Source organism: Halichoerus grypus, chromosome 9 (assembly GCF_964656455.1).
Source record: "Halichoerus grypus chromosome 9, mHalGry1.hap1.1, whole genome shotgun sequence".
NCBI classification, from domain to species: Eukaryota; Metazoa; Chordata; class Mammalia; order Carnivora; family Phocidae; genus Halichoerus; species Halichoerus grypus.
This window is the reverse complement of record NC_135720.1, coordinates 143,290,212-143,362,300: the sequence shown is the minus strand read 5'-3', so window position 1 is coordinate 143,362,300 and position 72,089 is coordinate 143,290,212. Positions and strand designations below refer to the sequence as shown.

General features: G+C 38.9%; 3 protein-coding genes across 3 annotated transcripts; 2 read left to right on the top strand and 1 right to left on the bottom strand.

The window, feature by feature from the left end:
• Positions 1-13,193: 13,193 nt before the first annotated feature.
• LOC144379132 (olfactory receptor 2B8) lies at positions 13,194-14,284 on the top strand. The gene has a single exon (XM_078055823.1). The coding sequence runs from the start codon at positions 13,346-13,348 to the stop codon at positions 14,282-14,284; it is 939 nt and encodes a 312-aa protein (XP_077911949.1). The 5' UTR covers positions 13,194-13,345.
• Positions 14,285-27,618: 13,334 nt separating this feature from the next.
• Positions 27,619-48,896, bottom strand: LOC144378940 (olfactory receptor 2B8-like). Its single transcript, XM_078054378.1, has 3 exons — positions 48,883-48,896; positions 30,167-30,199; positions 27,619-28,549 (listed from the first exon to the last, which is right to left on the bottom strand). Exons 1-3 carry the CDS (start codon positions 48,894-48,896, stop codon positions 27,619-27,621), a joined length of 978 nt encoding a protein of 325 aa, XP_077910504.1.
• Positions 48,897-49,036: 140 nt separating this feature from the next.
• On the top strand, positions 49,037-49,972 carry LOC144379134 (olfactory receptor 2B8-like). Its single transcript, XM_078055825.1, has one exon. It carries the CDS (start codon positions 49,037-49,039, stop codon positions 49,970-49,972), a length of 936 nt encoding a protein of 311 aa, XP_077911951.1.
• Positions 49,973-72,089: the final 22,117 nt, after the last annotated feature.

Genomic DNA, 72,089 nt, shown 5'->3' with positions numbered 1-72,089 from the left:
TCTGTGGTAGCAGGTCATAAACAGTGCTTTCCATGTACTTTTCAGTCCCCATTTCAAGCATTTAGAAACATTGAAATAGTTTTGCAAGATTCTTTTGGGAAAGCTTCTTTATTAATTTATGGAAATGAGAACTCTTGTTTTTTTGTATTTAAATATCTTGGCTACAATGTGTTGTTTTTAGCACGAAACCATCCTCTCCTTTGATTCATTGCCTTTCTTGGAAAAACCATCGTATAGTTCCCAAAGAATGTTTCTCCTCAAATTCCACCACAACATGTTACATTTTGGCTTGCACTTAGATTGAAGTAACATATATATTAGTATATTATTACACACACACACACAGATATGCATGTGCACAAATAAATGTACTCCGCCTGCAATCTCTTGTAGGTTAATCTCTTAATCTTTTGGTGAAGATGAATAATAGAAGAAAATATGTTTTCTTTAGCTTGTATTACTTTGATGTGACAGGATAATAAATGATGTATTTCCAATGTGTTCTGAAATGTGTACAAATATACCCAAGTGTGTGTGTTGACAGTTTATTCCTTCAGGTCACATTGCAAAGAAAAAACCACTTACCAGAAGGTGGTGGGGGTATCTGTTATTGATAAAATCTCACACCACTAAAGAGCAGAATAGAACAAACTATACTCATTTTGCTGTCATAATAGACAGACACAGATTAAAAAATTTAGAAATGGCATTCCTTCATTCTCTGGATTTAAAATTGGATCAGAAATGGTGGGCTGTGTTTTTACGTAAGATAATTCTAGAATACTCTCATTAATTAACTTTGTAGAGAGATTTTTAAAAATATATATATTTATTTATTTTAGGGGCAAGGTGCAGAGAAGGGGGGAGAGAGAAACTTAAGTAGACTCTGCACTGAGAGCGGGGCTCTACTGGGGGCTTGATCACAGTACCCTGAGAACACCACCTGAACCAGAACCAGGAGTCTGACACTTAACCAGCTGCACCACGAGGCACCCCTGTAGAGGGATTTTTGTATTAAATAGCAGGAAAAATCTGACCTTAGGAGAGGAATAAGAAGTGGGATGAAAAAATGGAATGATATCTCTTGTGTTTATTTATTTTTCCCCAGATATACTAAGATAGAACTGACTTGTAACATTGAGCAAATTTTAGGAGTAGAAAATGTGAGTATCTATGTATAACAAAGTTGTTCCCACCACAGTGTTAGCTAACACCTCCATCCCATCACATAAGTACCCTATCTTCTCTGTGGTGAGAACATGCAAGATCTATTCTCTTAGCAACTTTCAAGTCTGTAATACAATCATATTAACTACATGTACCATGGACCATGCTGTACATTAGCTTTTCAGGACTTATTCATATTATAAGTGGTAGTTGGTACACTTTGCCCAACATCTCCCACTTCTCCTACCCCTCAGCCCCTGGTAACCACATTTCTACTCTCTGTATCTATAGGTTCAGCTTTTCTGGATCCCACAGTTACATGAAATCACACAGTATTTGTCTTGTTATTTTTGTCTTTTTGATGATAGCCATTCCAACAGGTGTGAATGATTCTGATTGTGGTTTTGGTTTGCATCTTCCTGACAATTAGTGATGTTGAATATCTTTCATGTATCTCTTGGCCATTTGTATGTCTTCTTTGGAGAAATGTCTATTCAGTTCTCCTGTCCTTTTAAAAAAGTGGAATTGTTGGTTTTATGCCACTGAGTTGCATGAGTTCCTTATATATTTTGGATATTAACCCCTTATCAGGTAGAAGATGTGTAAGTATTTTCTCCCATTTCATAGGTTGACTTTTCATTGTGTTGATGGTTTCTTTTGCTGTGCAGAAGTTTCTGGATTGACGTAGTTTCACCTATTAATGCTTTGCTTTTGTTGCTAGTGCTCTTGGTGTCGTATTCAGGCTTAGGGTTGAAACTGGATCACAAAGAGTGGGCGAGTTTGTAGATAGGATAATGCTAGAGCACCCTCATTTGATAAATGTGAACATGTCCAATGTCACGAATCCTTTTCTCATATGTTGTCTTCTGGGAGTTTTACAATTTCAGGTCTAACATTTGCATCTCAATCCATTTCAAGTTAATTTTTGTGAGGTGTAGAGTATAAAGCTCCAATTTCATTTCTCTGCATGTACTTACCCAGTTTTCTCAGGACCATTCATTAAAGAGACTATGTTTCTCCATGAATATCTTTTTTTTTTTTTTTAAGATTTTATTTATTTATTTGAGAGAGAGAGAATGAGAGAGAGCACATGAGAGGGGGGAGGGTCAGAGGGAGAAGCAGACTCCCTGCCGAGCAGGGAGCCCGATGCGGGACTCGATCCAGAGACTCCAGGATCATGACTTGAGCCGAAGGCAGTCGCTTAACCAACTGAGCCACCCAGGCGCCCTCTCCATGAATATCTCGACTTCTTTGTCATATATTAGTTGTCTCTATGTTTGTTGGGTTTATGTCTGGGCTCTTCATTCAGTTCCTTTGTTGTATGTGACTCTTTCTTCAGCCAGTACCATACTGTCTTGATCACTAGAGCTTTATAATATAGTTTGAATCATGAAGTGGGATGCCTCCTGCTTTGGTCTTCTCTGTCAGGGTGGCTTTGACAATTGGGGACTTTTGTGGCTCCATACAGATTTTAGGATTGTTTTTTCTCTATCTGTGAAAAATACCACTTAAATTTTGATAGGGATTTCATTGAATCTATAGATGGTTTTGAGTAGTGTGGACATTTTAGCAGTATTAAATCTTTCAAGTCATGAATACAGGATATCTTAATTCTTCTTTGATTTCTTTCATTAAAATCTTGTAGTTTGAAGTGTATGGATCTTTTGCTTCCTTGGATCAACTCATTCCTGTGTTTTATTGTTTTTGGTGCTAGAGTGAATGGAATGAAAAAATCTTTTCCCATATTTTGTTGCTATTGTATAGAAAGCCAACTCATTTCTGTATGTTGAGTTTCTATTCTGCAACTTTACTAAACTTATTGGTGAGTTCTAACAGTGTTTTGGTGGTGTCTAAGATTTTCTCTATATAAGATCATATCATTTCCAAACAAAGATGATTTCACTTTTTAAAAAAATTTGTAAGCCATTTATTTCTGTTTTTCCCCCCAGATGCTCAGGCTAGGACTTCCTGTGTTCTGTAAGAGTAGTGAAGGTGGCATCCTTGTCTTGTTTCTGATCTCAGAAGAGAAGATTCCCACACTTTGCCATTGAGTATGTTAGCCATGGGTTTGTCGTATATGGCCTTTATTATGTTGAGGTCATTCCTTCTACATCTGATTTGTTGAGCGTGTTTACCATGAAAAGATGTTGTGTTTTGTTAAATGCTTTTCTGCATCTATTGAGATAGTCATATGATTTTTCCCTTTCATTCTCCTAATGTGGTGTACCACATCTATTGATTTTATATGTTGGCTTATCCTGTGTCCTGCTATACATCTCCCTTGATCATGGTGTATGAACCTCTAATCTGCTGTTGAATTAGGTTTGCTAATATATTTTTTAAAGATTTTATTTATTTATTTGAGAGAAAGAGAGAGAGAGAGAAAGCACAAACAGGGGGAGTGTCAGAGGGAAACGGAGAAGCAGACTCCCCACCAAGCAGGGGGCCCAACAGGGGGCTCAATCCCAGGACCCTGGGATCAAGACCTGAACCAAAGGCATCCGCTTATCCGACTGAGCCACCGAGGCGCCCCTATCTTCTGGTTCTTAAATGATTGGGAGTGAAAGAGTAGATATACCTATATTAGACAAAATACAGTTTAATCCAAAAGGGGTAGCAAGGATAAATTACAGTGGACAACTGAGTCTGCAGCTAAAGAGAAGTTAGAATCTGTGAATTCTATGGTATCCGCCCATGAAGAAAAGGGCTACTATTATATCTGAGGGATATTTTTATGTCACCAGAGTGAAAGTACATGCTTTAGGGACTGAAGATGTGTGTGTTTTTAGTGGTCCCAGTAGTGTCCTGTCCCATGTAACTCATTAACCTCAGCTGAAGTATTCAGAGTTTGGCTCCCCAAAGGCAGCCAAAAAGGAAGGCTCCGGAGAGGTGACATCAACAGGTAGTCAATCTCTTCCTGCCAAATTGACTGGGAGTGAAACTGTTGTCTCTACTTAACTTCCATTTACCAATACTGTTTAATAGTTTAGACACAATATTTTTTCCTCTAGTATTTAAATTCCTTTTTAAATTTGAGATACATTATTCACATAACATTTGTATTAGTTTTAGGCATACAATGTAATGATTCAATACTGGTGTATACTGTGGAATCATCACCACAATAAGTCTGGTTAACATCTATTGCCGCTCATAGTTACCTCTTTTTTCTAGGGATGAGAACTTTTATGATCTATCCTCTTAGCAATTTTCAAATATATGCTATGGTATATCAATTCTGCTTTTAATTCTGGATCAGCTTATGGAGCTTGAGGGCAGCATAAGACAGGGCAGCATATAATGAGTGACTATAGGGGAATTATCAGGATATCCCAGTATCATTATGGATGCGAGTATTGGGTGACTGAGAGGTCAGCTGATCCCTTTGTTAGAAGTTGAGAAGCCAAGAAACAAAGCTCCTTTTTGGGTTGAATTATGTCCTGACAAAAGATGTGGTCATATCCTAACGCCTTGTACATATGAATGTGACTTGTTTGAAAAGAGTCTTTGCTGATGTAATCAAATGAAGATGAAGTCATCCATGATGAAGGTGGGCTTTAATCCAGAATGGCCAGTGTCCTTATGAGAAGGGAAAACAGAGACACAGACACATACACAGGGAGAATGCCACGTGACCACAGAGGCAAATTTGGAGCAATGATTCATCAATGATGAATCTACAAACCAAGGAACACCAAGGATTTCTGGCAACAGGAAGCTAAAAGAAAGACCTAGAACACATTCTCCTTTAGAACCTTCAGAAAGAGGGTACCTGGATGACACCTGATTTTGGACTGGCTTCCAGAACCATGAGGGAAAAATGTGTCTTTTTTTTTTTTTATTTAAATTTTAGGTAGTGAACATACAGTACAGTATTGGTTTCTGGAGTAGAATTCAGTGATTCATCACTTACATAAAACGCCCTGTGCTCTTCACAAGAGCCCTCCTTAATACCTTTCACCCATTTAACCCATCCCCTACCCACCTCCCTCCATCAATGCTCAGTTTGTTCTCTGTCATTAAGAATCTCTTATGGCTACATTCCCACTCTCCTTTTTCTCTTTTTCCCCTTCTCATATGTTCATCTGTTTTCTTTCCTAAATCCACATATGAATGAGATCATATGGTATTTGTCTTTCTCTGAATGACTTATTTCACTTAGCATAGTACACTCTAGCTTGATCCACACCATTGCAAATGGAAGATTTCATTCTTTTTGATGGCTGAGTAATATTCCATTATATATATATATATATATATATATATATATATATATATATATATACCACATCTTCTTTATCCATTCATCAGTCGATGGACATTTGGGATCTTTCCATAATTTAGCTATTGTTGATAATGCTGCTATAAACGTTGAGGTGCATATATCCCTTTGAGACTGTATTTTTGTATCCTTTGGATAAATTCCTAATAGTGCAATTGCTGGGTTGTAGGGTAGCTCTATATTTAATTTTTTGAGGAACCTCCATACCGTTTTCCAGAGTGGCTGCACCAGCTTGCATTCCCACCAACAGTGTAAGAGGGTTCCCCTTTCTCTGCCTCCTCCCCGATATCTGATGTTTCCTCTGTTGTTAATTTTAGCCGTTATGACAGGTGTGAGGTGATATATCATTGTGGTTTTGATTTGCATTTCTCTGATGCCGAGTGACGTTGAGCATTTTTTTAATGTGTCTGTTAGCCATCTGGATGTCCGTTTTCTGTGTAACTGGAATCTCTGTGTATATGTCCTGTCTCTTTCAGCTTCTGTTATTTGTCCTTCTGGATTTGTCTTCTTTGTCTCTCCCTTTTTTTGGAGGCATTTCATTTTCATTTTCCCCATTTAGGCTCTTTATCCATTTATCCAGTGGTAACCACAGATCCCAACACAAGGCAGCGGTGCTGGAGTGGTGGAATCTCACTTAGTAGGAAGGTTGGGCTGTTCCCACTGCTTCCCTCAGATGGGGGACAAGTAATGAGGAAGAAGATCTGAGAGCTGGGAACAATTCAGAGACCAGAAATAGCCTGTTGGAGAATGTACTGAGTGGGTGGCAATTTGGATCTTTCAGATGAACTGTCCTCATTGGGGCACCTGGGTGGCTCAGTCAGTTAAGTGTCTGCCTTCGGCTCAGGTCATGATCCCAGAGTCCTGGGATTAAGCCCCATGTCAGGCTCCCTGCTTGGCAGGGAGTCTGCTTCTCTCTCTCCCTCTGCTCCTCCCTCCTGCTTGTGCTCTCTCCCTCTCAAATAAATAAATAAGATCTTAAAAAAAAAAAAAAAAGAATGGTCATGATATTGCCTCCCTTGTTGACTAGAACCTGGACAGAACCTCAGCTGACCTCTACCCAGCTGCATACCTTTCTATTTTGATCTTGACTTTGTTATAATCAGCCCTTTGATACCATTTTTAGTTGTGTGAGTTCATCAAAAACAGTTTACTTGTTTTTGAACTCATGTAGAGGGATCGATTACTTTGTAACTTGCATCCTTTCCTCAGCACCTTGTGTGAAAAACATTGTTTCCATTTGTTTAGCTGTAGTTTTATTCATACTGTTGTAGAGTACTCTTTTGTATGAAGAGGTCACAATTTATCAGTTTACTGTGGATGGGCATTTGGATTTGTCCAGGTTTTGGTTGATACCAAGGACGCTGCTGTGGAGTGTACTTATACGTGTGTCTTGGGGCAGGTGAGTGAGCATTGTCCTAGATAATATTGTATCTAGGATGTGAGTGTGGGTCAGCATCAGTAGATAATGCCTCACTATTATCAAAGCCATTTGAGCGTGTAAGGCTGGCAGCACTGAGTGTGGTCTGGGACGCAAAGCATTAATAGCAGGTCTGTGGTTCCTTCTCTCTTCGGGACACCCAGAATGTAGTGTCTTTGCCAGTTCTCCCTCCCACTCTCAGGATGGAATCTAACTGGTTTGGGAATAACTGAGAAAATCCAAATATAAGAATGCTTGTAGCAGGAAGTAGTTTATCTGTTTAGGCTGAACATGATAAATGAAATTGGAACTTATGGATCTGGGAGAAACAGCTACAAACCACCCAGCAACTTCTTTCCATTTTTCTGTAGTGATTGTGTTAACTATCCCAGTAAAGTAAAAATCATTTGGAACTTAAATGCAAAGACTAGTTGAAATTAAATAAATCATGTGTGTTTTATTAAAAAGAGATGATTTTTTAAACTGTTTGAATATGTCATTAAAACCTATCAATATAAACTGAACAGTGTTCTAGACGATTTGAGATTTTGTTTTCCCTTTGCTGTATTAGAAGTTTGGTAGAATTTGGTTGCCTTCTTTTATAATCACGGTAAAGATAAGAATGTGCCTAAATATTAACACTGTGATCCCACCTACGGTGGTTATGAATGAAATTAAATTAAGAATTTATTCACATATTTACATTTAAAATTAAGTGAATTGACTGTTATCTATTTATATGTAAATATTTGAACAGTTGTGAGGATAAAAATTTTAGGTGTTTTGTAAAACCTGTAGGTCATTTACAGATGAGAGCCAAGGCGGTTGGGGAGATCTAGGGAGTTATTCGTCCTCTGTGAAATATATGAAATAACAAAAGAGACAGATGAGGTTTCCTCTGGCTTTGTCCTTGATCATCCTTCTCCCTGAGGACTGCCATCTCTGGACCGCTCAGTGACAGGGGCTCATTAACAGTGTGGGCATCTGCTCCCCAGAGACGTCAGCCAGGGAAACATATTTGGTTCTCAGTGCCAGCCCAGCCACAGCTGAGCATCACAGCACCCTCTCCTGTGCTCATAAGGGTCTCCCTGTCGTACAGGTAGGTCATCGTATTTGGGAAACCATAGTGAGTTTGCAAGGGACTTCACCTCCTACCTCCTAGAGGCAAAGTGTTGATCTCTGTCCACCTGAAGACTCATGAAGTCATCGTGAGAAAGCATCCTTTCGCTCAGGAAAAATCTTTGGATAACCCAGTGCTGGTATAGTCAACCTTTGCATTTACTGCATGCAACTGATTCTACATGTCCAAGGGCCAATCCCCAGGACTGTCTGTAGGCAGTGACTTGGAAGGGAGGTAGGGAAATAGCTTAGAACCCACAGAGAGGGTGAACAAAGGTGAGTGAAATGGAACTCAGTCTGTGTGGTGCTTTAGGAATTGGAAGTTAGTTTATTTTCAGTTGCAATTGTTCTTGAAAGAGAAGAGCTCTATTTTTTTACATATATGGTCCACAGTCTAAAGGAAGACTGTGGAAAGTCACCAAACATAGGAACTAAGTTTAGTTGTTCATTATAGACTCCACCAAGTCATTCCCAGACATTTTATTCTACTGTAGTACATTCATTATGCCTGTGTATGCACATGTAGAAAATAATTTAAACATGTGTATATCAGTGGTAATAAAATATGCCCTCTATGCATATGTGTGAAAATATTAGACTATATGCTTCCATGCTTTCCCTTTAGTCCTTATTGCCTGTGAAATTAGACAATATTTGTTCTCAATGCTTACTCAGTGCCAGTAGTTATACCTTCTAAAGTCTCATTTTCTCACTAATAGGTTACCAAAATATCTAAAATATGTATGGAGTTTAAAAATGCTATGTTGTTTGATTTCACTCATATTTGGAATTTAAGAAACAAAACAGATGAACTTATGGGAAAGGGAAAAAGTAGAGACACTAACCATAAGAGAATCTTAACCGTAGAGAACAAAGTGAGGGTTTATGGAGGGTGTGGGTGGGGGAAGGGACATTAGGAGGCCACTTACGTTGAGCACTGGATGTTATATGTAAGTGATGAATCACTAAACTCTAGTCCTAAAACCAATATTACACTATATAATAACTAACTAGAATTTAAATAAAAATTTGAAAAGCAAAATAAAAATGCTATGTTGAAAATTACAACAGAGAAATTCCATTTTGGGAATATTTTGTCAATGCATCTTTATGTTGACTTTATTGTTAACAAGAAATGATGATATTTCGAGAGTACAAATACCAATCTGCAGAAGAAAAGGTAGGAAGAAACCTGAACGTTTAGTTAATGGATGAAGGTGTGTGTGTGTGTGTGTGTGTGTGTGTGTGTGTGTGTGTGATTGCACTGAGGTGATGTGTAAGGTACACTGGGTTCCATCCTTCTATCCTTGCCCAGGATCCTGAATGGACTCTTGTATGAATGCTGTTGGTGACCTGCTCAGATGCTCTCTACCTGGCTGCTGATCCAATCCACTCCCTATGTGTTAGGAATATGGGCTGCAAGGTTCACAGCCATTTCCTTCTTCAGAGATTTGCCCTCAAGTGAAAGGGAGCCACTTTGCCAGGTGGTCCCAGGAACAGGATGGGGGCAGCTCACAACCAGTGACAGACTCATGGGATAAACAAAAGGCTGCCAATGTCAAGGCAGGACTAAATCTGATGCAATTCATGCTCCAGAGCTGTGCTGTCCAATACAGAAGTAAGTAGCCACAGGAAGTCATTTAAATTTAAATTAATTAAAATTAAATAAAATACAAAATTCAGTTTCTCAGTGAGGCCATTTTAAATGCTCAGGTAGTGACATGTGGATATGGCTATTATATCAGACAGCGAGGACTGAGTATTTCTACCAGCACAGATGGACACTTATATGGGAGAGTTCTGCTCTAGTTTCTTATGGGATCAGGCTCATGCCATATTCCACTTGAGACCACATCCCTGCTTAGCAACGTTCTCTGCTCTGTTTTGCTTCCCTCACCCCCTTTATCCTGAGAGCATTCCCTGAACAAACAACATGCAGTGGAAATCCTACTTGATCCTCTTCTCCCATGGAACCTGGTGGAAAGCACTGTCCATGTTCATTAGAACTGTCATTTCCATGTTGTGATAGCTGCATTCCCCCTCATTAGCTTATCCTGCATTGCCGTCGAGGGCCTGTTCTAGTGTATCTGGGGTCAGCTCAGACCTAGGGGACAGGTGCATTATTAAAGGAATAGCGATTAATTCCTACCACTGCCAACACTATTTCAGGATTCATTCAGGAACTGGATAGGGCGGGTTTGTATGTCAGCTTTATCAGTGACTGTTATATATTTGAAATATCTTCAGTACAGACATTTTCTTGAGATCTTTGAGCTTTAAAATGTGTAGTTTGCATGCTGAGCATCTGGTTTTCTGGAAATATCTACTCTTCCACTTAAACTTTTAGACGTATATGCCAGCGTGGAACATTTATGGTAATGGCTCCTTCAGCTTCCACGTGTCTATACTAAACATTTAACCTCTTTCATTTGATGTCTGTTCTCTTAATTTTTACCATAGAATTGTACTTTTGTGAGATGTCATTTCCCACTATATTGTTTTTTAGATGGCAATTATTACATAGAATGCCATTGTTTTTGTTTTGTAGAATCTATTTATTTTTATTTTATCTAATAACGTTTTTCTCTCTCAGTATATAACCTGTGCCTTTTTCAAGTATTTATTGTTTTGTTTTGTATGCATAGTAATAATTTATGTGTGGATTTGTAACTGGATTTTCCTGGAACATATCATATCATGGTACTTGCTAGAGACACCATTCTGTGCTCCTTACCTGGGACGGATGTGTTTACTATTTCCAGCCAGTATTATTTACATACTTTGTCTAAGAGGAATCAATCTCTCTTACTGCATTCAGTCATTTGATACCTACATACATATAGATGATGGTTTTTAGACGACTTACACAAGTCTTTAAATGTGGTAAGAAGTAGATGAAATGAAATTTCTCATTTAACCTTAGTCTAAATATATCCTTTCTCTGGGAAGATTGTGTGCTGTGGTGTTGCCCACAGATGGGAGAGGGATGAATGCTGAGTAGAGGAGGTGGAAGAGAAGAAAGTGACCCAGATCAGCAGAACATACTGTTGAGATCAGGAGAATGCATTATGCAGCCTGATCTTTCTCATATCCAGTGTTACTCAAGTATAATAATTTTCCTGAATTCAATGCTAAAAAAAAAAAAAAAAGATGGTAGACTATGACAAGAGTATTCTAGTTCCCTCCCAGTGTGCTCTCCAGGAAGACATTGGAAACAATTGTAACATTCAGAGACAATCACATTCTTTTTTCTCTTTTAGTGGGCATCTCCTTTGCCTGATATTTAATTTTTTAACTTAAAATCATATTCATTTTTATACCTGTCAGATAGAAGCCATTCAGCATTCTTTATATATATGTATACACACATACACATACATATATAATCCAGAAAAGAAGGAAATCATTTGTACAGTTCAGCTCACCAGAGTTTTATCTTCTCTTACCTGCCTTCTTAGTCCTTACTGTTAGGATAATATTAAAATATATCATTATTTATTCTGATGATACAATATGATATTGGTGTTTTCCTTGGATGAGTTAGCATTTCACTTTTGTCCTCCTTACTTTGGTGAGTAATTCCTTTATTAGACACCTTTAAAACACCAGCAATTGATTTCAGATAATTTATCTATATTTGTGTGTGTGTACATGAGACTGACCCGTGGTTTGTTTTTATTCGCTCTTCTGAGCAGGTGTGAGTCTGGGCACATTCCCTGTTGTTGCACATTTACACCATCTCAGATAGTTTTATAATTAATTCCATTAAGAAATTTTTTGTGCATAGATTCTTTTTGTGGATACCACTGAATGCATCTCCACAGGAAATCCAAGGAAGTATAAAATAGTGTGAAATCTTATATTCTCTATTCCGATATCTTAAATATTTATTTTATGCCAGTTTTGTCCCAATTTCTTTCACACACCAATGGGTCTACCCTGAAACCTGATTCAGATTTTTAGTCTTAGAAGAACTAAAAACGTACTGTATGCCTCACCATTTGAACGAGATAGAACTGAAATGCTCATTTTCTGATGCCTCTTTGGTTGGTTTTTAAGGATGCTTCTTCAGTACTAAGCAGCTGGATGAACAGGGTCATCAGACTCACCTGAGAGCTGGCAACGTGTCTGGTTCAGCATCATTAACTCTGCTGCAAGATAGCTTCCAGAAGTTAATAATTAACCTAATGTCAATGGATGTCTGAGATTTTATATAATACCAACATATCCTTTTTTATGACTTTCTGTGTAGTACTTAAAGATTTCCACCATAGTGCTTTTACCTGTCATTGCTTTGAGAATATATTTGTCCTTATCTCTATGTATTTATCTATTTAACTATTTTATCATAGGGAGTCATGTAAAGCATTACACTTTGTTCATAGATTACACAGTTGGGTAGCTTTTTAAAATGTTTATTCTGAGTAGAATGTTGATAGTGGATAATCCTACCTTTTTCAGGTATTTCATGTGCTCTGGTTGGTAATGTGTGGAGCAGAAATCTGCAGATGGAAGAGGAAATTCATGGCCAGTGGATTTTAGAGTTCTGATTCCACCTGACTATGCAAGGCCAAGGAATTTTCAGAGTTCCGGTTATATTGGTATGGTGATTTTAAGCATTGTTAGGGCAAAAGTTAAGCACTGTAATTGAATGGTGATGTTTTCAGGTTCTCTCTGATTGTTTAGTGGTTTTATACCATACAAAAAAATCTCCACAGATGTGTAGCTTTCATAAATATAGTATCTTAGAGAGTTAATTCTGACACAATGTTTATATGCAGAACTATTAGTGATATTTTGAATGTAATTGAATTATTTGTATAAGTACATTCTAGGTCTTAAATTCCTATATCTGAATGCATTTTCAAGTTTATTTTGTATTATATTCTATTGCATGTGAGGTGTGTACAAATCCAGTTGTGTACAATCATGAGAAACACATTTACAATAACGTCTCTCCCTCTGTCTGCATCTCTTTCTGATACTTTCTGATTGTTCTCCCTCTTTTTCCCTTATCCCCATTCTCTCTAAAGTGTATGTACATACTTCTAGTACTTTAAGTCTCTTTAAACTCAGACTGAAAGATCTTGCATACCTATGACTGATGCCAACACAAGGTCCATTATTTCATTTTTCTTATATTACATATTAATGATTTACTTTTCATGATAATGTGGAACTAAATTGGTATAGCTATCTCAATTTCAATCATTTATTGAAATAGTTACTTGTAATATCCCATGGCCATGTCTTATAACATGATAGATTCACCTCCCCAGCAACTTTTTTGTTTTTTAAGATTTCTTTTAAAAATTACTAAATGCTTGGTCCTGACAGCAGGAAACATGTGCTAACAGAGGATGGAACAGAAAAATGGCAGTTCTTTCACTGGGTTTATCCTGCTGGGTTTCTCTGACCGGCCTCAACTGGAGCTAGTCCTCTTTGTGGTTCTTCTGGTCTTCTATCTGTTCACTCTGCTGGGAAACACCACCATCATTGCCTTGTCCCACCTGGACCCACATCTTCACACTCCCATGTACTTTTTCCTCTCCAACCTAAGCTTTCTGGACCTGTGTTACACGACCAGCACTGTCCCGCAGCTCCTGGTTCATCTCAGGGGAGCTGACAAGTCTATCTCCTTTGGTGGCTGTGTGGCTCAGCTCTTCATTTCTCTAGGGTTAGGATCCACAGAATGCATTCTCTTAGGGGTCATGGCATTAGACCGCTATGCAGCCATCTGCAGGCCCCTGCAGTACACAGTGATCATGCACCCCCGTCTCTGTGCCCTCATGGCTTCTGCATCGTGGTTCATTGGTTTTGCCAACTCCTTATTGCAGACAGTGCTCATCTTCCTTTTACCACTTTGTGGAAGAAATAAAATAGACCACTTCCTTTGTGAGGTCCCCCCACTGCTCAAGCTTGCCTGTGTTGACACCACTGTGAATGAGTCTGAGCTCTTCTTTGTCAGTGTGATCATTCTCCTCATACCTGTGGCATTAATCATCTTCTCCTATGGTCGGATTGTCAGGGCAGTCTTAAGAATAAAGTCATCTGCAGGGCAGAGGAAAGCGTTTGGGACATGTGGGTCCCACATCACAGTGGTCTCCCTGTTCTATGGCACGGCCATCTACGCTTACCTCCAGCCCAGCAACAACTACTCCCAGGATCAGGGCAAGTTCATTTCTCTGTTCTACACCATCGTCACCCCCATGGTCAACCCTGTCATATATACACTGAGGAACAAGGATGTGACGGGAGCAATGAAGAAGGTGCTTTGGAGGGGCCACGGCTCCAGATGACTGGGTGGGAAGACTCTTTGATGGAAGACTTTAACTGCCAGAGTTTTTAAGATGATGGTGTCCACCCCATATCATCTAAATGTTCCTCTGACATCTCTCAAGGGAAATTCCTACCTGATGCTTGAATGCAAGTGAGTGCTCAAAATCTAAGTTCATGGATTCATGAGGCCTCCAGAGATGCTGCCTTAGTGTTTCTAGAGCATCTGCATCCTATTCTCATTTTAAAAAAGCTCCACAGGTTTTTCATATTTCCCCCTCATTTGGGAACACTATTCCATTCCTTCGTGCAAGAAGACACGCACATACCATAAAGTCATAGGGAAAATAAGAATACAAATGACTAAAACACTGTAAGAAATATTAACCTTGTGGCATTTTTCTAGGAAACTGTTGGAGGCATGTCACTTATTCTTGCGTTGTGATCATGGCTCTATTACGAGGTCCGTAGGTTGACTGTATCACAGCTTTTTCATAGAAGTAGGTGGGCAACTGCGGGAAAAACAAACTTTTAGCTCAGAGAAAAACCTATTAACATCAATCCTGATAAATCCATTCAGATATCAGGCCCTAGTATGACGACACCAGTGTGACGTGGTTTTATGTAACCTTCAAGTCACAGACGTAGAGGGTGTGATGCATTACCGCCAGGGACAGTGGGGGCACCGGCTGGTGATACGGCAGGGGTGCTGATGTGTAAGTCTGCGCATGGCCGGAGAAGCACAACGGGAGGTCTGCGAGCTGTTTCTTTTAAGCTTGTGAGCCACCTTGTTAGTTAAAAATGACTGTTGAGGACAGTGTCATATCTGAACAGTACATGACACAAGTCCTATTTTATATTTGATCTATTTTACCTACAGCAATGCAGCAGAAGTTCCAAAGGGTAAAATACATTTAGATCCTCTCTTCATGCCATTTTATAAATTCTTTGATCCAGGCGGCAACTGATCAATGCTTTTGTATCTCACATCTACCAAGAGCCCCATATATTTCCATGCAGTAACATACTATACAAATATAGGAAATGACCACGATGTCACAAGAAATGCCATGCTCTGTGGAGCTTGCTTAAATGTAAAGGATGGAATAAAATGTATATTAATTATTAAACATCTCCATATGTCTAAACTTTACAAATAGCCATCTCGTTATGAACTGTCATACAATTCTGAATTAGGAGTAATAAATATAAATATAAACATCGCAGAACAATTGAATCTGACATTGTAGTCCTTCAATCTTAACTTAAGTTTGCACGTAAGTGTGTTTTAGGGTACGGGTCTGGGTTTTTGTATATGTGTGTTGTCACAAACAGTGTATTTTCCCACGGAGGCTGGAGCTTTGGCAATGCCATCTTCATAGGAATGTTTCTGAGTTTTGGTAGGTTTTCCCAACATGTAGCCCAGTGCAGGTAAATGTGTTTGTGTCTTGGACTGGACACATATACATAACAAGTGTACTTACTGTTCCCTATCCTGACAGCTAGCTAGCATCCTCCAGGGCCTTGAACCCCCTGAGCTGCTCATGCTCATGACAAGTGATCTTTGTATAGAGACAGCATGTGGAGGCTGGAAATGCCAGCCAGGGGAGATTATGCACACGGTCAGGTTCTCTCCGCATCTCTAGAAGCATCACAGTGTTCCCACTTGAACACCTGGGATATAGCTTGACACCATAGTGATGTTTCATATATGCCAGTAGAAAAATAGTTTTGTAATACTGTTTATCCCCAATGGTGACAAATTTCCCACTCTCCATTATGTTTCAACCACATCCTGACAGTTATATCAAAATGGTCACTTTAAAATCCCTCAGATGAACTCTCTTTGGTGCAAAAACCCTCCAGGTCTCATGAAACCACACAGCCTATTGTTCTGTGTGAGCATCTACTTCTCTGCTCTTAAGGACACACAGAGCCCTGGGGTGAAACAGATTTATTTCATTTAATGAATGTTTGAATGGCATTTGGATGTTTCTGTTACATGGGAATAAATTATAGAGAACAAAGTTCTCTGGGATCCATGCTAAAATAAAAAAAATTATTTGAAAGTCCAAACACAAGTTCACAATTGTTCCATAACATTTTTCTAATGTTAGGAATCTGCCTCCCCACACACTCCATGCTTTGTCTACAACAGATTCCAGGTTGTGTAAATTGTCACCAATATTATTTGAACTGTTTCCTTTTGAATTTTCATCAATAACTGTGGCATGACTGTGGGACTGTATCCAAGGCTTAGCTAAATTATTTTATTCCATCCGTCTTTAACATCCGGCTGTCAGGACAATCATTATGCTCTAGCTCTTCTTCCAGCTCTTTTGCTTTCTGAGGAACGCAGGGTGCATATCATCAGCTCAGGTAATGGGTGATTGCAGAGACCCAAAATGTCCAACTTGCATGAAACACAATTCCTTTTTTTGTTTCAACTGTTTTTGTTGGTTTGAAATTACTTTATATATTTTATTTTAGCTTTTTAATGAAGTTTTTATTTCCATTAAAGTATAGTTAACATACAGTATATTATTAATTTCAGGTCTACAGTATAATATTTCAACAATTCCATACAACACCCAGTGCTCAATTTAAGTGCCCTCCTTCATCTCCATCACTTAGTTCACCCATCCCCCCCTATGTTGTTCTATATAGTTGTCCTGTTTCTTGGTTTGTCTTTCTCTCTCTTTTCTTCCTTTCCTCATTTGTTTTGTTTCTTAAATCCACAGACAAATGAAATCATATGGTATTTATCTTCCTCTGACTGACTTATTTCACTTAGCATAATACTCTCTAGCTCCATCCATGACGTTCCAAATGGCAAGAATTCATTCTTCTTTATGACTAATATTCCATTGTGTGTGTGTGTGTGTGTGTGTATACATATATATATCACATCTTCTTTATCCAGTCATCTATTGATGCACTCATGAGTTCCTTCCATAGTTTGGTTATTGTAAATAATGCTGCTATAAACATAGTGGTGCATGTATCCATTTGAAAGATCTTTTTTTAGGTAAATACCCAGTAGTGCATTACCTGATGTTAGGTTTGTTCTATATTTGACTTTTTGAGGAACCTCCATACTCTTTTCCACAGTGGCTGCACCAGTTTGCATTCCCACCAACAGTGCAGGAGGGTTCTTTTTTCTCCACATCCTCACTGACACTTTCTTCTCGTGTTTTTGATTTTAGCCATTCTGACAAGTGTGAGGTGATATCTCCTTGTGGTTTTCATTTTCATTTCTCTGAAGAACTGTGATGTTGAGCATCTTTTCTGTATCTATTGAGATCTGTATGTCTTCTTTGCAGAAATGCCTGTTCATGTCTTCTGCCCATTTTAAAAATTGGATTATTTTGGTTTTTTGGGTGTTGTATATATAAGATCTTTACATATTTTGAATACTAACCCTTTATCAGATATGTCATTCATAAATATCTTCTCCTATTCCATAGACTTTCTTTTTGTTTTGAATCACAATTCTTTTTTTCCTAAAAACTGTTTTGAAGTTACTTTATTATCTTTTAATTTTTAATTCCAGTATAGTTAACAGAGTGCTATACTAGTTTCAGGTGTATAATATACTGATTCCACACTTACGTCATCACAAATTTACTCTTTGTTCGCCGTCACCTATGTAACCCATCCCCCCACCATCTCTACTGTAGTACAAGTCAGCACAGAGAGGCTTGGGGGATTCTCAGATTATGTGTCCCTACCTTCGTAGGCTGTTCTGGCTTTAGGACTGTCATTTGGTAGCATATCTGCAGTGTGTCGAGTGTAAGTTCTAAACAGACCCTCTACATCATGATGAAATTACTACTAGATCAGTAATCAGAGTACACCCACCCCTGTAAGACCCTCATGTATCTCATAGTCTGTGCATTTCATGGTTACTCTTTGCCAGAGTTCTGCTCTGTCCAGGCTCACTGAGGAGGGATGAACAGGTTATAGATCCCTGTGAACCCTTTCCTTTGCAGGTGACTTCTTTTAAGATGCTTGTTTTGTAACACAGGTGAGAGCTTCTTTCATCATTGTGGTATTGTAGCATATTTCAGACCTGGTCCTGCAGACTCTGGGAACCACTGTGTATGGAAATGTGGTTTGCTGGGAAGGTGGGCTCTGTGTAAATGCAGAAATGAGAGGATGAATTACTGTTGATCAGAGGGGTCAGGGGATGGGATCCCTGAGATGGCCTTAGGGACAGGACACTTGCTTTGGGGAGGGACACATTTCCTTCTTCCCTACCCCAGGGTTCAAATGGATACATGCACCACTATGTTTATAGCAGCATTATTTACAATAACCAAGCTATGGAAGCAGCTCATGAGTGCATCAATAGATGACTGGATAAAGAAGATGTGATATATATATGTGTGTATACACACACACACACACAATGGAATACTAGTCATAAAGAAGAATGAATTCTTGCCATTTGGAATTAAATGGAGTTTAATTAATGTTTTGGAATTAAATGGAGATGACAGAGAGTAACAGGAGAAAAAACCCAAAGTTTTATTACCTGCATATGGAGGCCCAATAAAGTAATTGAGATTCAAAGAAATGATCAAGGCAGGCAGTTTTTATACCTTTAATACAGAGACAAGAAATGTGTGAGGAATTACAGGATAAAGAAAACAAGTGTTTGGGAGCTTTAGTTAGGAAGAAATTCTAAGTGGAATTTTTTTTTTTATGTTCAGTTAGCCACTGTACGGTACATCTTTGGTTTTTGATGTAGTGTTCGGTGATTCATTAGTTCCATATAACACCCAGTGCTCATCACAACACATGCCCTCCTTAATACCCATCAACTGGCTGCCCCATCCGCCCACCCCCCTCCCTTCTGAAACAGATTGTTTCCCGCAGTCCATAGTCTCTCATGGTTCGTCTCCCTCTATGATTTCTCCTCCTTCATTTTCCCTCCCTTCCCCTATCATCCTCCTAGATATTCCTTATATTCCACATATGAGTGAAACCATATGATAATTGTCTTTCTCTGATTGACTTATTTCACTTAGCATAATCCGCTCCAGGTCCTACTATATTGGTGCAAATGGTAGGTATTCATCCTTTCTGATGGCTGAGAAATATTCCATTGTATATATGGACCACATCTTCTTTACCCATTCATCTGTTGAAGGGCATCTCGGCTCCTTCCACAGTTTGGCTATTGTGGACATTGAGGCTATGAACATTGGGGTGCATGTGGCCTTTCTTTTCACTACATCTGTATCTTTGGGGTAAATACCTAGTAGTGCAATTGCTGGGTCATAGATTAGCTCTATCTTTAACATCTTGAGGAACCTCCATACTGTTTTCCAGAGTGGCTGTACCAGCTTACATTCCCAGCAACAGTGTAGGATGGTTCCCCTTTCTCCACATCCTTGCCAACCCTTGTTGTTCCCTGTCTTGTTAATTTTTGCCATTCTAACTGGTGTAAGGTAGTATTGTGGTTTTGATTTGTATTTCCCTGATGGCTAGTGATGTTGAACATTTTTTCATATGTCTGTTAGCCATTTGCATGTCTTCTTTGGAGAAGTGTATGTTCATGACTTCTGCTCATTTCTTAATTGATTATTTGTTTTTTGAGTGTTGAGTTTGAGAGGTTCTTTATAGATCTTGGATACCAGCCCATTATCTGTAATGTCATTTGCAAATATCTTCTCCCATTCCGTGGGATGCCTCTGAGTTTTGTTGACTATTTCCTTTGCTGTGCAAAAGATTTTTATCTTGATGAAGTCCCTAAAGTTCATTTTTGCTTTCGTTTCCCTTGCCTTTAGAGATGTGATTTGCAAGAAATCGTTGTGGCCGATGTTGAAGAGGTTACTGCCCATGTTCTCCTCTAGGATTTTGATGGATTCCTGTCTCACATTGAGATCTTTCATCCATTTTGAGTTTATCTTTGTGTATGGTGTAAGAGAATGGTCCAGTTTCATTCTTCTGCATGTGGATGTCCAATTTTCCCAGCACCATTTATTGAAGAGACTCTTTTTTCCATTGGATATTCTTTCCTGCTTTGTCGAAGATTAATTGACCATAGAGTTGAGGGTCTATTTCTGGGCTCTCTAATCTCTTCCATGGTCTATGTGTCTGTTTTTGTGCCAACACCATGCTGTCTTGATGATCACAGCTTTGTAATAGAGCTTGGAGTCAGGCATTGTGATGTCCCCAGCTTTGGTTTTCATTTTCAACATTCCCCTGGTGATTCGGAGTCTTTTCTGGTTCCATACAAATTTTAGGATTGTTTGTTCCAGCTCTGTGAAAAGTGTTGATTGTATTTTGATAGGGATTGCATTGAAAGTGTAGATTGCTCTGGACAGCATAGACATTTTCACAATGTTTATCCTTCCAATCCATGAGCATGGAATGTTTTTCCATCTCTTTGTGTCTTCCTCAATTTCTTTCATAAGTGTCCTATAGTTTCTAGAGTATAGATTCTTAACCTCTTTGGTTAGGTTTATTCCTAGGTATCCTATGGTTTTTGGTGCTATTGTAAATGGACTCGATCCCCCAATTTCTTTTTCTTCAGTTACATTGTTAGTGTATAGAAAAGCAACTGATACCTGTGCAATTGATTTTGTGTCCTGACATGTTGCTGAATTGCTGTATGAGTTCTAGTAATTTGGGGGTGGAGTCTTTTAGGTTTTCCAAATAAAGTATCATGTCATCTGCGAAGAGAGAGAGTTTGACTTCTTCTTTGCCCATTTGAATGCCTTTTATTTCTTTTTGTTGTCTGATTGCTGAGGCTAAAACTTCTAGTACTATGTTGAACAAAAGTTGTAAGAGTCGGCATCCCTGTCATGGTCCTGACCTTAAGGGAAAAAGCTCTCGGTTTTTCCCCATTGAGAATGAATGAATAAAAATTTGTGGGCTTTTCATAGATAGCTTTTATGAAATTGAGGTGTGTTCCCTTTATCCCTATATTTTGAAGAGTTTTAATCAGGAAAAGATGCTATTTTGTCAAATGCTTTTTCTGCATCGATTGAGAGGATCATATGGTTCTTTTCTTTGCTTTTGTTAATGTGCTCTATCACGTTGATTGATTTGTGAATGTTGAACCACCCTTGCGTCCCAGGAATAAATCCCACCTGGTTGTGGTGGATAATCCTTTTAAGGTACTGTTGGATTCTATTGGCTAGGATCTTGTTGAGTATTTTGGCATCCATGTTCATCAGGGATATTGGTCTGTAATTCTCCTTTTTGATGGGGTCTTTGTCTGGTTTTGGGATCAGGGTAATGCTAGTCTCATAGAACAAATTTGGGAGTTTTCCTTCCATTTCTATGTTTTGAAACAGCTTCAGTAGAGTAGGTATCATTTCTTTTTAAATGTTTGATAGAATTCCCCTGGGAAGCCATCTGGCCCTGGACTTGTTTTTTGGGAGATTTTTGATTACTGTTTCAATTTCCTTGCTGGTTATTGGTCTGTTCAGATTGTCTATTTCTCCTGGTAGTTTATAAGTTTCCAGGAATGCATCCATTTCTCCCAGATTGCTTAATTTGTTGGCATATAGTTGCTGGTAATAATTTCTATTAATTATTTCTATATCCTTGTTATTAGTCATGATCTCTCTCCTATAATTAATGATTTTATTAATTTGGGTCCTTTCTCTTTTCTTTTGGATAAGTCTCACCAGAGGTTTATGGATCTTATTAATTCTTTCAGAGAACCAGCTTCTAGTTTCATTGGTCTCTTCTACTGTTTTTCTGGTTTCTATTTTATTGATTTCTGCTCTGATCTTTATTACTTATCTTCTCCTGTTTGGTTCAGGCTTTATTTGCTGTTCTTTCTCCAGTTCCTTTAGGTGTAAGGTGAGCTTGTGCATATGGGATTTTTCTACCTTTTTTTTTTTTTTGAGTTTTGAAGGTGATGGTTCTTTTTTTTTAATTTTATTATGTTATGTTAGTCACCATACAATACATCATTGGTTTTTGATATGGTGATCCACGATCCATTGTTTTTGTAGAATACCCAGTGCTCCATGCAGTACGTGCCCTCTTAATACCTTTTTGAGAGAGGCTTGGATGGCTATGTACTTCCCCTTCAGGACTGTCTTTGCAGTATCCTAATAGGTTTTGGACAGTTGTGTTATCATTCTCATTAGTTTCCATGAATTTTTTAAGTTCTTCTTTAATTTCTTGTTGACCCAATCATTCTTTACCAGGATGCACTTCAATGTCCAAGTGTTTGAGTTCCTTCCAATTTTTTTTCTTGTGGTTGAGTTCCAGTTTCAAAGCATTGTGGTCTGATAACATGCAGGGAATAATCTCTATCTTTTGGTATTGGTTGAGACCTGATTTGTGATCCAGATGTGGTCTATTCTGGAGAAAGTTCCACGTGCACTTGAGAAGAATGAGTATTCTGTTGTTTTAGCATGCAATATTCTGTATATATCTATGAAGTACATCTGGTCCCATGTGTCCTTCACAGGTCTTGTTTCTTTGTTTATCTTCTGCTTAGATGATCTGTCCATTGCTGAGAGAGGAGTGTTGAAGTCTCCTACTATTAATGTATTATTATCAATATGTTTCTTTATTTTGGTTATTAATTTGTTTATATAATTGGCTGCTCCCACGTTGGGGGCCTAGATGTTTACAATTGTTAAACCTTCTTGTTGTATAGACCCTTTAAGTATAATATAGTGTCCCTCCACGTCTCTTGTTACTGTCTTGGTTTAAAATCTAATTTGTATGATATGAGGATTGCTACCCCAGCTCTCTTTTGAGGTCCATTAGCCTGGTAAATGGTTCTCCATCCCCTCACTTTCAATCTGGAGATGTCTTTAGGATCAAAATGAGTCTCTTGTAGACAGTATATAGATAGGTCCTGTTTTTTAATCCAATCTGCATCCCTGTTTCATATGATAGGAGCATTTAACCCATTTACATTTAGAGTGACTACTGAAAGACATGAATTTAGTGCCATTGTATTGCCTGTAAAGTCCCTGTTTCTATAGATTTTCTGTTTCTTTCTGGTCTATGTGACTCTTGGGGTCTGTCTTCATTTATAGAAACCTCCTTAATATTTCTTTGAGGGCTGGCTTGGTGGTCACATATTCTTTCAGTTTCTGCCTGTCCTGAAAGCTCTTTATCGCTCTATCCATTCTGAAAGACACCCTTGCTGGATAAAGTATTCTTGGCTGCATGTTCTTCTCATTTAGTACCCTGAATATGTATTGCCAGCCACTTCTGGCTTGCCAGCTTTCTGTGGATAGGTCTGATGTTATTCTGATGTTACTCCCTCCATATGTAAGGAAGCTCCTCTCCCTGGCTATTCTCAGGAGTGTTTCCTTGGTTGTACAGTTTGCAAGCTTCACTGTTATATGTCGAGGTGTTGATCTATACTTACTGAATTTGGGAGGGGTCCTCTCTGCCTCTTGGACTCGAATGCTGGTTTCCTTCCCCAGATTAGGGAAGTTCTGAGCTAGGATTTGCTCAAATATACCTTCTAGCCACCCCCCACCCCACCCCCTCAGGGATCCCAATAATTCTGACATTGGAACGTTTCATGGCATCATTAATCTGCAATCCTTTTCTCATGTGTTACTTGAAGCTTATCTCTGTTTTCCTCCACTTCCTTCTTTTCTATCAGCTTGTCTTGTGGATCACTAATTTGTTCTTCTGCCTCATTTACTCTGGCTGTTACAGTATCCAGTTTAGACTGCATCTCATTCATAACATTGTTTAGTTCGGCCTGATTAGATCTCATTTCTGCCCTTAGAGATTCTATATTGTCACTAATGCTTCTTTCAGGCCTAGCTATTGACTTCATGATTGCTCTCCTGAAGTCTATCTCTGACATTTTGCTTATATCCATATCCATTAGTTCTGTGGCAGATGACATTGTCTCTGTTTCTTTTCTTTGTTGAGGGTTCCTCCTCCTAGTCATTCTGCTGAGTGATGGCTGAGTGAATCAGCGGAGTCCAAAATATCAACAAGGACCCAAGCAAAATGCACCCTAGGAAAATCCAGAGTGGTCAGAAACTACCACCAAAAAAACAAAGCCAAAATGAAGCACATAAGAAAATTTATAAAAATTTTAAAAATGTTTAAAAGGGCGGGGAAGGGGAAGGGGGACTATAATCTCTCAGTGTGGACAAAGCACAGTGTTTCAGTTGTTCCTGGGTGTATTTTGGTCTGTTTGTTAGAGGACACTATGTCCGAAAATTACAAGGAAAGTAAAACTTGTATATATATATAAAGGTAAAATTGGATAGGGAAAAAAGGACTACATTGAAGCATATATCTATAAAAAATATATAGGTGTGAAAAAGTACAAGTTAAAAAGCTACTGTGAAATATAAGTTTATATAATAAACATCTAGTTGAAATGAGGAAAAGGTAAAAAGAAAACACAGAGAAAAAACATGAAAGAATAAAAAGAAAAAGAGTTGTATCTGGAAAACAAACAAACAAAAACAAAAAAAACAAAAACAAGCCGGGAAGCAACGCCTGGAGCTCAATATACTCTTTTCCCCTGGTGTTAGGATTTTACAGTCTTATGGGGTCCATAGGGTTGTCATCTTCTTGTTCTTCCAGCCTGTCCTCTGGGGTAGCAGCCTGTCATGCTGATTCTCAGGCAACTCTGCGTGGGCGGAATTGCCCTGCCCCCTATAGGGGGGATGGGCTCAGTGGAAACTGGTCCTCTGTGTGGCTTTTCTTCCGCAGCTTTCTGCACCTCTTCAGAGTGTCAGAGCAAAAATGGCCACGCCCAAACCTCTGGCTGAGAGCAGAGAAATCGCAGTGTGCGTCTTCACTAAACCCTTCGGTACACATAGGCTCCGTTTCTATATGCGCCACGGAAAACCACAGCTTCCCACGGTGCGCACCCACAGGGACTCCCAGGTCGAACCAGGAGCCCGGGAGCGTCCCTGCCTTTTATGCTTCTAACTCCGCGAGCAGCGGCGGGCTCCCTCAAGCACACGCGCAGCTCCTGGATCCCGTCTGGGCGCTGCTCTGAAGCCCTTTCCCCGCCACTACCACTCTGCGAGGTTTTGCCCCATCCCGGCACATGCTCCTGATTTTTTCAGGCTGCCCAAGAGAAGAGCGATTCTCAACTGCCGGGGCTTGCAGTTTAAGGCCATCCAAGCTGAGAGAGCCTTCCTGGGCTCGCTGGCCCTACCTGCTTCCTGGCTGCACTGCTCAGGCACTCTGCCGGTCCAGGGAGCCCCCTTGGCTCTGAGGCTTCCCCTCTTCTGAGACCATAATGCTCTACGTAGAATTCTGCCTTTTCAGCTCCAGAGCCCCTTTCAGAGAGGGATGTCGCTGCCTGGAGCAGATTTCCAAGGGTTCCGCTTTTGTGCTGCGGTATTATATCACTTTCCAGGAGCCAGCTGATGGAGGCTCACTCCCCCTTCTGTTCATCTTCCGATATCTCTCAGTAGACACAACTCCCCACGTCGTACCTTGCAAAAAGCAGTCGCTTTTCTGCTTGTAGAGATCAATATATATACTCCTCATGCTGATTACGTGGGTGTTCAGAACGGCTTCCTAGATATCCAGCTAAATTCAGGGGACTGGTTGAAACAGGGTCCCTTTCTCCTCCGCCATCTTCGATTTGAGGGACTTTAAAGTGACTATTTGGGTATAACACTCAGGATGTGGTTGAAACATAATGGAGAGTGGGAAATTTGTCACCATCAGGGATAAACAGTATTACAAAACTGTTTTTCTACTGGCATACATGAAACATCACTATGGTGTCAAGCTATATCCCCGGTGTTCAAGTGGGAACATGTGATGCTGCTAGCGATGCAGAGAGAACCTGACCGTGTGCATAATCTCCCCTGGCTGGCATTTCCAGCCTCCACATGCTGTCTCTATACAAAGATCACTTGTCATGAGCATGACCAGCTCAGGGGGTTCAAGGCCCTGGAGGATGCTGGTTAGCTGTCAGGATAGGGAACAGTAAGTACACTTGTTATGTATATGTGTCCAGTCCAAGACACAAACACATTACCTACACTGGGCTACTTGTTGGGAAAACCTACCAAAACTCAGAAACATTTCTATGAAGATGGCATTGCCAAAGCTCCAGCCTCCGTGGGAAAATACACTGTTCGTGACAATACACATATACAAAAACCCAGATCCATACCCCAAAACACATTTATGTGCAAACTGAGCTTGAGTTAAGATTGAAGGGCTACAATGTCAGATTCAATTGTTCTGGGATGTTTATATTTATTACTCCTAATTCAGAATTGTATGACAGTTCATAACGAGATGGCTATTTGTAAAGTTTAGACATATGGAGATGTTTAATAATTAATATACATTTTATTCCATCCTTTACATTTAAGCAAGCTCCACAGAGCATGGCATTTCTTGTGACATCGTGGTCATTTCCTATATTTTTATACTATGTTACTGCATGGAAATATATGGGGCTCTTGGTAGATGTGAGATACAAAAGCATTGATCAGTTGACGTCTCGATCAAAGAATTTATAAAATGGCATGAAGAGAGGATCTAAATGTATTTTACCCTTTGGAACTTCTGCTGCATTGCTGTAGGTAAAATAGATCAAATATAAAATAGGACTTGTGTCATGTACTGTTCAGATATGACACTGTCCTCAACAGTCCTTTTTAACTCACAAGGTGGCTCACAAGCTTAAAAGAAACAGCTCGCAGACCTCCCGTTGTGCTTCTCCGGCCATGCGCAGACTTACACATCAGCACCCCTGCCGTATCACCAGCCGGTGCCCCCACTGTCCCTGGCGGTAATGCATCACACCCTCTATGTCTGTGACTTGAAGGTTACATAAAACCACGTCACACTGGTGTCGTCATACTAGGGCCTGATATCTGAATGGATTTATCAGGATCGATGTTAATAGGTTTTTCTCTGAGCTAAAAGTTTGTTTTTCCCACAGTTGCCCACCTACTTCTATGAAAAAGCTGTGATACAGTCAACCTACGGACCTCGTAATAGAGCCATGATCACAATGCAAGAATAAGTGACATGCCTCCAACAGTTTCCTAGAAATATGCCACAAGGTTAATATTTCTTACAGTGTTTTAGTCATTTGTATTCTTATTTTCCCTATGACTTTATGGTATGTGCGTGTCTTCTTGCACGAAGGAATGGAATAGTGTTCCCAAATGAGGGGGAAATATGAAAAACCTGTGGAGCTTTTTTAAAATGAGAATAGGATGCAGATGCTCTAGAAACACTAAGGCAGCATCTCTGGAGGCCGCATGAATCCATGAACTTAGATTTTGAGCACTCACTTGCATTCAAGCATCAGGTAGGAATTTCCCTTGAGAGATGTCAGAGGAACATTTAGATGATATGGGGTGGACACCATCATCTTAAAAACTCTGGCAGTTAAAGTCTTCCATCATAGGGTCTTCCCTCCTAGGCATCTGGAGCCGTGGCCCCTCCAAAGCACCTTCTTCATTGCTCCCGTCACATCCTTGTTCCTCAGTGTATATATGACAGGGTTGACCATGGGGGTGACGATGGTGTAGAACAGAGAAATGAACTTGCCCTGATCCTGGGAGTAGTTGTTGCTGGGCTGGAGGTAAGCGTAGATGGCCGTGCCATAGAACAGGGAGACCACTGTGATGTGGGACCCACATGTCCCAAACGCTTTCCTCTGCCCTGCAGATGACTTTATTCTTAAGACTGCCCTGACAATCCAACCATAGGAGAAGATGATTAATGCCACAGGTATGAGGAGAATGATCACACCAACTAAGAAGAGCACAGACTCATTCACAGTGGTGTCAACACAGGCAAGCTTGAGCAGTGGGGGGACCTCACAAAGGAAGTGGTCTATTTTATTTCTTCCACAAAGTGGTAAAAGGAATGTGAGCACTGTATCCAATAAGGAGTTGGCAAAACCAATGAACCACGATGCAGAAGCCATGAGGGCACAGAGATGGGGGTGCATGATCACTGTGTATTGCAGGGGCCTGCATATGGCTGCATAGCGGTCCAATGCCATGACCCCTAAGAGAATGCATTCTGTGGATCCCAACCCTAGAGAAATGAAGAGCTGAGCCACACAGCCACCAAAGGAGATAGACTTGTCTGCTCCCCTGAGATGAACCAGGAGCTGCGGAACAGTGCTGGTCGTGTAACACAGGTCCAGAAAGCTTAGGTTGGAGAGGAAAAAGTACATGGGAGTGTGAAGATGTGGGTCCAGGTGGGACAAGGCAATGATGGTGGTGTTTCCCAGCAGAGTGAACAGATAGAAGACCAGAAGAACCACAAAGAGGACTAGCTCCAGTTGAGGCCGGTCAGAGAAACCCAGCAGGATAAACCCAGTGAAAGAACTGCCATTTTTCTGTTCCATCCTCTGTTAGCACATGTTTCCTGTCAGGACCAAGCATTTAGCAATTTTTAAAAGAAATCTTCAAGAAAATAAACATTTGGCGGCAAGGGGGGATGTGTGTGGATCTATCATGTTTAAAGTAAAGGCCATGGGATTTTATCAGTAACTATTTCAATAAGTGATTTACTCATTGAAATTGGCATAGCTTATACCAGTATAGGTCCACATTATCACACAAAGTAAATCATTATTATTTAATATAAGAAAAATCACATAATGGCCTTGGTGTACAAAAGGTCTTTCAGTCTGAGCTTAATGGTATGTAAAGTACTGTAAATATGTAGGTATATTTTTAAAAAATTAAAAAAAAATTTTAATGCAAAAGAAGCAGTCAACAAAACAAAGAGGCAACCCACAGAATGGGAGAAGATATTTGCAAATGACACTACAGATAAAGGGCTGATATCCAAGATCTATAAAGAACTTTTCAAACTCAACACCCAAAAAACAAATAATCAAGTCAAAAAATTGGCAGAAGACGTGAACAGACACTTGTCCAAAGAAGACACTGGATGTGGGAAAGATCAGGCTGCATAATTCATTCTTCCATTGATTCTCAAGAGTATTTTCTGCTGATCTGGGTCACTTTGTTCTCTTCCTCCTCCCCTCCTCGGCATCCATCCATCTTAAAGCTGTGTGCACCACCACGGAAGGAAATCTTTCCAGAGAAAGGTATGTTTAGACTAAGGTTAAGGAGGAAATTTCCTTTCACTTCCTTCTTACAAAATAAAAAGAATTGTATAATTAGCCTAAGCATCAACGTCTATGTGTAGGTAAGCATCAAATGACTAAATGCAGGAAGAGACATTGATTCCTCTTAGACAAACTATGTAAATAATACTGGCTGGAAATATTGAACACATCCATCCTAAGTCTAGAGCAAAGAATGGTGTCCCTAGTACCTATCTTGATATGTGTGATACAGGAAAATGTAGTTATAAAAATCACACATAAATTATTCCTTTATACACAAAAAAATAAATATTCAAAAAGAGCATAGGTTATATATAGAGAGAAAAATTTTTATTAGGTAAAATAAAAATAAATAGATTCCACAAAACAAAATTAGATGGCATTCTATGAAATGATTACCATCCAATAAAAATAGAATGGGAAATGACACATTTTTACACAGTTTTACAGTAATAATTAAGAGAACAGGCATCAAATGAAAGAGGTTAAATGCTTAGTATCGGCACATGAAAGCTGATAGAGCCAACACTTTGATATAAGTGTTCAATGCTAACATATAACCCTAAAAGTTTAAGTGGAAGAATACATCTTTCCATGGAACTAGATGCTCAGTGTGCACAGCACATTTTAAAGGCCAAAGATCTCAAAATAATGTCTGTATTGAGGATATTTCAAATATATGTCCTTTACTGATATAATTGACATACAAATTCTGCCCTATCCAGCTCCTGAATGATCCTGAAATAGTGTTGGCAGTGCTAGGAATGAATCACTATTGCTTTAATAATGCATCTGTCCCCTAGGTCTGAGCTGACCCCAGATACACTAGAACAGGCTCCCGAGGGCAATGCAGGATGAGCTAATGAGGGGGAATGCAGCTATCCTAACACTGGAAATGACAGGTCTAATGAACATGGACGGTGCTTTCAGCCAGGTTCCATGGGAAAAGAGGATCAAGTAGGAATTGCACTGCATGTTGTTTGTTCAGGGAATGCTCTCAGGATAAAGGGGGTGAGGGAAGCAAAACAGAGCAGAGAACGTTGCTAAGCAGGGATATGGTCTCAAGTGGAATATGGCATGAGCCTGATCTCATAAGAAGCAGGAGCAGAACTCTCCCATACAAGTGTCCATCTGTGCTGGAGGAAATACTCTGTCCTCACTGTCTAATACAGTAGCTGCTATCCACATGTCACTACCTGAGCAATGGACCACATATGCAAACCAATACAGCTCTTCTGTTTCAAGAACAATTGCAACTGAAAAGAAACTAACTCCCAATTCCTAAAGCAACACACAGACTGAGTTCCATTTCACTCACCTTTGTTCACCCTCTCTGTGGGTTCCAAGCTATTTCCCTACCTCCTTTCCAAGTCACTGCCTACAGACAGTCCTGGGGATTGGCCCTTGGACATGTAGAATCAGTTGTATGCACTAAATGCAAAGGTTGACTATACCAGCACTGGGTTATTCATAGATATTTCCTGAGCAAAAGGATGCTTTCTCATGATGACTTCATGTGTCTTCATGTGGTACCAGAGTACACTTTGCCTCTAGGAGGCAGGAGGTGAAGTCCCTTGCAAACTCTCACTATGGTTTCCTGAATACGATGACCTGCCTGTACGACAGGGAGACCCTTATGAGCACAGGAGAGGGTGCTGTGACGCTCAGCTGTGGCTGGGCTGGCACTGAGAACCAAATGTGTTTCCCTGGCTGACGTCTCTGGGGAGCAGATGCCCACACTGTTAATGAGCCCCTGTCACTGAGCGGTCCAGAGATGGCAGTCCTCAGGGAGAAGGACGATCAAGGACAAAGCCAGAGGAGACCTCATCTGTCTCTTTTGTTATTTCATATATTTCACAGAGGACAAATAACTCCTGAGAACTCCCCAGCTACCTTAGTCTCATCTGTGAATGTCCCAGATGTTTACAAAACACCTAAGATTTTTTTACCTCACAACTGCCCAAATATTTACATATAAATAGATGAGTCCATTCAGTTACTTAATTTTAAATATAAATATGTGAATAAATTCTTAATTTAATTTCATTCATAACAAACATATATGGGATCACAGAGCTGATATTTAGGCACATTCTAATATTTTTTTAATTTAAATTGAATCTAGTTAACATATAGTGTATTTTTAGTTTCAGAGGTAGAGTTCAGTGATTCATCGGTTGCATGTAACACCCAGTGCTCATCACTTCACGTGCCCTCCTTAATGCCCATCACCCAATTACCTCATCCTCCTCACTCCCCTCCCCTCCAGCCACCCTGTTTCTTCCCTATAGTTAAGATCTCTTATGGTTTGCCTCCCTCTGTGTTTTTATCTTATTTCATTTTTCCTTCCGATCCCCTATGATCCTCTGTTTTGTTTCTTAAATTCCACATAGGAGTGAAATCATATGGTATTTGTCTTTCTCTGTCTTATTTCACTTAGCATAATACCCTCTAGTTCCATCCATGTCATTGCAAATGGCAAGATTTCATCATTTTTGATGACTAATATTCCATTGTATATATATATATACACCACCTCTTCTTTATCCATTCATCTGTCAATGGACATCTGGGCTCTTTCCATAGTTTGGCTATTGCGGACATTGCTGCTGTAAACAATGGGGTGCCTGTGCCCCTTCGAATCACTATGTTTCTATCCTTTGGATAAATACTTAATAGTGCAATTGTTGGGTCATAGGATAGTTCTATTTTTAACATTTTGAGGAACATTCATACTGTTTTCCAGAATGGCTGCACCAGTTTGCATTCCCACCAACAGTATAAGAGGGTTCCCCTTTCTCTGCATCCTCTGAGGATAGTTTTAACCTCTTTTGAGAGCGAAGTTGTTTAGTTTTCTGTCTTTTTAAAAAAGATTTATGTATCTATTTTAGAGAGAGAGAGGAGGGGTGAGGAAGGGCAAGGGAAAGTGAGAGAAAATTCAGCAGACTCTGAGCTGAGAACGGAGCCTAAAGAGGGGTTCCATCTCATTACCCTGATATCACCACCCGAGCCAACACCAAGAGTCGGACACTCAACTGACTGTGCCATCCAGACACCCCCTCCTTTTTAAGATTTATTTATTTATTTATTTATTTATTTATTTATTTATTTATTTATTATTTAACAAAGACAGAAAGCATGAGCACAAGCAGGGGTAGTTGTAGAGGGAGGGGGAGAAGCAGGCTCCCCTCTGAGCAGGGAGCCTGACAGGGAGCTCGATCCCAGGACCCCAGGATCATGACCTGAGCCGAAGGCAGACACTTAACCAACTGAACCACCCAGGTGCCCTTATTTATTTATTTATTTTAGAGAAAGAGAGAAGAGAGCATAAAATGTTACCATATATCTATTCTTTCTATATATATGTGTATATATATTCTATATATAATGAAATTATATATACATAAAATGTAATTTTTGCCAAGATAGTGTTACTTAATACCTCTATCACATCACATATTTATGATATCTTCTTCTTGATGAGAACATTTAAAATCTGCTCTCTTAGCAACTTTCAAGTCTATAATAAAATCATATGAACTCTAACTACCATGCTGTACATTAAATCCTCAGGACTTAATCATTTTATAACTGGTAGTTGGTACCCTTTGCCCAACTCTCCCACTTCTCCTACCTCTCAGCCCCTGGTAACCACCATTCTACTCTCTGTATCTACAGGTTCATCCTTTCTGGATCCCACAGTTACGTGAGATCACATAGTATTTGTCTTTCTCTTCTGACTTGTTTCACCTAGCATAATGCCTTCAAGGTCCATCCATGTTGTCACAAATGGCAAGATTTCCTTTCTTCTCCTGGCTGAATAATATTCCTTTAGATACTTATGCCACATCGTCTTTACCCTTTTCATCTGTGTGGTCACTTAGGTTGTCTCCACATCTTGGCCATTGTGAATGATGCTGCAATGAATATGGGAGGGCATATATCTCTGTAATATCCTGATTTCATTTCCTTTGGATGTGTACCTAGAAGTTGGTGCTGGGTACAATAGCAGTTCCATTGTTAATTTTTTGAGGAATCTTTGTACTGCTTTCCATAGAGGCTGTATCAGTTTACATTCCCACCAACTGTGCACAGGTGTTCCCTCACCGACTCTTGTTATCTTTTGTCTTTTTGATGATAGCCATTCTAACATTTGTGACTAATATCTGATTGTGGTTTTGATTTACATTTTCCTGAGGACTAGTGATGTGTAGTACCTTTCATGTATCTGTTTGCCCTTTGTATGTCTTTGGAAAAATATCCATTCAGTACCTCTTTCCTTTGAAAAAATGGTATCATTGGTTTTTATGCTCCTGAGTTGCATGAGTTCCTTATACATTTTGGATATCAGCCCCTTATCATATAGAAGATGTAAAAACATTTTCTCCCATTCTATACGTTGATTTTTCATTTTGTTGATTGTTTATTTTACTGTGCAGAAGCTTTTTAGTTTGTTGTAGTCCCTCTTATTTATTTTTGCTGTTGTTGGTAGTTCTTTTGGTGACATATTCAGGCTCTGGTTAAAATTTGGATCACAAAGAATGGGCTGTGCTTGTAGATAGGATAATGCTAGAACACTCATTTGGTAACTCTCAATGTGTCCATTGTCAAGAATCTTTCCTCTATATTGTCTTCTAGGAGTTTTGAAATTTCAGGTCTTATGTTTACATCTTAATCCATTTCAAGTAAATTTTTGTGAGTCGTGTAATATAAAGCTCCAATTTCATTTCTCTGTATGTAGTTATCTAATTTTCCTAGGACCACTTATTAAGGAGACTGTTTCCCCATGAATATTCTAGACTCTTTTGTCAAATATTAGTTGTCTGTACATGGGTAGGTTTATGTCTGGGCTTTTTCATTCCATTCCTTTGATGTTTGTGTCTATTTCTTCAGCCAGTACTGTACTGTTTTGATTACTAGAGCTTTATAGTATAGTTTGAATCATGAAGTGGGATGCCACCTGATTTGTTCTTCTTGAGGTTGCTTTGGCAATTGGGGACTTTTATGGTTCCATACCTATTTTAAGGTAAAATCCAATTTTAAGATTGTTTTTTCTAGATCACTCAAATTTTGATAGGGATTGCTTTGAATCTATAAAGGTTTTGACTAGTGTGAACATTTTAGCTGTATTCTTTCAATTCATGAAAACAGGATATTTTATTTTATTTTATATATATATTTTAAGATTTTATTTATTTTATTTTAGAGAGAGAGTGTGTGCAAGTGAGGGGAGGGGTAGAGGAAAAGGGAGAGAATCTCAAGCAGATGCCATGCTGAGCATGGAGCCGGACACAGGGCTCGATCTTGCAACCCTGAGATCATGACCTGAGGGGAAACCAAGAGTTGGACACCCAACTGACTATGCCACCCAGGAGCCCTGAATACAGGATATTTTAATTCTTCAGTTTCTTTCATGAAAATCTTGTAATTTCAAGATTATAGATCTTTAATCTTGTTGGTTAAATTTATTTCTAAGTGTTTCATTGTTTTTGATGCTATCATGAATGGGATGAAGAAGTCTTTTCACATATTTTGTTGCTATTGTATAGGAAAGCAATTCATTTCTGTATGTCGAGTTTCTGTTTTGCAACTTAACTTGTTGATTAGTTCTAACAGTTTTTTTGTGGTGTCTAGGATTTTCTCTATATGAGATCGTATCATTTATAAACAAAGAAGTTTATACACCTTTTTGTTTTGGGATGCCACTTATTTATTTTCTTGCCTAATTGCTCAGGCTAGGACTTCCAGTCCGTGTTCAATAAGAGTAGTGATTGTGGGCATCCTTGTCTTATTTTTGATCTTAGAAGAAAAGCTTCCGCCTTTGCCTTTGCACATGTTAGCCATAGGCTTGTCATATATGGCTTTCATTATTTGAGGCACATTCCTTCTACACCTAATTTGTCAAGTGTGTTTACCATGAAAAAAATGTGCTTTGTTAAATGTTTTTCTGCATCTATTGAGATAATCATGTGGTTTTTATCTTTCATTCCACTAATGCGGTGTATCACATTTACTGTCTTGTGTATGTTGGCTCATCCTGTATCCTTAGTATAAATTCCTCTTGATCATGGTATATGAAGCTTTTAATGTGCTGTTGAATTTGGGTTGTTGATATTTTGTTGAGAAATTTTACATTAATATTCGTTGGGGATATAGGTGTTTCTTTCTTTCTTTTTCTTTGTAGTATTCATCTGTGTTTTGTATTATGCTAATGATAACCTTATAAAATGAATTCGGTAGTGTCCTTCCTCTTCAAGTTTTTTGAAGAATTTGGGAAGGACTGGTACTCATTGTTTTCTAAATGTTTGGGCATGAAGGAGTAACAATACTTATATTAGACAAAATACACTAAGCCAAAAATGGTAACAAGAGACAAAAAAAACTTTATAATTTAAAGGAGTCAATTCATCAAGAAGATATAACAATGGTAAATATAAAGGGACCTAACATGGGAGCACCCAAATAAGTTAGGAATATGCTAACAGATATGAAGGGAGAAATAGACAACAATTTAAGAATCATAGGAGTTTCAATATTCTAATATTAACAATGGATAAATTGTTTCGACAGAAAATCAACAGGGAAATATTGGATTTCAGCCATACTTTAGACTGACAAATATCACAGACATATATGGAACATTTCATCCAGTACAGCAAAATACCACATTTTTTATTATGTTCAATTAGCCCACATATAGTACATCATTAGTTTTTGATGTGGTGTTCAACAAATCATTTATTGCATATAAAAACCAGGGCTTATCACCACACGTGCCCTCCAAATACCCATCACTTGGTTACCCCACTCCCTCATCCCCCTCCCTTCTGTAACCCTCAGTTGGGTTTCTGGAGGCCAGAGTCTCTCATGATTTGTCTCCCTCTCTGATTTCTTCCCATTCAGTTTTCCCTCCTTCCCCTGTGGTCCTCTGCGCTATTCCTTATATTCCACATATGGGTGAAACCATATGATAATTGTCTTTCTCTGCTTAACTCATTTCACTTAGCATAATCCCCTCCAGTTCCAACCATGTCGATGTAAAAGGTAGGTATTCATCCTTTCTGATGGCTGAGTAATATTCCATTATATATATGCACCACATCTTCTTTATCCATTCATCTGTTGAGGGACATCTCAGCTCCTGCCATAGTTTGGCTATTGTGGACGTTGCTGCTATGAACATTGGGGTGCATGTGCCCCTTCTTTTCACTACATCTGTATCTTGGGGTAAATACCTAATAGTGCAATTGCTGGGTCGTAGGGTAACTCTATTTTTAACTTCTTGAGAAAACTCCATACTGTTTTCCAAAGTGGCTGTACCAGCTTGCATTCCCACCAAAAGTGGAAGAGGGTTCCCCTTTCAACATATCCTTGCCAACACTTGTTCCCTGTCTTGTTAATTTTTGCCATTCTAACTGCTGTAAGGTAGTATCTCATTGTGGTTTTGATTTGTATTTCCCTGATGGCTAGTGATATTGAACATTTTTTCATGTGTCTGTTAGCCATTTGTAAGTCTTCTTTGGAGAAGTGTCTGTTCATGTCTTCTGCCCATTTCTTGACTGGATTATTTGTTTTTTGGGTGTTGAGTTTGAGAGGTTCTTTATAGATCTTGGATACCAGCCCTTTATCTCTTATGTCATTTGCAAATATCTTCTATTCTGTGGGTTGCCTCTTAGTTTTGTTCACTGTTTCCTTTGCTGTGTAGAAGCTTTTTATCTTGATGAAGTCCCAATAGTTCATTTTTGCTTTTGTTTCCCTGCCTTTAGAGACGTGTCTTGAAAGAAGTTGCTGTGGCCGATGTCAAAGCAGTTATTGCCTCTGTTCTCCTCTAAGATTTTGATGGATTCCTGTCTCACATTGAGATCTTTCATCCATTTTGAGTTTATCTTTTTGTATAGTGTGAGAGAATGGTCCAGTTTCATTCTTCTGCATGTGGCTCCCCAATTTTCCCATCACCATTTATTGAAGAAACTGTCTTTTTTCCATTGGATATTCTTTCCTGCTTTGTCAAAGATTAGTTGACCGCAGAGTTGAGGGTTCATTTCTGGGCTCTCTATTCTGTTCCATTGATCCATGTGTCTGTTTTTGTGCCAATACCATGCTGTCTTGATGATCACCGCTCTGTACTAGAGCTTGAAGTCAGGCATTCTGATGCCCCCAGCTTTGGTTTTCATTTTCAACATTCCACTGGTGATTCGGGGTCTTTCTGGTTCCATATAAATTTTAGGATTGTTTGTTCCAGCTCCATGAAAAATGTTGATGGTATTTTGATAGGGATTACATTGAAAGTGTAGATCGCTCTGGGCAGCATAGACATTTTCACAATGTTTATTCTTCCAATCCATGAGCGTGGAATGTTTTCCCATCTCTTTGTGTCTTCCTGAATTTCTTTCATAAGTGTTCTATAGTTTCTAGAGTATATATCCTTTTCCTCTTTGGTTAGGTTTATTCCTAGGTAGCCTATGGTTTTTGGTGCTATTGTAAATGGAATCGATCCCCTAATTTCTCTTTCTTCTGTTACATTGTTAGTGTATAGAAAAGCAACTGATTTCTGTGCATTGATTTTGTATCCTGACACGTTGCTGAATTGCTGTATGAGTTCTAACAGTTGGGGTGGAGTCTTTTGGGTTTTCCAAATAAAGTATCATGTCATCTGCGAAGGGAGAGAGTTTGACTTTTTCTTTGCCAATTTGAATGCCTTTTATTTCTTTTTGTTATCTGATTGCTGAGGCTAGGACTTCTAGTACTATATTGAACAAAAATGGTGAGAGTGGGCATCCTTGTCGTGTTCCTGACCTTAAGGGAAAAGCTCTCAGTTTTTCCCCATTGAGAATGATATTCGCTATGGGCTTTTCACAGATGGCTTTTATGATATTGAAGTATGTTTCTTCTATCCCTATACTTTGAAGAGTTTTAATCAGGAAAAGATGCTACTTTGTCAAATGCTTTTTCTGCATCAATTGAGAGGATCATATGGTTCTTTTCTCTGCTTTTGTTAATGTGCTCTATCACGTTGATTGATTTGTGAATGTTGAACCACCCTTGCATCCCAGGAATAAATCCCACCTGGTCATGGTGGATAATCCTTTTAATGTACTGTTGGATCCTATTGGCTAGGATCTTGTTGAGTATTTTGGCATCCATGTTCATCAGGGATATTGATCTATAATTCTCCTTTTTGATGGGGTCTTTGTCTGGTTTTGGGATCAGGGTAATGCTAGCCTTATAGAATGAGTTTGTTCCTTCCATTTCTATGTTTTGAAACAGCTTCAGTAGAATAGGTATTATTTCTTCTTTAAATATTTGGTAGAATTCTCCTGGAAGCCATCTGGCCCTGGACTCTTGTTTTTTTGGGAAGTTATTGATTACTGTTTCAATTTCCTTGCTGGTTATTGGTCTGTTCAGATTGTCTATTTCTTCCTGTTTCAGTCATGGTAGTTTATAAGTCCAGGAATGTATCCATCTCTTCCAGATTGCCTAGTTTTTTGGCATATAGCTGCTGGTAATAAGTTCTAATAATTGTCTCTATTGCCTTGGTATTGGTCGTGATCTCTCCCCTTTCATTCATGATTTTATTAATTTTAGTCCTTTCTCTCTCTCTCTCTCTCTCTCTCTCTTTTTGATCTTATTAATTCTTTCAAAGAACTAGCTTCTAGTTTCATTGATCTGTTCTACTGTTTTTCTGGTTTCTATTTCATTGATCTCTGCTCTAATCTTTATTATTTCTCTTCTCCTGCTTGGTTAGGCTTTATTTGCTGTTCTTTCTCCAGGTCCTTTAGGTATATGGTTAGCTTGTGCATTTGGGATTTTTCTTTTATTTTGAAAGAGGCTTGGATGACTATGTACTTCCCTCTTAGGACCACCTTTGCGTATCCCATAGGTTTTGAGCTGATATGTTTTCATTTTCATTGGTTTGCATGAATTGTTTAAGTTCTTCTTTAATTTCCTGGTTGACCCATTCATTTTTTAGCAGGGTGCTCTTTAACCTCCAAATGTTTGAGTTCCTTCCAAATTTTTCTTGTAGTTGAATTCCAGTTTCAAAGCATTGTGGTCTCAAGATATGCATGGAATAATCTCAATCTTTTGGTATAGGTTGAGACCTGATTTGTGACCCAGTATGTGATCTGTTCTGGAGAAAGTTCCATGTGCACTCGAGAAGAATGAGTATTCTTTTGTTTTAGGCTGGAATGTTCTGTATATATCTACAAAGTCCATCTAGTCCAATGTGTCATTCAAAACTCTTATTGATTTTTGGCTTAAATGATCTGTCCATTACTGTAAGTGGAGTGTTGAGGTGTCCCACTCTTAATGTATTACTATCAATATGTTTCTTTATTTTGGTTATTAATTGGCTCATATAATTGGTTTATATAATTGGTTATTAATTGGTTTATACATAATCTTCACAGATGACATGTTGGGGGCAAGGATATTTACATCTGTAAGATCTTCTTGTTGGATAGACCCTTTAAATATGATATAGTGTCCCTCTACATCTCTTACTATGGTCTTTGGTTTGAAATCTAATTTGTCTGATATGAGGATTGATACCCCAGCCTTATTTTGAGGTTCTTTGGCATGGTAAATTGTTCTCCATCCCCTCACTTTCAATCTGGAGGTGTCTTTAGGTTCAAAATGAGTCTCTTGTAGACAGCATATGGATGGCTCCTGCTTTTTTATCCAATCTGAAACCCTGTGTCTTTTCATGGGAGCATTCAGCCCATCTACATTCAGAGTAACTATTGAAAGATATGAATTTAGTGCCATTGTATTGCCTGTAAGGTCCCTGTATCTGTAGATTGTCTCTGTTAATTTCTGCTCTGTATTACTCTTGGGGTCTCTCTTCGCTTACAGAATCCCCCTTAATATTTCTTGCAGGGCTGACTTGGTGGTCACATATTCTTTCATTTCCTGCCTGTCCTGGAAGCTCTTTATGTCTTCATCTGTTCTGAATGAGAGCCTTGCTGGATAAAGTATTCTTGGCTGCAAGTTCTTCTCATTTAGTACCTGAATATGTCTTGCCAGCCCTTTCTGGCTTGCCAGGTCTCTGTGGACACGTCTGATGTTTTCCCTCCATATGTAAGGAACCTCTTCTCCCTAGCTACTCTCAGGATAGATTCTTTGGCTGTAAGATTTGCAAGCTTCACTATTATAGGTCAGGGTGTTGATCTGTTTTTATTGATTTTGGGAGGGGTCCTCTCTGCCTCTTGGACACAAACACTTGTTTCCTTCCCCAGATTAGGGAAGTTCTTAGCTCTGATTTGTTCAAATATACCTTCTAGTCCTCTCTCTCTCTCTCTCCATCCCGTCGGGAATCCTAATAATTCTGACGATGGAATGTATCATGGCATCATTAATCTAAGTCTATTTTCATGGGCTACTACTGCCCCTGTCTCTCTTTTCCTCACCTTCCTTCCTTTAAATCTGCTTTTCTTCTAGATCACTGATTCCCTCTTCTGCCTCATTTACTCTGGAGTTTAGAGTATCCAGTTTGGACAGCTTCTCGTTCATAGCATTTTTTAGTTCTGCCTGATTAGATCTCATTCCAGCTCTTAGAGATTCTATATTGTCACTAATGCTTTTTTCAAGCCTAGCTATTGACTTTATGCTTGCTATCCTGAATTCTATCTCTGACATCTGCTTATATCCATATCCATTACTTCTGTGGCAAAGGACGTTGTCTCAGGTTCATTTCTTTGTTGAGAGTTCCTCCTCCTAATCATTCTTTCAAGGGATGTGTAGTGTCCTTGCCAGTTCTCCCTCTAACTCTCAGGATGGAATCTAACTGGTGTGGGAATAAGTGAGAAATTTCAAATTAAGAATGTAGCAGGAAGTAGTTTATCTCTTTAGGCTGAACATGATTAATGAAGCTGGAACATACAGATATAAGAGAAACAGCTACAAACCACCCAAAAAGTTCCTTCCATTTTTCTGTAGTGATTATTTTAACTATCCTGGTAAAGTCAAAGCCATTTGGAACTTAAATGCAAAGACTAGTTGAAATTAAATAAATCATGTATGTTTTAATTTAAAAAGATAATTTTTTAAATTGTTTGAGTACATCATTAAAACCTATCATTATAAACTGAACAGTGTTCTAGAGAATTTGAGATTTTGTTTTCCCTTTGTTGTGTTAGAAGTTCAGTAGAATTTGGTTGCCTTCCTTTATATTCATGGTAAAGATAAGAATGTACCTAATTATTAGCTCTGTGATCCCATACACGATGGTTATGAATGAAATTAAGAATTTATTTACATTAAAAATTAAGTAATTGAGTGGACTCTTACTTATATATTTATATGTAAATATTTGGGTAATTGTGACAAAATAGTCTTAAGTGTTTTGTAAAACATCTGGGTCATTCACAGATGGGTAGCTGGGGAGTTCTAGGGGGTTATTTGTCCTGTGTGAAATATGTGAAATAATAAAAGAGACAGATGAGGTCTCCTCTGGCTTTGTCCTTGATCGTCCTTCTCCCTGAGGACTGCCATCTCTGGACAGCTCAGGGCCAGGAGCTCATTAACAGTGTGGGCATCTGGTCCCCAGAGACGTCAGCCAGGGAAACACATTTGGTTCTCAGTGCCAGCCCAGCCACAGCTGAGCGTCACAGCACCCTCTCCTGTGCTCATAAGGGTCTCCCTGTCGTACAGGCAGGTCATCGTATTCAGGAAACCATAGTGAGAGTTTGCAATGTACTTCCCTTTGTACCTCCTAGAGGTAAAGTGCAGATCTCTGTACCACCTGAAGACTCATGAAATCATCATGAGAAAGCATCCTTTCGATTAGGAAAAATCTATGGATAACCCAGTGCTGGTATAGTCAACCTTTGCATTTACTGCATACAACTGATTCTACATGTCCAAGTGCCAATCCCCAGGACTGTCTTTAGGCAGTGACTTGGAAAGGAGGTAGGGAAATAGCTTAGCCCACAAAGAGGGTGAACAAAGGTGAGTGAAATGGAACTCGGTTGCTGTGTTGCTTTAGGAATTGGAAGTTAGTTTATTTTTAGTTGCAATTGTTCTTGAAACAGAAGAGCTGTATTGGTTTGCATATATGGCCCATAATCTAAAGGAACAGACCATGGAAATTCACCAAATATAAGAACTAAATTTAGTTGTTCATTAGAGACTCCACTGATGTCATTCCCAGACATTTCATTCTACTGTAGGACATTCAGTATGCACATGTGGAAAAAAAATTTTAATATGCATATTTAATGGTAATAAAATATGCCCTTCATTAGTAGAATAAGAGTATGCATATGTGTAAAAGTATTAGACTATATGCTTCCATGCTTTCCCATTTGTCCTTATTGTCTGTGACATTAGATAATATTTGTTCTCTATGCATTTAACTCATTGTCACTATTTATTGTTTCTAAATGTTCAGTTTCTCCCTTATGCATTACCAAAATATCTGAAATATGTATAGAGTTTTAAAAATGCTAGGTTGACATTTACAACAGAAGTTCCATTTTGTGAATATTGTGTCAGTGCTTCTCTATTTTGACATTATTTTAATAAGAATGATGATCATTCAAGTGAGTACAAATACCAATCTGAAGACAAAAGGTAGGAAGAATCCTGAGTGTTTAATTGATGAATTAGGCAAATGACAAGTTGTGTGTGTGTGTGTGTGTAATTGCACTGAGGTGATGTGTAAGGTACACTGGGTTCCATCCTTCTATCCTTGCCCAGGATCCTGAATGGACTCTTGTATGAATGGTGTTGATGACCTGCTCAGATGCTCTCTACCTGGCTGCTGATCCAATCCACTCCCTATGTGTTAGGAATATGGGCTGCAAGGTTCACAGCCATTCCCTTCTTCAGAGATTTGCCCTCAAGTGAAAGGGAGCCACTTTGCCAGGTGGTCTCAGGAACAGGGTGGGGGCAGCTCACAGCCAGTGACAGACTCATGGGGTAGACAAAAGGCTGCCAATGCCAAGGCAGGACAAAATCCGATGCAATTCATGCTCCAGAGCTGTGCTGTCCAATACAGAAGTAAGTAGCCACAGGAAGTCATTTAAATTTAAATTAATTAAAATTAAATAAAATACAAAATTCAGTTTCTCAGCTAGACCATTTTATTTTATTTATTTTTTGTTATGTTATGTTAGTCATGATACAGCACATCATTAGTTTTTAATGTAGAGTTCCATGATTCATTGTTTGCGTGTAACACCCAGTGCTCATGCAATACTTGCCCTCCTTAATACCTGTCACGGGGCTAACCCATCCCCCCCACTCCCCTCCCCTCTTAAACCCTCAGTTTGCTTCTCAGAGTCCATAGTCTCTCATGGTTCATCTCCCCCTCTGATTTCCCCCCCTTCGTTTTTCCCTTCCTTCTCCTAATGTCCTCCATGCTATTCCTTATGTTCCACAAATAAGAGAAACCATATGATAATTAACTTTTTCTGCTTGACTTATTTCACTTAGCATAATCTCCTCCAGTCCCATCCATGTTGATACAAAAGTTGGGTATTCATCCTTTCTGATGGCTGAGTAATATTCCATTGTACATATGGACCACATCTTTATCCTTCTCAGCTAGACCATTTTAAATGCTCAGGTAGTGACATGTGGATAGCAGCTACTGTATTAGACAGTGAGGACTGAGTATTTCTACCAGCACAGATAGATACGTGCATGGGAGAGTTGTGCTCTAGCTTCTTATCGGATCAGGCTCATGCCATATTCCACTTAAGACCACATTCTTGCTTAGCAATGTTCTCTGCTCTGTTTTGCTTCCCTCATCCCCTTTATCCTGAGAGCATTCCCTGAACAAACAACATGGAGTGCAATTCCTACTTGATCCTCTTCTCCCATGGAACCTGGCTGAAAGCACTGTCCATGTTCATTAGACCTGTCATTTCCAGTGTTAGGATAGCTGCATTCCCCCTCATTAGCTCATCCTGCATTGCCCTCAGGGGCTTGTTCTAGTATATCTGGGGTCAGCTCAGACGTAGGAGACAGATACACTATTAAAGCAGTAGTGATTAATTCCTACCACTGCCAACATTATTTCAGGATTCATTCAGGAACTGGATAGGGCAGGGTTTGTATGTCAGCTTTATCAGTGACTGTTATATGTTTGAAATATCTTCAATACAGACATTATCTTGAGATCTTTGGTCTTTAAAAGGTAAAAATTGCATACTGAGCCTCTAGTTTTGTGGAAAGATGTATTCTTCCACTTAAACTTTTAGGGTTATATGTCAGCATTGAACAGTTATTTTAATTGCTCTATCAGCTTTCACGTGCCGGTACTAAGCATTTAACCTTTTTCATTTGATACCTGTTCTCTTAATTATTATTGTAAAATTCTGTAAAAATGTGTCATTTCCCATTCTATTTTTTTGGATGGTAATTAATATATAGAATGCCATCTTTTTTTTTGTTTTGTGGAATCTATTTTTATTTTACCTAATAAAAGTTTTTCTCTGTTTATATAACCTGTGCTTTTTTCAAGGATTCATTTTTTTGTATGTAAAGGAATAATTTGTGTGTTATTTTTATAACTGCATTTTCCTGTATCTTATTGTATCATGATAGTTACTAGAGACACCATTCTTTGCTCTAGACCTAGGATGGATGTGTTCAATATTTCCAGCCAGTATTATTTACATAGTTTGTCTAAAAGGAATCAATGTCTCTTATTGCATTTAGTCATTTGACGCTTACCTACGCATAGATGTTGATGCTTAGTCTCATTATACAATTCTTTTTATTTTGTAAGAAGGAAGTGAAAGGAAATTTCCTCCCTAACCTTAGTCTAAACATACCTTTCTCAGGAAAGATTTCCTTCCGTGGTGGTGCACACAGCTTTAAGATGGATGGATGCCGAGGAGGGGAGGAGGAAGAGAACAAAGTGACCCAGATCAGCAGAACATACTCGAGAATCGATGGGAGAATGAATTATGCAGCCTGATCTTTCCCATATCCAGTCTTACCAAAAGATAATAATTTTCCTGAATGCAATGTAAAAAAAAATAAAGGTATGATATTCAAATTCTAGCTCCCCCCTAGTGTGCTGTCCAGGAAGGCAATGGAAGCAATCCTAACATAGAGACACAATCACATTCCTTTTTCTCTTTTGGTGGGCATGTTCTTCGCCTGGTATTTTATTTTTCAACTTAAAATCAATACATTTTTATATCCGTCAGATAGGCAGTCATTCGGCGTTCTTTATGTATACGCACACACATACATATACAATCCTGTAAAGCAGGAAATCATATTTACAAGTTTATCTCACCAGAGTTTTATCTTTGCTCAACTGCCTTCTTAGTCCTTATTGATAGGATAGGATAATGTTAAAATATATCATTATTTTTTTCTATGGTGCATTATTATATTAGTGTTTTCCTTGGATGAGTTAGCATTTTATGTTTGCTCTCCTTTGAGTGTGTCCTTTATGAGGCACATTTTTAAATAATTTTTTTATTATGTTATGTTAGTCACCATACAGTATATCATTAGTTTTTGATGTAGTGTTCCATGATTCATTGTTTGGGTATATGAGGCACATTAAAAAATTTGTAGCCATTTATTTCAGATAAGTATCTGTATTTGTGTGTGTGTGCATGAGACTGAACCATGGTTTGTTTTATTTGGTCTTCTGAGCACATTTAGACTGTCTCAAATACCTTTATAATCATTTCCATTAAGAAATTTTTTCTGCATAGATTCTTATGTGCGGATACTACTGATCACATCTTTATAGGAAATCAAAGGCGGTATAAAATAGTGTGAAATGCTACATCCTCTATTCAGATTTCATGAACATTTTATGAACATTGCACCAATTTCTCCTACACAACAATGTTTCTACCCCCAAAACCAATTCAGTTTTGAGAAGTCTTAGAAGAATTACAAATGTACTGTGTGTCTAACCAGTGACATGTGATGGAAATGGAACACTCATTGTCTTTTCTTTTTCTTTTTTGATTTCAAGTTTTTATTTAAATTCTAGTTAGTTAACATACATGGTAAATTTGGTTTCAAGTTCAGAATTTAGTGATTCATCACTTACATATAACACCCAGTGCTTATCACAAGTCCCTCCTTAATACCCACCACCCATCTGGCCCATCCCAATCTCTCTTTTTTTTCTCCATCCCCTATGTTCATCTGTTTTGTTTCTTAAATTCTACATATGAGTGAAATCATATGGTATTTGTCTTTCTCTGACTGACTTATTTCACTTAACATAATACACTCTAGCTCCATCCACATCATTGCAAATGGCAAGATTTCATTCTTTTTGATGACCGATCATATTACATTGTATATATATACCACATCTTCTTTATGCATTTGCCATTCAATGGATATTTGGGCTTTTTCCATAATTTGGCTATTGTTGATGATGTTGCTACAAACAACCTTCGAATCAGTTTTTTTGTAACTTTGGGTAAATCAATAGTAGTACAATTGCTAGGTTGTAGGGGAGTTCTAGTATTAACCTTTTGAGGGAACCCCATACTGTTTTCCAGAGGGGCTGTACCAGCTTGCTATCCCACCAACAGTGTAAGAGGGTTCCCCTTTCTCCACATCCCTGCCAACATCTTGATGTTTCCTATGTTGTCAGTATTAGCCATTCTGACAGGTGCGAGGTGATATCTCATTGAGGTTTTGATTTGTATTTCCCTGATGATGAGTGATGTTGAGTATATTTTCATGTGTCTGTCAGCCATCTGGATGTCTTCTTTGGAGAAATGTCTGTTCATGTCTCCTGCCCTTTTCTAACTGGATTATTTACTTGTTGGATGTTGAGTTTGATAAGTTCTTTATAGATTTTGGATACTAACCCTTTATCACATATGTCATTTGCAAATGTCTTCTCCCATTCTATAGGTTGAATTTTAGTTTTGTTGTTTCCTTCCCTGTGCAGAAGCTTTCTATGTTGATGAAGTCCCAATAGTTAATTTTTACTTTTGTTTCCCTTGCCCAAGGAGACACATCTAGTAAGAAGTTGTTACAGCAGAGGTCAAAAAGCTTGCTGCCCAGGTTCCCCTCTAGGATTTTGATGGATTCCTGTCTCACATTGAGGTCTTTCATCCATTTTGAGTTTATCTTTGTGTATGGTGTAAGAAAATGGTTCAGTTTCATTCTCCTGCATGTGGCTGTCCAATTTTCCCAACACCATTTGTTGAAGAGACGGCCTTTTTTCCATTGAATATTCTTCCCTGCTTTGTCAAAGATTAGTTGACCGTAGAGTTGAGAGTCCATTTCTGGGTTCTCTATTCTGTTCTATTAATCTATGTGTCTGTTTTTGTGACGATATCATGCTGTCTTGATGATCACAGCTTTGTAATATAACTTGAAGTCCAGAATTGTGATCCCTCCAGCTTTGGGTTTTGGTTTTTGTTTTTTTTCAACAGTCCATTGGCTATTTGGGGTCTTTATGGATCCATACAAATTTTAGGAGTGTTTGTTGCAGCTCTGTGAAAGATGCTGGTGGTATGTTGATAGGATTGCATTTAATGTGTCGATTGTCTTGGGTAGTGTAGACATTTTAACAATATTAATCTTTCAATCCCTGAGTATGGAAAATATTCCCATTTGCTCAATATCACTTAGCATCAGGGAAATACAAATCAACCACAATGAGATACCACCTCACACTGGTCAGAATGGATAAAATTAACAACAGATGTTGGCGAGGATGCAGAGAAAGAGGTACCCTCTTACACTGTTGGTCAGAATGCAAACTGGTGCAGCCACTCTAGAAAACAGTATGGAGGTTCCTCAAAAAGTTAAAAGTAGAGCTACCCTAAAACCTGGCAATTACACTACTAGGGATTTATCTGAGGAATAGAAACATAGTGATTTGAAGGAGCAGTGCACCCCAATGTTTATAACAGCAATGTCCACAGTAGCCAAAATATAGAAAGACCCAGACGTCCATTGACAAATGAATCATAAAGAAGATGGGGCTCAGATATAGATATATAGATATAGATATAGATATGAATATTACTCAGCCATCAAAAACAATGAAATCTTGACATTTGCAACAACATGGATGGAACTAGAGGGTATTATGCTAAACGAAATAAGTCAGAGAAAGACAAATACCATATGATTTCACTCATATGTGGGATTTAAGAAAAAAAAACAGATGAACATAGGAGTAGGGAAGGAAAAATAAAATAAGATGAAAATAGAGAGGGGGCAAACCATAAGAGACTCTTAACTCTAGGAAATAAACTGAGGGTAGCTGGAGGATTGGTAAATGGATGATGGACATTAAGGAGGATGCATTATGGGATGATGTTATATGCAAATGATCACTAAATTTTACCCCTGAAACTAATAATACAGTATATGCTAACTAAATTGAATTTAAATACATAATAAAAAATTTAAAAATGTACCTATGTATTTACAGTACTTTATTATTAGCTCAGACTGAAAGACCTTTTGTACCTATAACTGATGTCAATACAAGGTCCTTTATGTGATTTTTATTATATTAAATAATAACGATTTACTTTTTGTGATAATGTGGACCTATATTTGTATAAACTATGTAATTTCCATGAGTACATCATTTATTCAAATAGTTACTGATAAAATCCCATGGCCATTACTTTAAAACATGATAGATCCACCCCATGCCAACTTTTTTGTTAAGTTTTCTTCAAATTTTTAGCAAAAAATTTAGCAATTTTTAAAAATTGCTAAATGCTTGGTCCTGACAGGAAACATGTGCTAACAGAGGATGGAACAGAAAAATGGCAGTTCTTTCACTGGGTTTATCCTGCTGGGTTTCTCTGACCGGCCTCAACTGGAGCTAGTCCTCTTTGTGGTTCTTCTGGTCTTCTATCTGTTCACTCTGCTGGGAAACACCACCATCATTGCCTTGTCCCACCTGGACCCACATCTTCAGACTCCCATGTACTTTTTCCTCTCCAACCTAAGCTTTCTGGACCTGTGTTACACGACCAGCACTGTCCCACAGCTCCTGGTTCATCTCAAGGGAGCTGACAAGTCTATCTCCTTTGGTGGCTGTGTGGCTCAGCTCTTCATTTCTCTAGGGTTGGGATCCACAGAATGCATTCTCTTAGGGGTCATGGCATTGGACCGCTATGCAGCCGTCTGCAGGCCCCTGCAGTACACAGTGATCATGCACCCCCGTCTCTGTGCCCTCATGGCTTCTGCATCATGGTTCATTGGTTTTGCCAACTCTTCATTACAGACAGTGCTCATCTTCATTTTACCACTTTGTGGGAGAAATAAAATAGACCATTTCTTTTGTGAGGTCCCCCCACTGCTCAAGCTTGCCTGTGTTGACACCACTGTGAATGAGTCTGAGCTCTTCTTTGTCAGTGTGATCATTCTCTTCATACCTGTGGCATTAATCATCTTCTCCTATGGTCAGATTGTCAGGGCAGTCTTAAGAATAAAGTCATCTGCAGGGCAGAGGAAAGCATTTGGGACATGTGGGTCCCACATCACAGTGGTCTCCCTGTTCTATGGTACGGCCATCTATGCTTATCTCCAGCCCAGGAACAACTACTCCCAGGATCAGGGCAAGTTCATTTCTCTGTTCTACACCATCGTCACCCCCATGGTCAACCCTGTCATATATACACTGAGGAACAAGGATGTGACGGGAGCAATGAAGAAGTTTTGGAGGGTCCATGACTCTAGATGACTGGGCGGGGGGAGACCCTTTGATGGAGGACGTTGAATGCCAGAGCTTTTTTTTTCATTATGATTATGTTATGTTAGTCACCATACATTACATCATTAGTTTTTGATGTAGTGTTCCATGATTCATTGTTTGCATATAACACCCAGTGCTCCATGCAATACTTGCCCTCCTTCATTTCCATCAACAGGCTAACCCATCCCCCCTACCCCCTCCCCTCTAAAACCCTCAGTTTGTTTCCTGGAGTCCATAGTCTCTCATGGTTCATCTCTCCCTCTGAGTCCCACCCCCCTTCATTTTTCCCTTCCTTCTCCTAATGTCCTCCATGTTATTCCTTATGTTCCACATATGGGTGAAACCATATGATAATTGTCTTTCTCTGCTGGACTCATTTCACTTGCATAATCCGCTCCAGTTCTGTCTGTGTTGATGCAAAAGTTGGGTATTCATCCTTTCTGATGGCTGAATACTATTCCATTTCATATATGGATCACATCTTCTTTATCCATTCATCTGTTGAAGGGCATCTCAGCTCCTTCCACAGTTTGGCTATTGTGGATATTGAAGCTATGAGCATTGGGGTGCATGTGGCCCTTCTTTTCACTACATCTGTGTCTTTGGGGTAAATACCCAGGAGTGCAATTGCTGGGTCATAGGGTAGCTCTATTTTCAACTTTTTGAGGCACCTCACACTGTTTTCCAAAGTGGCTGTACCAACTTGCATTCCCACCAACAGTGTAAAAAGGTTCCCCTTTCTCCACAACCTCTCCAACATTTGTTGTTTCTTTCCCTGTCCATTTTTGCCATTCTAACTGGTGTAAGGTGGTATCTCAGTGTGGTTTTGATTTGGATTTCCCTGATGGCTAATGATGATGAAATGCCAGAGCTTTTAAGATGACTGTTCCTCCCCATGTCATCCAAAATTTCCTCTGACAACTGTCCTGGGAATTTCATTACCTGATGCTTGAATGCAAGTGAGTGCTCAAAATCTAAGTTCATGGATTCATGCGGCCTCCAGAGATGCTGCCTTAGTGTTTCTAGAGCATCTGCATCATATTCTTATTTTAAAAAAGCTCCACAGGTTTTTCATATTTCCCCCTCATTTGGGAACACTATTCCATTCCTTCGTGCAAGAAGACACGCACATACCGTAAAGTCATAGGGAAAATAAGAATACAAATGACTAAAACACTGTAAGAAATATTAACCTTGTGGCATTTTTCTAGGAAACTGTTGGAGGCATGTCACTTATTCTTGCGTTGTGATCATGGCTCTATTACGAGGTCCGTAGGTTGACTGTATCACAGCTTTTTCATAGAAGTAGGTGGGCAACTGTGGGAAAAACACACTTTTAGCTCAGAGAAAAACCTATTAACATCAATCCTGATAAATCCATTCAGATATCAGGCCCTAGTATGACGACACCAGTGTGACGTGGTTTTATGTAACCTTCAAGTCACAGACGTAGAGGGTGTGGTGCATTACCGCCAGGGACAGTGGGGGCACCGGCTGGTGATACGGCAGGGGTGCTGATGTGTAAGTCTGCGCATGGCCGGAGAAGCACAACGGGAGGTCTGCGAGCTGTTTCTTTTAAGCTTGTGAGCCACCTTGTGAGTTAAAAATGACTGTTGAGGACAGTATCATATCTGAACAGTACATGACACAAGTCCTATTTTATATTTGATCTATTTTACCTACAGCAATGCAGCAGAAGTTCCAAAGGGTAAAATACTTTTAGATCCTCTCTTCATGCCATTTTATAAATTCTTTGATCCAGGCGGCAACTGATCAATGCTTTTGTATCTCACATCTACCAAGAGCCCCATATATTTCCATGCAGTAACATACTATACAAATATAGGAAATGACCACGATGTCACAAGAAATGCCATGCTCTGTGGAGCTTACTTAGATTCACCAGGAGGAAATGTAAAGGATGAATAAAATGTATATTAATTATTAAACATCTCCATATGTCTAAACTTTACAAATAGCCATCTCGTTATGAACTGTCATACAATTCCGAATTAGGAGTAATAAATATAAACATCCCAGAACAATTGAATCTGACATTGTAGCCCTTCAATCTTAACTCAAGCTCATTTTGTACACAAATGTGTTTTGGGGTATGGGTCTGGGTTTTTGTATATGTGTATTGTCACAAACAGTGTATTTTCCCGCGGAGGCTGGAGCTTTGGCAATGCCATCTTCATAGAAATGTTTCTGAGTTTTGGTAGGTTTTCCCAACATGTAGCCCAGTGCAGGTAATGTGTTTGTGTCTTGGACTGGACACATATACATAACAAGTGTACTTACTGTTCCCTATCCTGACAGCTAACCAGCATCCTCCAGGGCCTTGAACCCCCTGAGCTGGTCATGCTCATGACAAGTGATGTTTGTATAGAGACAGCATGTGGAGGCTGGAAATGCCAGCCAGGGGAGATTATGCACACAGTCAGGTTCTCTCTGCATCTCTAGCAGCATCACACTGTTCCCACTTGAAATCAACACCTGGGATATATCTTGACACCATAGTGATGTTTCATGTATGCCAGTAGAAAAACAGTTAACAGTTTTGTAATACTGTTTATCCCCGATGGTGACAAATTTCCCACTCTCCATTATGTTTCAACCACATCCTGACAGTTATACCAAATGGAAACTTTAAAATCCCTCAAATGAACTCTCTTTGGTGCAAAAACCCTCCAGGTCTCATGAAACCACAGACCCTATTGTTCTGGGTGAGCATCCACTTCTCTGCTCTTAAGGTCACACAGAGCCCTGGGGTGAAACAGATTCATTTCCTTTAAGTGAATGTTTGAATGGCATTTGGATGTTTATGATTCATGGGAATAAACACAGATAAGCCAAACTGTGGGTTACCGAAGGGAGGTGGTGGGGGGATGGGGTAACCAGGTGATGGGTATTAAGGAGGACATGTGCTGTGATGAGCACTGGGTGTTATATGCAATTAATGAATCATTGAACACTACGACAAAAACTGACGATGTCGTTGAACACTACGACGAAACTTATGACGTACTACATGCTGGCTAACTGAACATAAAAAAAATGACAGAAATAAAAAAATAAGTAAAGGTCTCTGGGATCCATGTTAAAATAAAAAAGTAGGAATTTGAAAGACCAAACAAGTTCAGGATTGTTCTGTCACATTTTTCTATGTTAGGAATTTGCCTCCCCACACTCTCCATGCTTTGTCTACAACAGACTCCAGGGTTGTGTAAATTGCCACCAATATTATTTGGACTGTTTCCTTTTGAATTTTCACCAATAACTGTGGCATGGCTGTGGGATTGTACCCAAGGCTTGGCTAAATTATTTTATTCCATTCGTCTTTAGAACATGGAGGTCAGGGTGATCGTGATGCTCTAGAGCAATTCATGGATTCTTCCAGCTCCTTTGCTTTCTGAGGAACACAGGGTGCACATCCCTCAGCTCAGGTAATGGGTGATTCCAGAGACCCAAAATGTCCAACTTGCATGAAACACAATTCCTTTTTTTGTTTCAATTGCTTTTCTTGGTTTGAAATTACTTTATATATTTTATTTTCATTTATTTTTTTATTTCCATCAAAGTAGAGTTAAGATACAGTATATTATTAGTTACAGGTGTACAGTATAATGATTCAACAATTCCATACAACATCCAGTGCTCATCACAAGTGCCCTCCTTAATCCCCATCACTTATTTTACCCATCTCTCCACCCACCACCCCTCTGGTGACCATCAGTAAGTGTTGTTCTCTATAGTTGTTCTGTTTCTTGGTTTGTCTTTCTCTCTCTTTTTTTCCTTTGCTCATTTGTTTTGTTTCTTAAATCCATATACGAATGAAATCATATGGTATTTGTCCTCCTCTGACTGACTTATTTCGCTTAGCATAATACTCTCTAGTTCCATCCACATCATTCCAAATGACAAGATTTCATTTTTCTTTATGACTGAGTAACATTCCAATGTCTATATAACACATCTTCTTTATCCAGTCATCTACTGATGCACTCTTGGGCTGCTTCCATAGTTTGGTTATTGTAAATAATGCTGCTATAAACATAGTGGTGCATGTATCCATTTGAATGATCTTTTTTTGGGTAAATACTCAGTAGCACCACTACCTGATGGTAGATTTGTTCTATATTTGACTTTTTGAGAAACCTCCATACTGTTTTCCACAGTGGCTGCACCAGTTTGCATTCCCACCAAGAATGCAGGAGGGTTCCTTTCTCTCCACAACCTCACTGACACTTTCTTCTCGTGTTTTTGGTTTTAGCAATTCTGACAAGTGTGAGGTGATATCTCATTATGGTTTTGATTTGCATTTCTCTGAAGAGTAGTGATGTTGAGCATCTTTTCTGTGTCTATTGGCCATCTGTATGTCTTCTTTGGAGAAATGTCTGTTCATGTCTTCTACCCATTTTTAAAATTAGATTATTTGGGTTTTTTGGGTGTTGTATGTATAAGATCTTTACATATTTTGGATACTAACCATTTATCAGATATGTCATTTGTAAGTATCTTCTCCCATTCAGTAGGCTTTCTCTTTGTTTTGAAACAATTCTTTTTTTCCAAAAAAACCCAAAAACCTGTTTTGAAGTTACTTTATTATCTTTTAGTTTTTAAATTATTTTAAAATTTTAATTCCAGTATAGTTAACATACAGTGTTATACTAGTTTCATGTGTACAATATACTGACTCAACACTTCCATCATCACAAATTGACTCCTTGTTCACTATCACCTATGTCACCCATCCCCCCACCATCTCTCCTGTGGTACAAGTCAGCACAGAGGGCTTGAGGTATTCTCAGATTATATGTCCCGACCTTCGTAGCCTTGTTCTGGCTTTAGGACTGTCATTTGTTAGCATATCTGCAATGTGTACATGTAGGGTTCCTGCACTCTAACCAGACCTTCTATGTCCTGCTGAAATCACTACTAGGTCAGTAGTCAGAATACAGCCACCCCTGTAAGACCCTCATGTATCTCATAGTGTGTGCATTTCACAGTTACTCTTTGCTAGATCTGCTCTGACCAGGCTCACTGAGGAGGGACGAATAGGTTATAGATCCCTATGAACCATTTCCTTTGCAGGTAACTTCTTTTCAGATCCTTGTTTTGTAATGTAGGTGAGAGCTTCTTTCATTGTTGTGATATAGTAATGTATTTCAAACCTGGTCTTGCAGACTCTGGGAACCACTGTGTATGGAAATGTGGTTTGCTGGGAAGGTGGGCTCTGTGTAAATTCAGAAATGAGCGGATGAATGACTGCTGATCAGAGGGGTCAGGGAATGGGGTCCCTGAGGTGGCCTTAGGGACAGGACACTTGCTTTGGGGAGGGAGACATTTCCTTCTTTCTCCCAGGGTTCTTCCAGCTGTTTTGGAATTAAATGGAGATGACAGAGAGTAACAGGAGAAAAAACTCCAAGTTTTATTACCTGCATGTGGAGGCCCAATAATGAAATTAAGACCCAAAGAAATGATCAAGGCAGGCAGTTTTTATACATTTATACAGAGACAAGAAATGTGTGAGGAATTGACAGGATAAAGAAAACAGGTGTTGGAGGAGCTTTAGTTAGGAAGGAATTCTAATTGGAATTTGAGCTAAGGTAGTAGAATCGTAAATAGTAGCAAGGCTTATTTCTACAGCTTTCTCAACTTTAAGGTCTCACCTGTGCTGATAAGGATGTCTTTTACATCTTAATCCCGGGAAGGTGCCTTGAATAGGGGAGATCTGTTTCCTGCTTTCAGGGGGACAGAGGAGAGTATGATGTCCTTGCACCTCCTGCTTTTCCAGTAGCTTCCATTCAAAATAATCAATATGCCATTGAGGTCAATTTTGGGGCAGCCTGTCCTGGGCCCCACACCTGCTCTGTTTTAAAATTTTAATTCTATTGGTAAATTGGTGGGTGGATATTTTAATCATTCTGAACTGATAGAAATCTATGAGGTCTTTAAGAAGTGTAAGTTCTTCTGATTAGGCAACCATTTCCAAGGACACTTTTAACTCCTTTTTTTTTTTTTTAAGATTTTATTTATTTATTTGACAGAGAGAGACACAGCGAGAGAGGGAACACAAGCAGGGGGGAGTGGGAGAGGGAGAAGCAGGCTTCCCGCTGAGCAGGGAGCCTGATGCAGGGCTTGATCCCAAGACCCCTGGATCACGACCCGAGCTGAAGGCAGATGCTTAACAACTGAGCCACCCAGGAGCCCCCAGTTTTAACTCTTTTGAGAATGAAGTTGTTCAGTTGTTGGCCTGTGTCTTTAGTCTCAGTGAAGCATCCTGGACATTTCTAATGATTGGAGTATTTGGGATCCTCATGATCAATGGGATGCCATGATCAGTTGTCAAAGCCTTTCTCAGCAGTCCCTCCTGACTCTGTGGTATCAGGTCACAAATAGTGCTTTCCACAGATTTTTAAATCCCTATTTTAAGCGTTTGTAAACATTGAAACAGTTTTGCAAGATTCTCCTGGTAGGCTTCTTTATTGGGTACATGCACCCCAGTGTTTATAGCAGCATTATCAACAATAGCCAAACTATGGAAAGAGCCCATCCATTGACTGATGAATGGATAAAGAAGGTGTGGTATACACACACACACACACACACACACACACACACACACACACACAATGGAATATACTCAGTCATGAAAAAATGAGATCTTGCCTTTTGCAATGACATGGAAGGAGGTAGAGTATTATGCTAAGTGAAATAAGTCAGTGAAGGAAAGACAAATACCATATGATTTAACTCATATATGGAGTTAAAGAAATAAAACAGATGAACATATGGGAGGGAGGATAAAAAAGAAAGAAGAGAGAGGGAATGAAACCATAATGGATTCTTATCTACAGAGAAAAAGTGAGGGTTGATGGAGGGATGTGGGTGGGAGGACTAGATGGGTGATGGGTATTAAGTAGGGCACTTGTGAGGTGCCTGGATGGTTCAGCTGTTTGAGTGTCTGACTCTTAGTTTCAGCTCAGGTCATGATCTCGTGGGGGGCTCTCACTCAGTGGTGGGTCTGCTTGAGGATTCTCTCCCTATCCCTCTGCCCCACCTCCTGCTTGTTCTCTCTAAACCAAATAAATAATTTTTTAAAAAAGATTTTATCTATTTATTTGACAGAGAGAGAGAGCAAGCAGAGGGAGCAGCAGGCTCAACACTGAGCAAGAAGCCCGATGCGGGTTCGATCCCAGGACCCTGGGATCGTGACCTGAGCCGAAGTCAGAGGCTTAACTGACTGAGGCACACAGGCATCCCACAAATAAATAAATCTTTAAAAAAAAAAAAAAAAGGGCACTGGCATTTGTTATGATGAACACTGATGTTGTATGTAAGTGATGAATCACTGAATTCTACTCCTGAAACTAATTTTGCACTGTATGTTAACTAACTAGAATTTTTAAAATTAAATATGTATATATAATTTTGAATGAAAAAAGAAAAACAAGGAAGGCTTCTTTATTAATTTATCTATTGAAATGAGAACTCTGTTTTAATGTATATAAAGGAAGTACATTGGCTACAATGTATCATTTTTAGCATGAAATCAATCTCTCTCCCGTTTCACTGCCCTTTTTGGAAAAATGATCCCATAGTTCCCAAAGTATGTTTCTCCTCATACTATCGCACAACATGTTACATTTTGACTTGCATTTAGATTGGAGTAGCATAAAAATTGATATATTATTACACAGAGAGATATGCACATGCACAAATATGGACTCCACCTGCAATCTCTTGTAGGTCAATCTTTTAACCATTTGTGAAGATGAATAGTAGAAGAAAGTATGTTTCCTTTAGCTTGTCCTACTACTAGAAGTGACAGGTTTACATATGATGAATTTCCAATGTTTTCTGAAATATTTACAAATATGCCCAACTGTATGTGGTAACAGTTTATTCCTGTAGGGCATATTGGAAAGAAAAAAACACTTACGTGGAGATGGTGGGAGTATCTGTTATTGATAGATTCTTGTATCACTCGAGAGCTCCATGAACAAACTATACCTCTTTAGCTGTCATTATAGATACACTTAAGTTAAAAAATATAGAAGTGCTATTCTTTCAGTCTCTGGGTTGAAATTTGGATCACAAAGAGTGGACTGTGTTTGTAGGTGGGATAATGCTAGAACACTCTCATTTAGTAACTTTGTAGAGATTTATATTAAATAGCAGTAAAAATGTGGACTTAGGAGAGGAAGAATGAATGGGATGAAAGAAATAAATGGTATCTCTTGTTTTTATTTATTTTTCCCCAGATACACTAAGATATAACTGACATGTAATGTTGAACAAGTTTTAGGGATACAAAATGTGCATATATCTATATAACAAATTTATTGCCACCATAGTGTCAGCTAACGCCTTCATCACATGACATAATTACAACTTGTTCTTTGTGGTGAGAACATTTAGGATATGATCTCTTAGCAACGTTTAAGTCTATAAGACAATCATGTGAACTATAACTACCATGCTGTACATTAGATCCTCAGGACTTATTCATGTTATAACTGGTAGTTGGTACCCTTTGCCCAACTCTCCCACTTCTCCTCCTCCTCAGTCCCTGGTAACCACCATTCTACTCTCTGTATCTACAAGTTCAGCTTTTCTGGATCCCACAGTTATATGAGATCACATAGTATTTGTCTTTCTCTTCTGACTTGTTTCACTTAGTATAATGCCCTCGAGGTCCATCCATGTTGTCCTAAAAGGCAGGATTTCCTTCCTTCTCCTGGCTGAATAATATTCCTTTAGGTACTTATGCCACATCCTCTATCCATTCATCTGTGTGGACACGTAGGTTGTCTCCACATCTTGGCCATTGTGAGTGATGCTGCAATGAATATGGGAGGGCATATATCTCTGTAATATCCTGATTTCATTTCCTTTGGATGTGTACCTAGAAGTTGGTGCTGGGTACAATAGCAGTTCCATTGTTAATTTTTTGAGGAATCTTTGTACTGCTTTCCATAGAGGCTGTATCAGTTTACATTCCCACCAACTGTGCACAGGTGTTCCCTCACCGACTCTTGTTATTTTTTGTCTTTTTGATGATAGCCATTCTAAAAGGTGTGAGGTGATATCTGCTTGTGGTTTTGGTTTGCATTTTCCTGACAATTAGGGATGTCGAATACCTTTGTTATATCTATTGGCCATTAGTATGTCTTCTCTGGGAAAATATCTATTCAGTGCCTCTGTCCTTTTCAAAAAATGGTATTGTTTGTTTTTATGCTCCAGAGGTGCATGAGTTCCTTGTATATTTTGGATATTAACCCCTATCATGTAGAAGATGTGTAAGTATTTTCTCCCATTCTGTAGGCTGACTTTTTATTTTGTTGATTGCTTTTTTGTTGTGCAGAAGCTTTTTGTTTAATGTAGTCCCACTTACTAATTTTTTGCTTTTGTTGCTAGTGCTTTTAGTGTCCTATTCTGGCTCTGGATTGAAATTTGGATCACAATGAGTAGACTGTGTTTGTAGAGAGGATAATGCTAGAACACCCTCATCTGGTAACTGTCAAAGTGTCCAATGTCATGAATCTTTTCCTCTATGTTGTCTTCTAGGGGTTATACAATTTCAGGTCTTATGTTTACATCTCAATCCATTTCAAGGTAATTTTTGTGAGCTGTGTATATAGAGTTCCAATTTCATTTCTCTGCATGTACTTACCTAGTTTTCTTGGGACCATGTATTAAGGAGACTATGTTTCCCCATGAATATTCTCTACTTTGTCAAATGTTTGTTTATCTGATAACTAATGAACACTACATCTTAAACTAATGATGTACTATATGTTGGCTAATTGAATTTAAATAAAAAATGTTAGTTGTATATTGGTGGGTTTATGTCTGGACTCTTCATTCAGTTCCTTTGGTGTATGTGTCTATTTGTTCAGTGAGTACTATAGTGTTCTGATCACTAGAGCTTTATAATATAGTTTGAATCAGGAAATGGGATGCCTCCAGTTTTGTTCTTCTTTGTCAGGGTGGCTTTCGTGATTGGGGACTTTTTTGGATCCATACAGATTTTAGATTTGCTTTGTCTATATCTCTAAAAAATACCACTCAAATTTGATAGGGATTTCACTGAATCTGTAGATGGTTTTGAGTGGTGTGGACATTTTAGCAGAATTAATTGTTTTAATTCATGAATACAGGATATCTTAATTCTTCTTCAATTTCTTTCATCAAAATCTTGTAGTTTTAAGTATACAGGTCATTTGCCTCCTTGGTTCAATTTATTCCTAAGTGTTTTCTTGTTTTTGACGCTATTGTGAATGGGATTTTAAAAGTCTTTTCACATACTTTTTCTTATTGAATAAAAAGGCAACTCATTTCTTTATGTTGAGTTTCTGTTTTGCAACTTTACTAAAACTTTGTTGATGAGTTCTAATAGTTTTTTGGTGGTATCTAGGATCTTGTCTATAAGATTATATATGTCATTTCCAAGCAAACACAATTATACTTCTTTTTTTAATGTTTGGATGCCATTTATTTCTTTTGAGCCTGATTGCTCAGGCTGGCACTTCCAGTTCTGTGTTCTGTAAGAGTAGTGAGGGTGGGCATCCTTGTCTTGCTTCTGATCTCAGAGAAAAAGCTTCCAACATTTTGCCATTGAGTGTTAGCCATGGGTTTGTCATATATGGCCTCTATTATGTTGAGGTCATTCCTTCTTCACTATTTTGTTGATTATGTTTACCATGAGAAGATGTATTTTGTTAACTGTCTTTCTGCATCTATTTAATCATGTGATTTTTATCTTTCATTGTACTATGTGGTTTATCACATTTATTGATCTGTGTATGTTGGCTCATCCTGTATCCCTTCTATACATCCCTCTTGATCATGGTGTATGAACCTTTTAATGTGCTCCTCAATTTGGTTTGCCGATACTTGGTTGAGAAATTTTGCGTCTGTATTCATTAGGGATATAGGCCTATAGGTTTCATTCATTCTTTTTTTTTCTTTGTAGTATTTACCTGTGTTTGGTGTCAGGATACTACTAATCTTATAAAATGAGTTTGGGAATGTCTACTTTCATTTTTTTTTTTTGAAGAATTTGAGAATTGGTGCTAGTTTTTTTTGTAAATGTTTGAGAGTGAAGAAGTAGCTATACTAATATTAGACAAAATAGACTTTAAACCAAAAATGATAACAAGAGACAAAAAACTTCATACAAAGGGATCATTTCATCAGGAAGATATAACAGTGGTAAATATATGGGCATTCAATCACGTAAACATATTAAGCAAATGCTAACAGATGAAGGGAGAAATAGACAACAATATAATAATCATAGGGACTTCAATATTCTAATATTAACTGGATGAATCATTCTGAGAAAAAATGAATAAGGAAATATTGGATTTGAGCAACACTTTAGAGTAAAAAATTTAACAGAAGTATATGGAACACTTCATCCAACAGCAGTGGAATACACATTCTTGACAAGCACAACAGGAACATTGTCCAGGAGAGATCACAAGATAATTTACAAAACAAGTCAGCAAATTTAAGAAGATTGAACTCATGCAAGTATCTTCTTTTTTTATCACAATGGTATGAGATTAAAAATCAATAATAAAAGGAAAGCTGAAACATTTCCAAATACGTAAAAATTAAATAACATCCCCCACCCCAAAACCAATGGGTCAGAGAGGACATCAAAGAGAAATCAAGAAATATCTTGAAAAAATGAAAAGACAAAGAGTACTGACCAAAATTTATGGGATGCCGCAAAAGCAATCTAAGGGGAAAGTTTACCACAATAAAAGCCTACATTAGGAAAATAATTCTCAAATAAATAACCTAACTTCACTCCCGTAAGAGCTAGTAAAAAACAAAGCTCAAATTTAGCAGAAGGAAGGAAAGCACAAAGATCAGAACAGAAATATATGAAATAAAGACCAGAAAAACAACAGTGAATCAATCTGGAAGGAAGACGAGATGAGAACTCACTGTACAAATGATCTTTGATTGAGGTCTTCAAAGGAAAGCCAGGTAAAGTGCATTCTCATTGGCTAAATATCATGGATATCAAAAACAGTTTAGATTCTACTCATTCAGTATATTGGAAAGAAGTCATATAGATCATTTGGAATATAAAGCCAGATCGAGTGTGAAAAGCACACAAATCTTAATGTATTTAGTATCATAGTATATGTTAATATCTTATTGGCTTATTCCCAATGTTTTTAAAGTAAATAGTTTGACACTTCACAGATCTGAAACATAAACACAGATTGCACACTTGTAAGACCTAGCACCTAGATTTGGTTTGAGCTAGAGGAGAAAATACTGACATTTTTTCACTTCTCTCGTGAATTGGTAGTCAGCTAATCTGGACTTCAGATTTCTCTTTCATCTAGAAGTTACTCTAAGGAAATAGCAAACTCACCCATAGACATCAGTTCTGCAGACAACACCAACACCTTTTTGGGTCTGCGGAATCAGGAGCAATGGGAAAAACCTCAGCTCATCTTAGGAGCATTTGAATGGGTGTTAGGATATCAATATGGCATCTTCTTCCAAGGAAGAATATCAAAGATTACAGATATCCAACTACCTCTTGGAAGAAGAAAGTTGGCCTTCGAAGGATCAATACATTTCTATGACTCAAAGAGATTGGCATATTGATGGCAAAGTGAATGTCTGCTGATGAAAGCTCATGACTGCTGGTCCCCCATGAATGCTAATGCACTCAGTGATTGCCAAGTGGTGTGTGGTCATGGAATTGTAGAAAAGTGCTGGGGGTGTGGGGCACCTGGGTGGCTCACTCAGTTAAGCGTCTGCCTTTGGCTCAGGTCATGATCTTGGGGTCCTGGGATTGAGCCCCACATTGGTCTCTCTGCTCAGTGGGGAGCCTGCTTCTCCCTTTCCCTGCTGCTCCCCCACTTGTGCTCTCTCTCAATCTGTCAAATAAATAAATAAAATCTTAAAAAAAGAAAAAGAAAAAAGAAAAGTGTTAGGGGATGAAACAGAACAGACTCCTTAGAATAAACCCAGGTTCATGTATTTAAAATATGCCAACCTTGGACAGGATAATCCTTGAAAATGGTGAATGTCAAAATTACTCCTCACTCAGACTCTGTTAAAGGCAGTACCAATTATCTTTAAAATTACTTAGTGGGGCAGGGGGTGTGCCTGGGTGGCTCAGTTGGTTAAGCATCTGCCTTCAGCTCAGGGCATGATCCTAGAGTCCTGGGATTGGGTCCCTTGTTGAGCTCCTTTCTCAGCAGGGAGCCTGCTTCTCCCTCTCTCTCTGCCTGCCACTCCCCCAGCTTGTGCTCTCTCTCAAAAATAAATAAATAAAATCTTTAAAAAAAATTATTCTTAGGGAGAGGAGGCAAGATGGTGGAGGAATAGAGGACCCCGTCTCAACTGGTCCCCTGAATTTAGCTGGATATCTACCAAACTATTTGGAACAGCCATGAAATCAGCCTGAGATGTAAGAATATTTATCTGGATCTCTACAAGCAGAAAGGTTACTGCTTTTTGCAGGGTAGGATGTTTGGAGTCATGAATCTGCAGGGAGATATTGGAAGATAAACAGAAGGGGATGGAGTCTCCATAAGCTGGCTTCTGGAAAGTGATAACACTGGAACGCAAAACTGTAACCCTTAGAAACCTGCTCTAGTGAGAGACATCCTTCTCTGAAAGGGGAACTGGAAATGAAAAGGCAGAATTCTAGGTACAGCATTGTGGTCTCAGGATAGGAGAAGTCTCAGAGCCAAAGGGGCTTCCTGACCCAGTAGGGTCCCCGAGCAGAAGAGCCAGAAAGCAGGTTATGGTCAGCAAGCCCAGGAAGGAACTCTCAGCTCAGATCGCCAGAAATCGCAAGCCGGGTGGTGGATAATCGCTCTTCTCTTGGGCAGCCTGAAAAAAATCTGGAACCTGCACCCTTGACAGGGCAAAAACTCAGAGCAGTAGGAGCCCTGAAAGGGCTTTGGAGTGGTGCCCAGACATGGTCCAGGAGCTTCGGGTGCATGTGAGAGCCCGAGGCTGCTTGTGGTTTTAGAATCACAAGGGGCATGGCACTCCTGGGTCCCTGAGACTACCTCTGAGAGAGTTGCTCTGGGTGCACACTGATGTCAGCAACACATACAAAAGTAGAGACTGTTTGTCCTGGAGGGTTTATGAAAGGGTAGACTGTGAATTTTCTGCTCTGGGCCAGAGGTTTGGCTGCAGCCATTTTTGCTTTGCTCCTCTGAAGAGGAGTGGAAAGCCTCCAGGGAACAAAAGCCACACAGAAGAAGGTTTCCACTGAGCCTGTCCTCCTGAAGGGGAGCGGAGGGGGCGCAAGTCAGCACAGGCAGAGTTACCTGAGAAACAGCGCCGCAGGCCCCTTCCCCCCAGAAGACACGCTGGAAGAACAGCTGGATGACAATCCTATGGATCCCATAAGACTGTAAAATCCCAACACCAGGGAAAAATTATATATTGAGTTCCAGGTGTGGCCTCATGACTTGTTTATTTTTTGGATACAATTTTCCTTTTCTTTTTTTTTCTTCTTCTTATGCCTTTTCTCTGTTTTTTGCTGGTTTTTTTTTTTTTCCTTTTTACCTTCTCATTTCAACTAGATGTTTATTATATAAACTTTTTTTAGTAGTAACTTTTCAACTTGTATTTTTTCACACCTATATTTTTTATAGATATATGCTTTATTGTAGTCCTTTTTTCACTATTCAATTTTATATATATATATATATACACACACACACACACACACACACACACACACACACACACACAAGTTTTACTTTCCTTGTAATTTTGGGACATAGTGTCCTCTACCACACAGATCAAAATACACCCAGGAACAACTGAAATACCCTGCTTTATCCACACTGAAAGATTATAGGTCCCCTTCCCCTCCCTCCACTTTTCAAAAATTTTTTAAATTTTTTAAATTTTATTCTTGTGTTTCATTTTGGCTTTGTTTTTTTGGTGGTAGCTTCTGACCACTCCAGATTTTGTTAGGGTGCATCTTGCTTGGGTCGTGGTTGATATTTTGGACTCCACTCATTCATTCAACCATCACTTGGAAGAATGACTAGGAGGAGGAACTCGCAACAAAGAAAATGTCCTCTGCCACAGAACTAATGGATATGGATATAAGCAAGATGTCAGGGATAGAATTCAGGATAGCAATCATAAAGCTAATAGGTAGGCTTGAAAAAAGCATTAGTGACAATATAGAATCCCTAAGAGCTGAAATGAGATCTAATCAGGCCAAACTAAAAAAATGTTATGAATGAGATGCAGTCTAAACTGGATACTCTAAACTCCAGGATAAATGAGGCAGAAGAGAGAATCAGTGATCTAGAAGATAAGCTGATGTAAATGAAGGAAGTTGAGGAAAAGAGAGATAGGGGCAGTAGTAGCCCATGAAAATAGACTTAGAGATTAATGATGCCATGAAATGTTCCAACGTCAGAATTATTAGGATTCCCGATGGGATGGGGGGGGGCTAGGAGGTATATTTGAACAAATCATAGCTAAGAACTTCCCTAATCTGGGGAGGGAAACAAGCGTTTGTGTCCAAGACAGAGAGGACCCCTCCCAAAATCAATAAAAACAGATCAACACCCTGACATATAATAGTGAAGCTTGCAAATCTTACAGTCAAAGAATCTATCCTGAGAGTAGCTAGGGAGAGGAGGTTCCTTACCTATGGAGGGAAAACATCAGACGTGTCCACAGAGACCTGGCAAGCCAGAAAGGGCTGGCAAGACATATTCAGGTACTAAATGAGAAGAACTTGCAGCCAAGAATACTTTATCCAGCAAGGCTCTCATTCAGAACAGATGAAGACATAAAGAGCTTCCAGGACAGGCAGGAAATGAAAGAATATGTGACCACCAAGTCAGCCCTGCAAGAAATATTAAGGGGGATTCTGTAAGCGAAGAGAGACCCCAAGAGTAATACAGAGCAGAAATTAACAGAGACAATCTACAGATACAGGGACCTTACAGGCAATACAATGGCACTAAATTCATATCTTTCAATAGTTACTCTGAATGTAGATGGGCTGAATGCTCCCATGAAAAGACACAGGGTTTCAGATTGGATAAAAAAGCAGGAGCCATCCATATGCTGTCTACAAGAGACTCATTTTGAACCTAAAGACACCTCCAGATTGAAAGTGAGGGGATGGAGAACAATTTACCATGTCAAAGAACCTCAAAATAAGGCTGGGATATCAATCCTCATATCAGACAAATTAGATTTCAAACCAAAGACTGTACTAAGAGATGTAGAGGGACACTATATTATATTTAAAGGGTCTATCCAACAAGAAAATCTAACAATTGTAAATATTTATGCCCCCAACATAGGAGCAGCCAAGTACATAAACCAACTAAAAACCAAAATAAAGAAACATATTGATAATAATGCATTAACAATAGGAGACCTCAACACTCCACCCACAGCAATGGACAGATCATCTAAGCAGAAGACCAACAAAGAAACAAGTGCTTTGAATGATGCATTGGACCAGATGGACTTCGTAGATATATACAGAACATTCCATTCTAAAACAAAAGAATACTCATTCTTCTTGAGTGCACATGGAGCTTTCTGAGCTTTCTCCAAAATAGATCACATACTGGGTCACAAATCAGGTCTCAACCTATACCAAAAGATTGAGATTATTCCCTGCATATTTTCAGACCACAATGCTCTGAAACTAGAACTCAACCACAAGAAAAAATTTGGAAGGAACTCAAACATTTGGAGGTTAAAGAGCATCCTGCTAAAGAATGAAAGGGTCAACCAGGAAATTAAAGAAGAACTTAAACAATTCATGCAAAGCAATGAAAATGAAAACACATCAGCTCAAAACCTATGGGATACTGCAAAGACTTCAATCCATTCTGAGCTTTTTGAACTTTGAGAGTTGTCATGCTCATCATTTTATTGTTTTCTCTGTATTTTTCCTTCTGTTTTCACTTTTAGGGAGTATTCTCTATTCTCTGTGTAACTGGAATCTCTGTATATATGTCCTGTCTCTTTCACCTTCTGTCATTTGGTCTTCTAGATTTCTCTTTTTTTTGTCATTACCCCCTTTTTTGGGAGGCTTTTCCTTTTCACGTTCGCCACTTAAGACTTTTCATCTGTTTACCCAGTGGTAACCACAGATCCCAAAGCAGGGCAGCAGTGCAGGGGTGGTGGGAAGTAAGAAGGTTGGGCTGCTTCCCTCAGATGGAGACCAAGTAGTGAGGAAGAGGATCAGAGAGCTGGGAACAATTCAGGGACCAGAAGTAGCCTCTTGGAGAATGTACTGAGCGGGTGACAATTTGGATCTTTGAGATGAAAGACTGTCCTCACAATTCCAGCTTTGCAGAGAGGATGGTGTCCAGGCTCCTGTTGGAGAAGCATTTCTGCTCCTTCCTTTTTCAGTTATGTTGCTTTTCTATAACATCATGTTTCAACTGTATTTCTTTTAATTCATCTGTCTGATTCTTTACGGATTCATAATAATGTTTCTTTTTTGCCTAAACTTAGCTCTTCTGAATGTGATTTTATTAGCTACTGTCATCCTTTAAAAAAATACTCCTGATCATTTATACCATTGTTATTTAGCCTCTTTGTTTCCTGCTTTCTCACTGTCATTGGTGTAATATTGGGCACAACAGTGTCATAGAAAAATATGTTCAGTTTCAATAATAATTAACAAGTAAAGGGTCATGATATTGCCTCCCTTGTTAACTAGAACCTGGACAGAACTTCGGATGGCCTCTATCCAACTGCATACCTTTGTCTTTCTTTTGATGGAGACTTTGTTATAAGCAGCATTTTGACATCATTTTTAGTTGTGACTATAATTTTGTCCGTAACTCTACTGTACCACCCATATGTGAGTTCATGAACAGTTTGCTGTCCCTATTTTTGAACTTACGTAGAAGGATCAATTACTTTCTAACTTGTATCTTTGCCTCAGCACTTTGTGTGAAAAACATTGTTTCAATTTGTTTTGCTGTAGTTTAATTCATATTGTTGTAGAGTACTCTTTTGTATGAATAGGTCATGATTTACACATTTTACTGTTGATGGGCATTTGGATTTGTCCAGGTTTTGGTTAATACCAATGATGCTGCTGTGGTGTGTTCTTATGTGCATGTCTTAGAGTATGTACTTGAGCATTGTTCTAGATAATATTGAATCTAGGATGTGATTGTGGGTCAGCATCACTAGATAATGCCACACTATTATCAAAGTGATTTGAGCAAGTAAGCCTGGTAGCAGTGAGCTTGACCTGGGATGCAAGGTGTTCATTGCAGGTCTGTGATTCCTTCTCTCTTCAGGACTCTCAGAGTGTAATGTCTTTGCTAGTTGCCCTATAACTATCAGAATGGAATCTAACTGGTATGGGAATAACTGAGAAAATTCAAATGTAAGAATGTTTTTAGTAGGAAGTAGTTTATCTCTTTAGGCTGAACATGATAAATGAAGCTGGAACTTATGGATCCAAGAGAAACAGCCACAACCCACCCAACAGCTTCCTTCCATTTTTACGTAGTGATTATTTTAACTATCCTGGTAAAGTCAAAATCATTTGGAACTTAAATGCAAAGACTAATTAAAAAGAGATAATTTTTTAAATTGTTGAGTACCTCATTAAAACCTGATGGTTATTAAGGAGGGCACGTGTTTTGATGAGCACTGGGTGTTATATGCAGCTGATGGATCGTTGAACACTACATCAAAAACTAATGCTGTTCTATATGTTGGCTAATTGAACATAATAAAAAAAATCTATCAAGATCAATTGGTCAGTGTTCTAGATGATATGAGATTTTGTTTTCCCTTAGCTGTATTAGAAGTTCGGTAGATTTGGTTGCCCTCCTTTATATTCATGGTAAAGATAAGAATGTGCCTAATTATTAGCTCTGTGATCCATATGTTGATTATGAATGAATTAAATTAAGAATTTATTTACATATTTACATTTAAAATTAAGTAACTGAAGGGACTCTTATCTATTTACATGTAAAATTTGGGCAGTTGTGAGGAAAAAAAATCTTAGGTGTTTTTAAACATCTGGGACATTCACAGATGAGACTAAGGTAGCTGGAGAGTTCTCAGGAGTGATTTGTCCTCTGTGAAATATATGAAATAATAAAAGAGACAGATGAGGTCTCCTCTGGCTTTGTCCTTGATCGTCCTTCTCCCTGAGGATTGCCATCTCTGACCGCTCAGTGACAGGGGCTCATTAACAGTGTGGGCATCTGCTCCCCAGAGACGTCAGCCAGGGAAACACATTTGGTTCTCAGTGCCAGCCCAGCCACAGCTGAGCGTCACAGCACCCTCTCCTGTGCTCATAAGGGTCTCCCTGTCCTACAGACAGGTCATCGTATTCGGGAAACCATAGTGAGAGTTTGCAAGGGACTTCACTTCCTACCTCCTAGAGGCAAAGTGTTGATCTCTGTCCACCTGAAGACTCATGAAGTCATCGTGAGAAAGCATCCTTTCACTTAGGAAAAATCTATGGATAACCCAGTGCTGGTATAGTCAAACTTTGCATTTACTGCATGCAACTGATTCTACATGTCCAAGGGCCAATCCCCAGGACTGTCTTTAGGCAGTGACTTGGAAAGGAGGTAGGGAAATAGCTTAGAACCCACAGAGAGGGTGAACAAAGGTGAGTGAAATGGAACTCAGTCTGTGTGTTGCTTTAGGAATTGGGAGTTAGTTTCTTTTCAGTTGCAATTGTTCTTGAAACAGAAAAGCTGTATTGGTTTGCATATATGGTCCATTGTCTAAAGGAACAGACTGTGGAAGGTCACCAAATATAAGAACTAAATTTAATTGTTCATTATAGACTCCACCAAGTTGTTCCCAGACATTTCATTGTACTGTAGTACATTCATTATACCTGTGTGTGCACATGTGGAAAATAATTTAAATATGCATATTTAGTGTTAATAAAATATGGCCTTCAGTAATAAAATAAGAGAATATACATATATGTAAAAGTATTAGACTCTATGCTTCCATGCTTTCCCATTGGTCCTTATTGTCTGTGAAATTAGATAATGTTTGTTCTCTATGCTTAAAACTCATTCTATTTATCATTTCTAAATCTTCATTTTCTCCCTTATGCATTACTAAATTATCTAAAATATTATGGAATTTTAAATATGTTATGTTGTAAATCCAACAGTGGAGTCCATGTTGTGAATATTGTGTCAAAGCATCTCTGTTTGGACACTGGGTTCCATCCTTCTATCCTTGCCCAGGATCCTGAATGGACTCTTGTATGAATGCTGTTGGTGACCTGCTCAGATGCTCTCTACCTGGCTGCTGATCCAATCCACTCCCTATGTGTTAGGAATATGGGCTGCAAGGTTCACAGCCATTCCCTTCTTCAGAGATTTGCCCTCAAGTGAAAGGGAGCCACTTTGCCAGGTGGTCTCAGGAACAGGGTGGGGGCAGCTCACAGCCAGTGACAGACTCATGGGATAGACAAAAGGCTGCCAATGCCAAGGCAGGACAAAATCTGATGCAATTCTTGCTCCAGAGCTGTGCTGTCCAATATAGAAGTAAGTAGCCACAGGAAGTCATTTAAATTTAAATTAATTAAAATTAAATAAAATTTAAAATTCTATTTCTTAGCTAGAACATTTTATTTTATTTATTATTATTATTTTTTTTTTAGAGAGGGAGAGAGAAGGAGTGTGTTCTGTATTTCCAGCCAGCATTATTTACATAGTTTGTCTAAGAGGAATCAATCTCTCTTACTGCATTCAGTCATTTGATGCTTACCTATACATAGATGATGGTTTTTAGTCTAATTACACAAGTCTTAAATGTGGTAAGCAGGAGATGAAATGAAATTTCTCATTTAACCTTAATCAAAATATATCCTTCCTCTGGGAAGATTGTGTTCTGTGGTGGTGCACACAGATTGGAGAGGGATGGATGCTGAGTAGGGGAGGTGAAAGGGAAGAAACTGACCCAGATCAGCAGAACATACTCTTTTTAAAAAAAAATTTTTATTGTTATGTTAATCACCATATATTACATCATTAGTTTTTGATGTAGTGTTCCATGATTCATTGTTTGTGTATAACACCCAGTGCTCCATGCAGAACGTGCCCTCTTTAATACCAATCACCAGGCTAACCAATCCTCCCAACCCCCTTCCCCTCTAGAACCCTCAGTTTGTTTTTCAGAGTCCATTGTCTCTCATGGTTCGTTTCCCCCTCCGATTTCCCCCCCTTCAAATTCTTCCCCTCCTGCTATCTTCTTTTTTTTTTTTTTTTAACATATAATGTATTATTTGTTTCAGAGGTACAGATCTGTGATTCAACAGTTTTGCACAATTCACAGCATTCACCATAATACATACCCTCCCTAATGTCTATCACTCAGCCACCCCATGCCTCCCACCCTCACCACTCCAGTAACCCTCAGTTTGTTTCCTGAGATTAAGAATTCCTCATATCAGTGAGGTCATATGATACATGTCTTTCTCTGATTGACTTATTTCACTCAGCATAACACCTTCCAGTTCCATCCACGTCATTGCAAATGGCAAGATCTCATTTTTTTGATGGCTGCATAATATTCCATTGTATATATATACCACATCTTCTTTATCCATTCATATGTCGATGGACATCTTGGCTCATTCCACAGTTGGGTTATTGTGGACATTGCTGCTATAAACATCGGGGTGCACATACCCCTTCAGATCCCTACATTTGTATCTTTGGGGTAAATACCCAGTAGTGCAATTGCTGGATCGTATGGTAGCTCCATTTTCAACTCTTTGAGGAACCTCCATACTGTTTTCCAGAGTGGCTGCACCAGCTTGCATTCCCACCAACAGTGTAGGAGGGTTCCCCTTTCTCCGCATCCCCGCCAACATCTGTCATTTCCTGACTTGTTAATTTTAGCCATTCTGACTGGTGTGAGGTGATATCTCATTGAGGTTTTGATTTGGATTTCCCTGATGCCGAGCGATGTTGAGCAATTTTTCATGTGAGCAGAACATACTCTTGAGAATCGATGGGAGAATGAATGTACAACCTGATCTTTCCCATATTCAGTGTTACTAAAGGATAATAATTTTCATGAATATAATGAG

Bases quoted from the DNA above. Each gene is read 5' to 3' on its own strand.
- LOC144379132 (XM_078055823.1), top strand. From the start codon at position 13,346: ATGGAACAGAAAAATGGCAGTTCTTTCACTGGGTTTATCCTGCTGGGT.
- LOC144378940 (XM_078054378.1), bottom strand. The intron at 28,550-30,166 runs ATCCTGCATTGC...CAGTTCTTTCAC, and splicing joins GCATTCCCCCTCATTAGCTC to TGGGTTTATCCTGCTGGGTT.
- LOC144379134 (XM_078055825.1), top strand. From the start codon at position 49,037: ATGGAACAGAAAAATGGCAGTTCTTTCACTGGGTTTATCCTGCTGGGT.